Here is a 72,089-nt window from a genome sequence, read left to right on the forward strand (position 1 = left end):
ATGGTCACCAAACGGTTGTCAATGATGGGAAAAATCCATGCTATTGAGCAAACTGTAAAAAGACCCAAAATAAATGATGTGAAAATATTCATTAAAGTCGAAGATCGACCTAATTTATAAAAAAACGTAAAATGACATAAAAAAAACCGACAGGCTCATGGCTTGGGACAGGCACAAAAGGTATGTTAAACATGCTTGTAAGCTCAACCCTCCCCTAACCTGAGACAGTGGTGGGAAAATATAAAATAAAACGAACTATAAAAATCTGCCGAATTCGGGTTTAACTCTTGGGACAGATAAAGAATACAAATGCTTTAACAGATAGGAAAAGAGACAACAATCTTTAACTACCTCGAAAAAGAACTCGCTGTTTCTGTAAGCTAATTCAAAACCCAAATGCAACTGATAAGCACACCTAGTTTTCCCAGACAAAAGTATCAATAAAAACACGTCCATCAGGATTTAGTGAAAAAATATCATAAAATGTCCAAGAAAAACAAGGTCTTCTTGCAAATGCCAAGATAAAAAGTATTGGCGGGAAATAAGACGAAATGTAATAAGGTTAATCAGTATTTCAACAAGAGAGTCAATATTAGAACCAATAATAGCACAATTCAAATACAATATATGTACGTTGTCGAAAATTATTGAAGTTATGTGATGAGGAGATGGAACGGGTAGGAAATGGGAGGCTCCGCCGAGCTATTTCCTCCGTCCCAAGCCGAATACACATATCTTCAATAATTTTCGATACTGTACCGATATTGTTTTTACATGTATCCTGTTATATTAATAGTTTTGTGCGTGTCTACATATTAAAAAAATAAAATTTTAAATGCATTTTCCCTGAGGAGCCCCGGTCGTTAAACCGGAAAAAAATAAAATGCATGGCGCGTAATTCAGTAAACAATAAAATTTATTGCGCACCATTTAATGCGTCAAAGCTGTGTGAAAAAATAAGCAATGAATTACACTATATTCAATTCCAAGAGACAAATCAAAAATGAATAAATACATTGTGACGGACACTCTGGCTCCGAGTCCGACATGACAGAAATGGCAGGGAAAGTCGTCTGCAAACTGATAATGAATCAAATCTAAACGAGATTTGCGATTTGCCATATATCTGACGGTGAAAAATAATCACAAACAACACCATTCTTAGGTTTTCATAACATGTACCTGTATTCGTATAACAATAACCGCATTGCAGGATAAAAAAGATTTAGCAATGATACGCAAAATAGTGAATGGGGAATTAACATCAAAGAGTTTTATGCTAACAATACATAACAATTTTTGAAGTTTGAAGTTGATTCGGGTCCTTTCCTTTTAAAGCCAATTTTTGCAATTTTACTATTATTTGAGACGTACAAATTATAACACTCGATATAAATTGATTCAGTACATGAGTACTTTGATTATTAATCAGAATTGGTATAGCAGTCGGTTTTAGAAAAGATCACTCGACAGTTGACACCATTTTTGTCCTATATTTTTTTTTTAACTTTTGAGAAAAAGAAGAAGTTATACTGTGCGTTCATATATTGTACTAAGGCATTCGACACTGTCTGGCACTCTGGTCTTTGGTCAATGCTTCTTACGTATGCTGTTAATGGAAAAATGCACAACACGATAAAAAGAAAAAAAATATGTACAGCTATATAACGTCACGAAAATAGTATAGGGTTATTAAATGGTTATTTTCATATTAATCCTGTACTATGTCCAAGTACAGTCGTATTGGGTTGAGATCACTTGTATTGGCCCGATGCGAAGCCGAGGGCCAATACAAGTGGTCGAAACCCAAACCCAATACGACTGTACGAGGACATAATACAGGATTAATATGAAAATAACCATTTTATGATCCCTTTATTAACTGATGACTTAAAATAACAGGAGTTATATGTACAAACCTTTAAATACAGCTCAGTATGACATATTTCCTAGTGAAGACTGTAACACTCCAGATCTCTTGATGCATTTATTCACCCCAACTGTTCTTTTCTATATAGATCTATATTAATATACCAAGTTTGCTGATACCTTCTATAGTCTGTTTCAAACAAAATGGCGGACAAGTTTAACTTTTATACAGGGCCAGAATTAATACAGGACATGTGCCCTGTATAAATTATGGTTGCTAAAACCTCCTGTTGTATTAAAGGAGCAATTTACATTGTATTTTAAGTCATCAGTTAATAATAAATAGTTCAGAATATTATTCTGATTATTTTTCCTGTGATATAAGTATTCGTCAATTAGAAAATCTATCTCCCATCCTGTTTTCACTACATACAATGTATAAACGATCTCCATAGCTTTTTCGAAAGAAGACATCCTTAAGGTTTAGAGTCCGTATCAGATGTTAAAGATATCGAATTAAACAAATATTTAAAACTCTGTGCCGTACTATATGCAGATGACATAGTGCTGCTAGCAGAATCAGGAGAAGATTTACAAAATCAACTAAGTTAGAAATGAATGTGGAAATTAAGAGTGAATGTTGAAAACAGTAATATAGTTATATTCTCTAGAGGTAGAATTACAAATAATGTATATTTTCAGTATGATAATACTCCATTAGAGATTGTTAAAGAATATAACTATTTGTGTGTTTTGTTTTCAAAAACATGATGTTTTTCAGGGGCTAAAAAGGCGCAAGCGAGTAAAGCAACGCATGCTAAAGAAATTTCCAATACAGCTGAACATTGTGATTGGTCTGTAGTTTATAGGGTGAAATTTGACACCCTTGTTCTTATAAAAAGGTAGAATATTTCCAATGAGTCATGAATTGGGAACAATCCCAGAATCAATCAAAGTACTGTAGTACTGAGTCAATGAAGCCTTCATATTTTGCTTTGTTTCTTACTGCACAATCACATTTCTAATCATAAAAAAGGATTGTAATATTTTAAACTAGGGAAAGTAATATTTTAACCATTCTTTCTTTTAGAAGAATTTTTTTTAAAGACGGTTTATTAGCTGAGCAGCCATGGCTTCTCGAGTTGACAAGAAGAATGGGAGAAGAGGACTCAACGTCTTCTTACTTTTCACACACACAGATTTGACGATACACATTAAAAAATATACATGTTAATTCACTCTTCCATGACTTCTCCCTTAGTCATACATGGACAGAGACTCTTTAGTTAAACCACTGTTGAATCATGTGTCCCTGTGTCAAAGCATGTAAATTTGCAATTTTTGGTGTCTAATTACTATCAAGATGAATTATGACCATACAATCAGACCAAAGCATCAACATAGTAGTTCACCCAAAACCAAGATTCTTTCACCTCTACTAAATAGAATTGCTAACAGAATCATAAAATGGAACAGTCCTGAGAGACGCAAAAACGGTATTCAAGACTGTGTTAGAAACAATCTGTATTTTCGTGTCATTCAAACAACTTGTATCTTTCAGTACTAATGGACCCCATATATTTGTTTAATGGCTAAATCAGATAATTAGCAAGTCCCATCCCTATTAAATGCAATGCTGTCAAAATATTCTAAATAAACAGAAACTGAAAACTTTTGGTAAATAACATTTTTACTATCTATTCTAAACTTAGACAAAAACAAGTACGTTGCGCAGTTTTCAACATGTGTTGTTAATTGTAAATATGTGAATATGTATTAAGATGACAAACAATGATATGAATACATCAATTGAAACTAGGTTTATTGTACTGTTTCAAGGAACACATTGTAAACAAGTCTTATTTTTCAAAAAAAAGAGATAGCTAACGCAGTAAAATTTGTTCTTTTTACTTATAATTTTCTACATTTCATTCTTGAAATACATGTAACTGCGTCGGAAAAAGAATATATGTTACAAGTATTTGTTGGTACATACAATGTATGTATAGCATGCAATACCTATACTTTAGCTGTGGTTGCATAAAAATAAACTGATTCAAAACGTTCAGACCTTCTTAAGTTTGTAACATGAATATAATCATACATTTCACACCAAAAAGGGTAAATTATCAGGACTATGAGCTCATGATAGATTCATACCTATTTAACATACCAGAGAACAAAGAACGTTTTACAAATATTGTACATCAATGCTATAAAAAAATTAAACAGGATTAATACAGAAGATTTGACATGATGCTCGTCTGTTAAGGTGCATGCGAAAGTACTGTACTAACGTGTTGATAGGATTCATTTTCTTATCAATATTAAAACATGTAAAACTTTGTCTCTCAAATACTATTGTCAGCTATTTGAAGTCTACATCTAAATATTGTCAGGCAAATTAAAGAATATATTTAGATTTGTCATGATGCTCAACTGGAGAAATCCAAGATGGCGGGATGACGCGAGGGTACTAGCAGGAGCTACAGATACAGAAAAAAAACATATCCATTCTTTCCCTCAAGATAATCAAAATTTGTTCGCAAATAGTATCTGTAATGGAAGAATTGTGTCTACATTTGGGAGTGCTTTCGCGCAGTAACCCACCTTATTTAATCAAATTATTTCCCGTTTTGCGTCCCCTTCAGCTTCAGAAACTTTTCTTCTAAGGTCATGTGAGATATTTATACGCATGAGATGGCCGGTGACTGTAACAATTTTTCACCACGTGATCAACAGTCCGAATGTATTGCGTAAATATTACACGGATTTCTAAATAAAATGAAAGACAAATTTCCCTTGCATGCTGTTTGATTAACTATTAATTTCATGGTTATTTTTACTCCTTTCCATTTCGCGTTTTACTCTTTTCCATTCACAATGGTACTGATCGCGGATACATATGAGTGCTACGGCAAATTATAATATTTAGCAAGATTTTCATGTGATGCCTAGGTCAGTTTCAGCCACTGTCGTGGCTTCATTGACAAAAGTGATATTAAACATCTTACAAAACATAGGAAGAAATAAATGACATGTACTTCTAATATACTTATTTATGATACCGTCATCACAACAGGCTTTTCTATTTTCAAGCCTTGAATAGATTTCAAATATTTGATTTTCACATATTCCAGCATTCAAATGAGTATTTAGTTTATTTATCGTTGCTTAAAAGGGAACATTGTTTTTATCAAAAGGTTCAATTTTAAAAAGTTATACAGTGAATCTGTTGATATGTCATTACAGTGTCGATGTTTACAATTTTGTTATTAAATAGTACTCCAGCTACGAATCATGCAAAATGTGATCAATTGTTGGGAAGCCTACATATTTGGGGTTTTTTTTGATATTTTGTTTAAAATATTATTGTAAACAGAAATTAACATGTGGCTTTTCCATATGACCTTTGTTCTTAAGAGAGAAAAAAAATCTAAGGAATGAACTGTGGACTCTCACAAAGACTACTAGTTGATATATATCAGAATGCGATAGGATCGCGATCTTTCATATTACGCATCTTTGTTTTTTAATTTATGTAATTCATCGAAGCGTTCATCTGATTACACAGAAGTTTTTGAAGTATTTTATCTTCTCCTAAAGCATTCGCGTTTTTCAAAACATTTTTGTGTTTAAAGAGGTAGACCTATGGTAGGGGACATAACTCATGAAATCATTGATATGTTTGTATCACATTAAATTTCACTAATGTCTTTCAAGCTTTCATTTGAGACAGAATGAAATCAGTCCAAGTTACTTTGATGCTTACATGAGATTGATGTAAAATGGTAATTGCAAACGTTCCAATTATTTGTAATTGTGTCTCTCACCCTAGGTCTACCTCCTTAATTAGTATATTTTGTGATTCCCCATGGAATTTTCTGCTCATTCCTATAGAATTTTCATATCAGTTTCATTCAATTATGTCCAGTAGTTTCTGAGGAGACGATTTTAAAAGTTATAACATTAACATTAACAGTCAAAGAAGAGCAATAACGCCAACATTGCCTAACAGATTAACACGAAAATTTGACCACAGATAGAACTCATCTTGCCGAACACTTTCCCTGTCAGAATTTGGCTAAACCTACGGTTTTGGAGATATATGAGAAGAACTCCTGTCTGACCCCTGTGTTCTAATTTTAGTAACGGAGGTCATGTTTTTCGACGGATAAAAATCCCCACATCAGTACTATGCAAAAAAACCTAAGGAACAATCATATCAAATTTGGTTTTAATTGGTCTGGTAGTGTCAGAGAAGAAGATTTTTGAAAGTAATGACATTAAAAATAGGGAAAAACGTCGGAATGGGCAAAATCTTCAACATGCCCTAACAGCAAATTTGACCACAGATAAATTTCACCATATTGAACACTTTCATCCCGCATCAGAATTTGGCTAATGATTTTGGAGACATCAAAAAAAACTTCTGACTGACCCTAATCTTCTATTTTTAAAACGGCTTTCATGTTTTTCGACGGATCAAAAATCCTCACATCAGCTCTATGCAGAATACCCTAAGGAACACTCATATTAAGTTTGGTTCTAATTGGTCCAGTAGCATCCAAGAAAAATTTTGAAAAATTGTTAACGACAACGACGACGACAGACGCCAAGAAATGTCAATAGCTCGCATGGCCCTTTGGGCCAGGTGAACTAAAAACTCGACTTTTTTGGGCGTCGTCTTTAACTCAAAATGGTTAAAGATAAGCCAACTCTGTAAAAAATTTCAAAACATAATTTCAAAAGGAACTGCAAATTGACAGCTGAATCATAAAATTCGGGACGAAAATCAGCTTTTCTATCTCTTCTAAAAAATACCATATATTTCCCCCTTTTAGCCCCTTATTTCCAAAATGGGTAGACAAAAACCTCCGAACTATAGAACCCTCCGCCATGACTATAGGAATAATGTGTTAAAAGTTCAAAAGATTGGATAGAAATTTTAACTCAAGTTGTCGTAAATAAACTTAAGTTAATGGACACAAACGGCGACAACGATAAGGTGATACCATTATACGACTGAAAAATTTGTTTGCGGTCGTATAAAACCCAGAAATATGTAGCCGTACTTCTAGTGGGTATTAAAACTCGAAATTCCCAGAGACCAAAAAAGTGATTATCTTTTGTTTCACTTCTTTTCTCCCGGATTCTTTTCAATGGCTTGTTTTGATTTTTTTTCAGCATGTGGTATTCATGATTTTGTTTCTTTTTCTTACATTTTGTTTTCGCTTCTTTTCGCTTTGTGATTTAGAAAGCTTTAAAACAAACTGCAACGATAAATGATACGACTGTCACCCATTTTTCTCTGTTTAATGGAGAGCTTCGTCGAGCACAACATGATACGACTGCAACTTTGCATACGTGTAAACTCAAAATTTGTATTTGACCTACGTAAAAATAAGGGTTTGAAGTTCATTATGGACACGATCTGCTTTAAATCAGATTATCAAGTTAAAACACAATATTGTACAAAATTTGAAATTCAATTAAAGTTGAAAGAAGTTCTGCTTTAAGGATGCTCTTAAAAAACCTTTGTCTTCGATCCATATAATACGAAGAGATATATGAAATTTGATTGAATAACGCAGGCAGGTATTTCTATAAAGAATCCGATCGGGCTACAGATATATTGATGGTCTGTGTTCATACATAACCTGAATACCTTCGACAAACATTTACGTCGTTGCCAAACCTTATATAACGCAAAAACTCGTGAAAACATACAGACACTTAACAATACTAACCCAAAACAGTTTTGGAGATAAGTAAACGAACTCGGGCCGAAAATCGAAAAAAATCTAACAACATCAATTTAAAAGTTGACAGTGTGTTTCTTGATGATGGAAGTATCAGTTTCGACGAAGAAACAATCAAAAAGCGATGGAAAGCAGTATATTCGAAACTCTTCAAGTCAGATATGCGACCCAGGTTGACAAGGCTTTTATTTGTAGTCTTGAAAAATTTAATCGTCAGATGGAAAGGGAACATAACCGGATGAAAAAGATGAATTCCTCGTACTGATCGACATGAATAGTGATATTAATTTGAATGAAATTGTAGAAGCCATGATAAACGTTAAACTAAGAGAAGCAGTTGGTGTTGTCAATTTGTAGAAAGAAATCCTACAAAACGACAATTCAGCCATTCCGCTTCGAAAGCTTTTCAACCTGTGTTTCAATCGAGGAAAAATTCCCTATACCAGTGCAAAAGTATTATCCGTTAAATTCTAAAGGTTGGAAAGGACAATCGTGATCTGCTAGGATATCGCAGCGCAAGTTTAATGTCGACCGTTTCCAAAATCTTCAGTTCTATTCTTTATTAGTGTCTTTTAACCTGTCTTGATCGTAACAAAATTTTATCCGAGGAACAAAGTAGATTTAGGAAGCTTAGATCTTGTGTCAATCATATATATACCATATGCACTACTCCTAGAACCAAGAAAACGATGAAATTAGAAACATACTTGTGCTTCGTAGACTTCTGAAAAGCGTTTGATTCCGTCAGCCATCTCTACATATGGCATAAACTTAAATTGGCAAATACGAAATATGATACGGACGATACAAAGCATGTACTCTAATATACAAAGTTGTGTACGACTGAATAGTGATTTAACGGACTGGTTCTCCATCGAGCCTCGTGTTCGACACGGAGGTAATTGCGACCCTACATTATTTGCAATTCTTATAAACGACCTCACAACCAAAATCAACTCCCTTCACTGTGGCGTAAGACTTGGTGAATTTTGAGATCAGCATTCTTTCATACGCAGACAATATTGTTTTGATTGCAGACTCTGAGATAAACCTTCAACAACAATTATCAACACTGCATCGATCGTCATCGAAGTGGCAACTTAAAGTTAAAAAAGACAAGACTTAAGTAATGTACGCAAGACTAACAGAGCCAGATCAGCTCACGAGTTTAAACTGAGAAAACAAACAATTGAATATACCGCTAGATATTGATATCTAAGACTCCAAATTTTCCACAACGCACAAGAAAACATGATACAATGACTTGAAACTGATAATGGATAATTGTGGCTTATAAGTGCGAAGTTCTTAGCAAAATTTTGTGAACGTGTTCTAATGGACAATCATTAGACCCCCCTTCCGGTTGGATCAACCACTGCAAAATTAAACTTTGAGGACCAACTGTACGTCACAGCATACTAGTATTTGACTACACAACTACGATCATGGGAAATTGGAACATAGCAGTGGAGAGAAGAAACGATATTTTCGAACTTGATGTCAACTGAAAAGCCATGTTTGCTTCTTAAAGTTTATAGCTTGATAAAAGTTATAAATTCTCGCATTGGTACTCCATCCACTCCTTCTATCTGTTTCCTTGTCTTCATTTTATGTAAATATTTATAGTGTGTGTGTCTGTTTTTCTTGTGTTTCAAATTGTATTTATGTTCTCTATATCAATTTATTTATGAGAATAAAGACATATATTGTAGGACAGGCAGCAGTACAGTGACCATATAAACTTTTCGTTAAGAGTTGAGTGTAAAATCATAAACTCTAGCTTTTTATAATAAAGATAACGAAATCAAAGTACTTATCAATAAAGGGCGAGAAATTAAAAAAAAATAATAATACTGATTTCAGAATTACATGTATTTATGAACAATGTTTGACAGTACATGTAAAAAAACTGCAATTAACTGTATTTATAATTCTTCACTCAAGTTTATATATTAACATACATCTATATCTTTCAATTTTCAAAAATATAATCTGAAAATACAATTTTTTTCTTTTGATGGTTTTTTCCCACCAGAGCCTTGTCACTTTATATGTTTAACATATTGCTCTACAACCCCTTTACTGAACCTCTCCCTGATTGTCACCGACATTATATTCTACCCAGTCCAAAGCAATGGGTGCCGATAACATTGTGTCTGTGATAGCAAAGGCATCACACAGGGCTAGGGACTGAGGAGAGATCTGCCTACATAACTCTGCTGCTAATCCATTTACTTTGGCACCAGCTTCTAATGAAAGAGTCTTGGACACAGTAAACCATCCCAAGTTTTTCTCTAGAATGTCAATGAGATACAAATGATACAGTGATGTGAGGACTGGTTTCAGGGATGTGTCAGCTTGTTCGATTGTCAAAGCAAATCTTTCACTTATGAGTCGTTCTCCGTAACTCTTTGATGCAGTTTGAATCAAGTCATTTTCCTGGTACATCCATGTGTCAAAAAGACCTTCCTTGCCTGCAGCCATCATCTTCTTACCAAGGGTCATGAACAAAATATTCTCCCTGTTAGCAAGCAGATTGTGCAAAAACTTCAAATTAGTAAGATCCTCTGTTAGTGATTTATCAACTTTCAGAGGTTTAAATGTTTCAAGTCTTTCTTTTGCTACTTTTTGCATGAGGACACTGTTGTCTCCTTCAGCAGTCTGAGCAGCATGGGCACTGCCAAGAAAGCTGCCAAATCGATTACAAGACAAATAACCTTGACCTCCACATCTTTCTCTAGAGATGGACACAGTGTCTTCAAAATGCCATCCAACTAAGGCTTTTATGACACAACACATTGTGACGACCTCTGCATGTTCTGATCCATCTTCTTTCTGGAAGGCCCAACGATCTTTGATGTAATCCAGTCCAAAGTTCATTGCATAAGTTCGAGCAAGCAGTGGTATCAGAGCACGCTGTTGTAGTTGATACTGGAGTATTGGGGTATCAGATTTCCCAGTCTTCCCAACAGCCAATCTGGTAGCAGCATATCTCAAAGCTATGGACAGGCAAGCTTTTGACCCACCCTGAGCCATACTTGCAATACAAATTCTCCCAGATAGCAGCTGATCAGCAACAGTAAGAAACCTAGCCCTTCCTGAACCTTTAATGTTGGTTACAAAGCTCCCATCATCTTCAATATCCGAATATTTGTTGAGAAGATTCTCTTTAGGTACTCTGACATTGTCAAAGAACAGTTTAGCATTGTCTACCCCATTAAGTCCCATTTTGTATCCCATATCTTCTACTCTGACTCCAGGCATAATCTTGAGATCCTTGTCCCTAATCCTCACCAAAACTCCATGGATTCCTGGAAAAAAATAATTATATTCATATACCAATAAAATCAATTCTTCATAATAAATACAAAATATTTTGCCAACCTTTCTTGCATAGGAAAAACAAATACAGAAGTTGGAGTAGCTAAATGTAGCAACTACAAGTATAAGGGTTCGCAAGATAAACATGGTTATGAGGTATATAAGAACTTACCATACGAATGTTATTAGTGTCAGTCAGTCCCAGTAAGAATCAGGCAGTGGGTGAAACATGGGGAAAAAAACCATCATTCTGATTATGCACATTGTAATTTGACTATTTGCACCACCAGAATCGAGTAAAAAAGACAATATTTTCCATATCATGTTGGTGCATTGAGTTATAATTTCATTGAAATGCACTGAAAATAAACATTTCAAGGGCAGAAAACTCTGTCAAAAACCTCATTTTTCTAACATTCAACTGAAAAATTTCTGAGCAAATCCAGTGATGCAGAGATTAAATAGTGTTATTTTCAAATAGAGAAATCATTCTTTGGTGATATTATATTGTCAGATTGGTGGGTTTTTGACATGCATGTTTCTGATTTTTTCCACTTTGCCTGATTCTTTCAAACACTTAATTACACTTAATAAATATAATGAAGGCCAAATTAAATTAATTTCTTGGTTGTCAGACCACCCCTTGTCTCTTCTGTGACTGCCTCTTTTTCAATTTACATCGTCATACCAACAAAAATAAAAACAACTCCATCATCATGACTCTATAAAAGGCACCTGACAACTGTCTTGGAACAATCAATCACTTATGTACCTACCTTCCTCATTTACTTTCATAAAAAAAAAATTAACTTACATTGGTAAATAGCCTTAGACAATGGTTTTTTTCCTAAAGGAAGCAGATAAATCTCTTTGTATACAAATAATGAAGAATTCAAGTCTGCCTCTGGTAAATATTCCCAAACTAGTATCAGTTGTATATATATATGATTACACTTGTAGTATTGAGAATACATCGATTTACAGCAAATAATTCAAGCAGAAAATAATCTTTAAGATTCAAGAGGGAGATATCCCAAGATAAGCCAGTAGTCTCAACATGTTTATTGATTGTTTTTTTGTACTGCCCTCTTGAGAGAGAGTAGAAAATTGAATATCTTAGTAAACTAAAAATTGTTTTTAATGACCATTTTATATGTATGAATTAAAATCTATCTAAAACCCAACCCCTTTGGTTTAGACAACTAACATGTACTTATATAGGTATCATCGCTAGAAACTCACAGTTGACTACACTTTATAAATCATGTGTTTCCGACAATGATAGATTTAAATGTAAAATACTTGTATAGGTTTCATCGCTGGAAACTCACGGTTGACTACACTTCATAAATCATAAGTTTCCGACAATGATAGATTCAAATGTAAAATACGTTAACAATATCTCCCCTAAAAAAACTACAAACCCTGATTTTTTCCATCAACCATCAGCTGAGCAAACACTATGATATGTTTAGCATGGACAGCACCATTTGTGATCCAGTATTTCTGAGCTGTAGTAGTGGGTGTGTTGACAATCAGTTCCTGAGTAGATTTGTCATACGTAGCGGTTGTCTCCATTTCTACTGCATTGTTGCCATAGCCTAGTTCAGTCAAGCCAAAACAGCCTATGTCATCTAAGGTATCTATTCCTTTAAAATAATCATAAAATTGAGAATAGATGATAATGACAGCAAACTTTCTGTTCTAGTGAACTCTCTGATCAGCCAATTAGAATTAATCTTTCATGATTTTGAAAGCATTATTTTAAGGACAAAACCTGAGGATTCTAAAAATGTCAGCTGAACAGAAAGTAGAATGGAGTGAGTGTTGTCAGATCCTACATGCAGTGGCTGAATGAAACAATTGATAAGTATAATTTTAATTATATTGGTATGACAGTTTGTATTTCCATGAAATACGTTGATTGATTGATTTTGGCTTAATGTCCTATGGCAGATATTTCAAACATTTCAGGATGAACGCATTTGTTCAATCTAACAGACCCTGTTTTGTACCAGTACAATGCAATGAGCCAGAATTTCAATGTGCTAGGTAATGGAGGTAACCCCTCAAGTAAGTGCATGTATGTCAACCCATTTAGACACGAAATATGTATTCTGACTCAACCAGTCATCAATCTACCTCCGATATGAAGCATACTGGGTGGGAAAGCAGCAAGTTTTGATATAACTTGGCCAGGCAAATACACAAGATCACAGTTGCCATTCATCCAATACATATAGATTTTTACGGGCTACAGAATATTCCATCATAAAAAATACATGTAAGTAACTGACAACTATTCAAATTTGAAAGACCAATGGCGGATCCAGAGTGGGATGCACGGGGTTGCCATTTTTTTGTCATTTTGTCAATTTGTCTTTCAAATGTGTAAAATTGACAAAAAATGGCCAATAACATCCAAGTTAATGAGAAATAAATTACATAGAAAGCATTGAATTTCATTGAAAAAAAAGAGTTAACTCTTTCATTTTGTGCAAAATTTAGTTGTTTTCTTAAGGAAGTATTAAATCTTTTTCTGAGGCATCCATTGTTGATCTAATATATGTACTATTGGACATATGTATATATGATACATACATTACATTGGAACAAAAAAAATGTGGGATAAAAATTGCCATGTGTCGAACATGTCACTGAAACTGTCGTTTCTAAATGGAGCCAATTAAATGTACATGTAAATGTAAGTATAATCATATACTGTCGTAAAATATAATCAACACAGTTACAATTGTATTGCATTTGTTTATATTGAACTTTAGTTTGGCAACTAAAACATATAGGTACATGTATGAGTTTTGCGTAACAATGATAACCAAAAAAAGTTTTCTTTATCATAGTAAATTGCAATAACTTATGGTCAACTTTCCCTAAATCTATGATTTAAATATGGTGTAGACTGAAATTTTGGCATGGCAGTTTTTTTTCATGATTTTTGCGGTAAGACCTGTCATGGAGAAATTAAACCATAGTGACTATAATCATTGGCAATGCAATCAACAATTTGAAGCTGCAGAAAAGTAGATTGATCACAGAAACCACAAAAATAAATTACAGTACGAGTTCCACAAATTACAAATGTACTTCAAACTTGTAAGATGTTCAAAAATAATTGGTGCAACTTTACTGAAATCAGAATAGTCAAATCATAATAGTCAAATTAAAATAGGGAAAAACCAGTCAAAACTGAACGCTTTTTGGACTGAAACATTTGGTAAGTGTAAACAATGGCTCAATCTGCATTGAACAAAAACTGATTTAACCAGGTCAACAAATGACAGGAAATAGGCAAGAACTGGAGTAACAGTAGAACCTTGTGTCAAACTCAGATAAATCAATGTAATTGTCAATCCCTGCAAAAGTTCCCTTTACATAATGCATTTAAATCTTTGATACATCAAACTCTGATGAGTCCCAATCCTGTTTAACTTGAGGAATTCACCCAGTCCCTCTGCTTGCAATATAATAAACAGTGAATCATAGCAATTAAATCAATATTTGAAAAACCCAAATTTTTCTTTTAAGCGAAAGAAAATCAAGTTTGATTGATACAGATGGGACTTCAGAAAATGCCTCAGATTTTTAATGCAGTCACATTTAGACTAAGAAAGGTTCAACATAACAGTATATGTACAATATGGAAAGTAACTACAATAATTTACCCTTTAATAATTTGCTGTGATGTCTCTCTGTACCAAGTTTCAACACAGTTCCACCAAAAAGATTAAACTGCACTGTCATCTTGGTGGTCATGGCAGGGTCAATAATGGCAGCCAATTCATGTGTAGCAAAGACACGCAAGGGATTATTTCTAAAATCTAGTACTGAAATGAAGCCAGCATCACAAATCCGTTTCAACCTTTTTAAAGCTATGTCTCTTTCTTCGGCCAGTGGAATGTTGTACTTAGGTATCATCACAGGATCACTGACAAATTGGCGGAACTGTTTACGCATTTCATGATTGTCATGGTCCAGTAACTCTGTCATTTTTGGAATGTCAAATGATGCCTGTGGCATATTCTTTCTCAGCTCATTTGGTTTTGCAGTAGCAGCAGTAACCTGATATCGAATAATAGGTCCATATATCTGTTTCTGATAAATACCCTGTCTGCTTTGTGAAATCAAAGGCAGAGGACTGCTTTTATACTGGTGCTGTAAAATGGAAACTACAGCTCTGATCTGCCGGGATCGTAACATGTCTACTTCCTTTCAAATACCAACCTGAAAGAAAAACAAACTCTGTAATACACAGTTGACTATTTTATCCTAATGAAAATGTTTAATAAGAATGTCAACATACATTTTATTTCAATGTAAATGCAGTCCTAGGCAGTCATTGATGTACATTGTATTCTGGAAGATAAAAATACAGAGTTCAAGGTCAGAAAATTAAGGATCAGCATTTTGGGATCATTTTTATGTTACATGTACTTGATAGACACTTCAAACAAGAGGCTCCCAGGAGCCTGAATCACTCACCTGCTTAAATTTTTCCGTTCAGAAAGACACAACATTTTGCCTTTAAAGAGCAATAACTCTAACAAGGATTCACCCCAAAACTTTGACCCCCACAAACTTTTGTAGGCCCTATCATAAGTATCAATTCAGCAACTGAAAGTTTCATTCTATCATAGTTTTCAAAATATTGGCTGAAAACAGTAAAAAAAGATGTCATTTTTCGACTTTCAAGGGCTACAGCTCTTACTCGGAGTCGTCCGACAACTTTAATCCCTTGGAGACCTTTGTGGGCCTTATAATAATAATCATTTCAGCAACTAAAAGAATTTGGCTAAACCTGATGGTTTTGGATATATGCAAAAAAGTACTGTCTAACCCCTATGTTTCATTTTTAGTAACAGAGGCCATATTTATCCCACATCAGCTCTATGAAGGATACCCCAAGAAACATTCATACCAAGTTTGGTTCCAATTGGTCAAATAGTGTCAGAGGAGAAGATTTTTGAAAGAAATAAACATTAAAATTAGCAAAAGAAACGTTGAAAAAGGGCAATAACTCAAACATAGCTGAACAGATTATAATGAAAATTTGATCACAGATAGATCTCATCATGCTGAACACTTTTACCCCATCAATTTAGGTAAACCTAACGATTTTGGAGAAATATGCAAAGAACTACTGTCTAACCTCTATGTTCTATTTTTAGTAATGGCAGCCATGTTTTTCAACAGATCATAAATCCCCAAACCAGTTCTATGCAGGATACCTCTAGGAACATTCATACCAAGTTTGGTTTCAATTGGTCAAGTAGTTTCAGAGAAGAAGAGTTTTGAAACATTGTCAACGACGGACAACGATGATGGACAACAACGACAGACGCCAAATGATGGCAATAGCAATTAATAACAATTTTCTGTTCTTGCCACCCTTTCAGATGGAGTACAGAGCTTGGGTAATTGTTTAAGTTGTCCCATAAATTATCTATTGTTTCCTAAATATAAACAGGTATTTTCACCCTAAGTTTTAAAACAATTCCTTAGGTAATTATGACTATTCGAGACAGCTAAAATGATGCCCTTTGTCAATGGACAAATTTAATGTTAGAAAAAGCTTGGTTCTCTCAAATTAAAACAAATAAATGCATCTCATCTCATCTGGACTACAAATATACAAAAGATACATGTATTGTGCTACATTAGTACCATATAACAAGTTATGTCCCTTTATTGTATTATTGTGTAATGTCTTATGTTATCTGATGGATATCAATGTTAAATGTAAATGCCCTTGAGGGACAATTCAAATTTTAATTTGAATTTTAATTGAATTTCTTTAATGTTAAATGTAAATGCCCTTGAGAGACAATTCAAATTTTAATTTGAATTCAAATTGAATTTCTTTGTTTATTTTCATCAAAGCCAAGACATTTAAATCACATATATTGTCTAAGGGAATGTACATTAAAGGGAGAAGTCACTTGTATTAATCTATATAGAACACTGCCATTGCTACATGTAACAGCCTATTCATTAGCCAATTTTCTCAAATTCTGTGTTGGAAGTTGGTGTTTGCTAAGGGTGTTTGTGAAAACCACTGGATGGACTTTGATGAGTGATGTCCCAAATCGGAATTTCCCAAAAAATTGGAGAATTGCAACATGTATTCTTTATTTGTTTAAAATATGAAGAATATAAATATTTTTTCCATTTCAAAATTAGGTCTTTTAAGACAAATAAGCAAAAATGATTGTATAGACTTTGTTAGGAGTGACCAGTCCCTGTAATATAAAGTCCCTGGTTTTAGACAAAACAACAACAACAATTTCATCAGCATACATAAGACAATCAACTGATCGACTACTACAGACACAAGACTGCTCCATCGGATCAAATTAATACAGGGAAGATAATGTAAGCATAGAAGGATGTGAAAAATTCCCAACAATGTTAGAATTGTCAAATTTGCAAAGAAATTCCTTAAGTAATTATGCATATCCAAGACAGCTAAAACGCAAAGCAAATTTTTGGTCATTCCTTCTGCTGGACTTGAACTTGTAATGCTATGCTGGACATCTTCGGCAACACTGCACAAGGTCCAATGCCCTAGACCACTCAGCCAGCTTGGTTATACGCTTGGTTGTATTATCAACTGGCTTCTGTATACTTATGGCCAGAAAAAGCATCAATATCCGGTTTGTACCTTCAGTTTCAGGAGCTTAAAAACAGCATCATGGCAGCTTCATTTGCATATACTTTGTAAATGCGAATGAGGCCCAAACCAGTCTTGGAAAATATTTGCTAGTTTCGATGATTAAATACAAATCGAATCACAGCTTTTGCAAGATAGGGTTGGCCGTAACAGTCTGCAGTATGGCGCCCAGATGTTTACGAAAATGACGTAATAAGTAATACCCACAATTCATGAGTACTTAAAAAATTGCAAAACAATAACAAAACAAAAACGAATGAAAAGAATTGATTAAAAGAGAATCGAAACGAAACAATTCAGAACAAAATGAATCAAAACGAAATAAAAACAAAATAAAACGATACAAATCAAAACAGTATGAAACGAAACTAAATGAAATAAGAGAAATCTGTAGATGTTCACAGTTTATAGGGACCATAATGTTTACCTATACAGGACATCTCGACCAAAAGAGATTTCGGACCATGACAATCCATAATTCCTTACGAATGCCGAACATTGCTGCCCATAGACATATCAGACCATGACACTTAGGATAATGCATTAGGACAATTAAAATTGTATATCATTACAAAATTTACCATACTGAAAGGCTATTAGAATAATTTATTTGAGCTGACAAAAATTATCAAAGGTGTTTTTAAGTACTGTTTCTTCAAGTGTAAAAAGGTTTCACCTCACAGGCAAACAAGCGGCTGTGTTTCGCCTTCCTCATATTATCATAAAAATATTGCTTTCGATGGCCGGGTCATTCAAACATATAATGTATAGACTTTTCCTATCGACACTATCTTCCCATTTATACCCTCTTTTCCGCAATATTGAACGTCTGTGCGCATGCCCAACAAAATGGCAGGAATTTTGAACAGCTCCTGATATTTTTTGATATTTTTCACATTTCTAAATCCTAAATTGATTACAAAATTGTAGTGGTCAGTGGGTAAGATTGCATTACACAAACATCACACAGAGAAACACACCTTGAAGGCCATCATACAGAATTTTGCCCAGTAGTTGTAACCGTCAGTTTTTTTTTTTTCTGATGGGACCGTAAACAATAATGGCGACTATGACACCAAAACTGATCTTAGTCATCTTAATACAAGGCTTCATCATCCGATACACATCTATCCATCTGAGAGATGAATTTCACACACTTATTATCGTAAACAACCATACCTGTTCAACAGATTACGACTGTGTTGTTATTAGAGTGATTACTAATCAGAACAATGGGAGGGATATGCATGCATTTCTAAAACATCGACCTAGTTTAGGTTACAGACCACCAATTCAACCAATGAGCATTTGGAACGTACGCAAAAATAGTCCTACGCAGAAATTACCCCTGTTCCTCATAGTGCTGTGAAAAAAGTTCTCATCTTATTTAAAAAATTTAAACAGTTTCTGAAAGGAAAAACATTTCTGTACATTTTATAGGTGCATTTTGCTTCTTGTGATGTGAAGCCTAATCTCCATAATGATTTTTAAATATACCCCTATCTTGTGAAAACACTGGGATTTCCCATGCTATTTATAGACCCTTCACTTCCGATGACCAGTACTGCACTGCAAGTCTGCTAACCCCACATGCCATTCTGAGGATTGTGAGCTGACATATGTAGAATCATGCTGATATATAGTCCTCTGCAGGTTAAAGTTAAGGTAAAGTCCAGAGAAGCCATTGAATATTGTGAAATTAGCATAGAAGCCTATGGAAAGTGGAATTAGTGGTTTTTAGCCTAGTATCATCTTAGCATACCTGTCCATGTTCCTTATCACAATGGCTAATGATGTAAACATCAATCCTGGACCATCAATATCTAGTTCAATTTACCCATGCGGTACTTGTGACAAGCCAGTTACATGGGATGATAAAGGCATTGTATGCGATACATGCAACCAATGGTATCATGCAAATTGTCAGTCCATGAGATCTAGCCTATACTTAGAACATGTCAACGACTCTGCTGTCGCTTGGGATTGCCTTGCCTGTAACTGCCCAAACTATACATCATTTTGCTTCTCCATGGTTTTCAGTACATCAAACCAGTTTAGTGTGTTATCAGACACCTCCTTTGCCAGTCCAGTTCCATCTAACCAAATTAAACCAGTGCATACGTCAACACCAACGAGAACAACGTCAACATCAAAGCGAGTAAAACAACAACCACTAAGAATATTAAATGTAAATTTCCAGTCCATTAAAACAAAGCAACATCTGATCGACAACATGATTAGCAGTATAAACCCAGATATAATATTTGGCACAGAAACTTGGGTTGATAGCAGTATAAAAGACCCACAGATTTTTCCATCAGGCTATACCATTTTCAGAAACGATCGCAATCTATCAGGCGGTGGTGTCCTTATAGCAGTAAAAAACAACTACATTGCTACAGCTACACCGGAACTACAAACTGACTGTGAAATAGTATGGTGCAAGTTAGAGCTGGTCGGCCACAAAGCTATATACCTTTGCACTTACTACAACCCTAGAACATCCAATGAAGAGAGTATGAACCAATTTGGCAAGAGCTTGGATAGAGCTTCCAGAATAAAAAATGCTTTCGTAGTGGTAGCTGGAGACTTTAATCTTCCTGGCTGGGACTGGAAAGGAAACACACTAAAGGTGAACACTCAGTATGCAAAAATTCATCATAATTTTACAGACATATTAGACGATCATGGTCTTACACAAATAGTAGAAGAACCAACTAGAGGTACCAACACCTTAGATCTCGTCATCACAAACCAACCTTCTAGTTTCCGTAGGACAGAGATCATTCCAGGAATATCCGACCATGACATTGTTTACACTGAAATAGATATCATTCCAACTAGACAACAACAGAAACCACGACAGATTCCACTGTATAGCAAAGCAAAATGGGAAAATGTTGTCAATGATGTCAAATCCATCCATGAAGAAATCATCAATATGAAGAGCAATGGGGAATCAGTGAAATCTATGTGGAACCTTTTTCAGTCTAAATTAGATGACAGCATGAAAAGAAACATACCACACAAAACAGCAAAAAATAAAGATGGATGTCCATGGATAAACAGGGACTTAAAGAGATTGATCCGTAAGAGAGACTGATGCTATAAACGAAAGAAGAAATCTGGCAACAAAGCGGATAACGAGAAATATAAAAAGTTAAAACAGGAAACACAGAGACAACTTAGGCAAGCATATTGGCAGTATATAGAGGGCATAGTGACACCAGAAACAGATGACTGTGCTAGAAGTGGAAACCGTATGAAACGCTTCTGGACCTACATAAAGCATAAAAGATCAGATAACAATATACCACCATTGAAAGCAGATGGAACGTTACATTCAGATTCCTAAGATAAAGCTAACATCTTATATAAACAATTCCAGAAGGCATTTTCAACCAAGTCCAAAGTATCAGTTGAATCTTTAACTGACACCTGTAGTATGAAAGGTACATACGATACCATGCCAGACATCCAGATTACAGAAGTGGGTGTTACTATACTATTGAAAAACCTGAACCCTCACAAAGCACCTGGACCGAACAATATTACACCAAGAGTCCTGGAAGAACTGGCCATTCATCTATCACCGATAGTTACCATCATATACAGAGAGTCCTATAACACCGGAGAAATACCCAGTATCTGGAAAACAGCCTTCGTTTGTCCCATCTTCAAGAAAGGCAAGAAGTTTGAGGCTATAAACTATCGTCCAGTATCTCTGACTTGTATCGCCTGCAAAATAATGGAACATATCATCACCAGCAATATCATGGCACATGCTGACAGACATGATATATTACATCCACTACAGCATGGGTTCCGGAAAGGTCTGTCCTGTGACACTCAACTTGTTGAGTTTGTTGATGATATAACCAGAAACCTTGACAACGGTAAACAAACGGACTGTCTGATTATGGATTTTAGTAAAGCTTTTGACAAAGTGTGCCACAGCTTATTGACCCACAAATTACATCATTATAGGATAAGAGGTAACACCAACAGATGGATACAAAGCTTTCTAAATAATCGAAATCAGGCAGTAGTTGTAGAAGGAGAAACATCCAAATACATACAGGTGGAATCTGGTGTTCCTCAGGGATCGGTTTTGGTCCCCAGCTTGTTCTTACACTACATCAACGACATGCCAGAAAACATCATATCAAAAACCAGATTGTTTGCAGACGACACTATTGTATATCTTACAATAACATCTGATATTGATAAGATAAGTCTACAAGATGACCTAAATAAATTGGCAGAATGGGAACAAAGATGGAAAATGAGCTTCCATCCCGAGAAATGCAATGTTCTGTCAATCTCAAGAAAGAAACAGCCTATTCAGAACAGCTATTTCCTCCATGGTCATGAACTGGAGCACGTAACAACTGCGAAATATCTAGGAGTTTCTATAACATCAGATATGAAGTGGAACCAGCACATATCAAACATCTGCAAGAAAGCAAACAACACTTTGAGCTTCTTGAGACGAAATCTTAACATCAGAAATGCCAACATTAAGGAGAAAGCTTACCAGTTATTAGTTAGACCAACCATGGAATACGCATGCACAACCTGGGACCCATACTTGAAAGAGGACAAACACCGGATTGAAATGGTCCAGCGTAGAGCGGCCAGATATGTAGCGAACAGATACCACAACACTTCTTCAGTTACCAACATCCTAGAAGATCTAAAATGGCCAACACTAGAAGAACGTAGGAGGAGAGCTAGACTCGTACTAATGTACAAACTGGCAAATGGTCTGGTGAAAATCGACGCGACCAACAGATTGAGCAGTCCAGTAAGACTCAGTCGAAATATGGGCCTACACTCCTACCAATTACCATCATGCAACACAATACTGAGGAAAGAGTCATTCTACCCAAGAACCATCCGGGACTGGAATGCTCTGCCCACTGACATTGCCTCTGCCAAGAGTCTTGAATCTTTCAAGGCTCATTTACTTGATTAAATTAATCAAGTTGTTTTTACTTGCACAGTTAATTGTACAGCACTTTGTTAATTTTTCTTTTAATGGCAACAAAGTAAAATATGGCATTGCGCACTAAAAGTGACAGTATCATCAGTAATTGATGGCGGTCGCGAACTGGTAGAAGTAGAAGTCTTATGTCAGTGCTACAGACAAGAACATGAGCCATGAACTTTGGACCCGAACGTTATAGTCTACCAAGCCAGCAAGGAGACATGCGAAAAACAACTTCTATCAAAACATGGGCATTCTGTAAAAAAAAGTATAACTGCATGAAAGTACTTAGTGTAGACTTCAAATTTGTAATCTTCACTTGGAGCATACACCTAATTCTCGAGCTGAAACTTCCCGGGATTTGTTTACATCGATAAGGAAACGGGAGCTTACTCTAATCTAATGTATCAAGTCGTCCCATTTGGTTTGGTTGTCCTTTTTTTAAGTAGCAGACAGAACGCTATTCATGCATGTCAAAACCAACCGAATTCACTTTCGTTTTTTCTTATTCAGAATCAGCTATAGACCGGACCATAGATATACCCAAGAATACCTCAAAATATACACTTGAACCTTCAAATTGATCGAAATCTGTTTTATTTTATGAAAGATAATATTTCGATTCAGTATTCATATCATTTGCATAAACAATCACTTGCCTTGTTAATCTCATTTGAATATACTATGGTGAGAAATGTCTTCACGGTTGACTGATCACCAGGCTGGACACACTTTGTTCTTACATATTAAAAAAAGAATACATAATACAAGTATATACAGTGAGAATGCAGCCGTGGATCCGTTAATATGAACGAACAAGTGCTGGGTGCATTTAATTGTCTATCGCATTGACAATCCGTCTGTTGTAATTCACCCGTTTTAAATAGATGTATATATATATTTTTAATTTCCATTAAAAATATTATGTTTCAATAGAAAATATATGTTTTCAATAATTTTCATGATTACTCTATAATGTTTTGGGTATTCTGGGTAGTCTTGGGTATTTCCTTGGACCCGTTATAGACAGCTGAATCGCTATATAAATGACGTATTATCGTTAAACAATCCTTAGCTTCGGGGATTTTATACATCGCATCTACCCCAAAGAACTTGGGATAAAGGATATACTGCAGACACTGTGAAGTCAGCTTCATATCTTGGCCCACACTTAGAGATCAAGTATCTCCCGATCATTTTTATTAAGAAACCATCATAAACTTGTGTCGTTTTGGTTCTGGTTAACATTAACGCAATTCAAGTTTTACTATTGCCTTATCTGTTACATCTTTTATTACTCTACCAGTGCTAGAGGTTGTCTGGCAAGCTAGTTTTTATCAACACTCCCAAAAAGATAGGTCCAAATATGTGTGCATAATTAAGCATACCAGCATTTTAACCTCAGTAATATGTATGGTTATACCAGGATACATGGTTACAAAGTAACAGGGCAGTAATTTGTAATTGGTTACTTGAAAATAAAAAAAATACAGATAGTGTATGCCTCTTCGATAGTAACTATTAATACAATCAAAGATAAATTTGAACTTTTTAATGTTTTTCTTCTACTGTTTCTCAGCTTTCAGTGCATTTTTAGTCAAGTCACATGGGTACACTGGTTACATTAACTATATTTAAGGTTACAGTGAATTTGAGTTTCTTTCTAAACCTAGGTTACTCTGGTTACAATGGTTACATGGGTTACATCTTAATATTTAATATTTTCCTTGCAAAGTTTCTCAGTTTTTCAGTGCATTTTTAGTCAGGTTACGTGGGTACACTGTTTACATTAACTATTTCCAAGGTTACAGTAAATTTGAGTTTCTTTCTAAACCTGTGCAGGTCCGGGTGTTAAAAGAATAGGCCTGCAGCAGCGCTAAGCTTGTCGTAAAAGGCGACTAAATAGTGCTCAGAACCCTAGCCGGGGCCTAGGGCGCTCTGTCCACAGAGCAACTGGGATGTGTGCCCCAGGTGGTGGAATGGGGTACCCCGGCGTGTTACATGCTGGGGTTGTCAGGCTATAATACGGAAAACCTGACCGCAAACCATAGCGGTGTACCGTGTTGGGAAAGATGCCACGTTCCTCGCACGTTAAAGAACCCTACTGTGGTATTCTCCCGGAGTAAGAACCATAGGGCTCCGCCATAGGAGGCTAAATTGCCCGACCCTACCCACCTCTCCCTATATTTCCAGTGGCAATCAAAATTTTTCGACCCCATTGTCCTTGTGACCCATCCCTTTTTCATTTCATCATTTCATGTTCATTTTATCATCAAATTCATGTTCATCGTCTGAATATAGCTGAAATATTGCTGCTCGGACGTTAAACCCCAACAAACAAACAAACTTTTTAAACCTCAAATCCAAGAGCAGCAAGAGCCAGAGCATGAACCAAACCAACAGCAACCAGAACCAGAACCATGGCTAGACCAGCAGCTTCCAGAGCAGCATCCACCTATACTCTCTACAGTTGGACCAGCAACAAAAAAGAAAGGTGCGGTCGGTGCCAGAAGAAGGGTTCTGCACTTCTTCTCTGGATCCAGTGTGATGCCTGCCATCAATGGTACCACAAGAAGTGCACAGACCTAACAACAACCAAGTGCAGGATAATAGAGAAGACAAATGCAGAGTGGAACTAGTACTGTGGTTGCTGAATTAACACTTGAGACATACCAATGAACTTTTATTGTAATATTTTAAATTTTCTATATTATAAGATTTAGTACCTGATACAATTTTAAGAAATTAGATATGGTCTTGAACATCGCTGACACTTTCAATTTTTCTAGTTGATAAACTCGTAAAAATTTAAAAAATTGTTTCTGTATTTCAAATTTATGCTATAAGTTGACATAGCTTTACAGTAAATATTTCTTATTTCTTTCAAATTCCTTACAAATATTTGCAGTATTTATATGATTGGTATTTTCCAATTATTATTAACAAATATTAATTAAAAAGATATATATTTTCAATTGAAATTTAAATAACAAAATTATAATCATATTTCACATACTTTTACTGCATGTATATATTTTGTTATACATATTAATTTATTTTGTTGAATACTTTTACATGTATGTACATTATTTGTCAAAATAAATTATATCTTTAAAAAAAATATTGTTTTTGTACCAATATTATGACACAAATCAACCCATGCAACCATTGTAACAGTTTACCCATGTATCCTGACTAAAACTACATTAAAAACAAAAAAGAAACTAAAAGAAAAACATTAAATAATGAGATGTAACCATAGTAACCTGGGTTAAGAAAGAAAATTCAAATTTACTGTAACCTTAAATGAAGTTAAAGTAACCAGTGTACCCACGTAACCTGACTTAAAATGCACTGAAAATTAAAAAACTGTACAAGGAAAATATTAAATAATAAGATGTACTAGTAAACCATGTAACAATTGTAACCATAGTAACCTGGGTTTAGAAATAAACTCAAATTTAATGTAACCTTTAATCCAGTTAAAGCAACCAGTGTACCCACGTAACCCGACTTAAAATGCAGTGAAAACTATGAAACTGCACAAGGAAAACATTAAATGATTAGATGTTACCGGTGCAACCATTGTATACAGTTAATGCAACCATTGTACCCATGCATGTAACCTGAATAAAAATGTACCACTGTGGTTGTGCATAAAGGAAAAAGTTGAAACAGGGTTTTCAATGAAATGTGTACAAGTGTAACCATGTAAAAAGTTGTTACCATACCTATTATAAGCAGTGGCGGATTCAGGGGGCGGGGGACGGGCCCTCCTTAGAAAATTGCAATTTTTAAAAATTGTTGAAATTTGTTCAAGATACCCTCAGAATGCAGGATTTGAGGTTTAATATTTCAAAATTTTCTTGGGTGGCATGCCCCTAACCCCCCTAGCAAATTCTGATCACTTCGTGATCCTCACCGGTGATCCTGTCAAGGAATATTTTTTGGGCCACCCCTTAACTAAAACTCTGGATCCGCCACTGATAAGGGTTACAAATGTTGATATATTGGATTTTGCGCAGATTTCTTGCCTTGTTGGAGCTTATAAAATATTTATATTTGTATTCATAATTCGTATGTATGCGATCCTTTGGGTATTTTTAAAGTATTGACTATTGATAAATAGCCTTCAGTTAAAAATGGAAGTGACCATCAATATACGATATATTCGTAAATGACAACTGTTGCGTGAATATGTTAACGGTTAATTAAAATATTTGAATAGGCATGAAGTGATTTGTAAGGATAACGGTATTTGTTTATCCAATCTACAATATCAAAAGACATGTAATCTTTGAATGTATCGCTCTATATGCTTATCTTTGTAGTGGAGTGCTGCTATGATCCTTTATAATATATGGTGGTGGTTGGGAATCGTAGATTGTCATTCTGTACCAGTATTCGGACTTATAATCAAATCCTTTGGACTGAACAGAATTATACTGGATCCACACCTTTTATACGCACCATTATTTAACCTGCACATGCATAATTTTGCTCAAGTACAGTTGCTTTATCAGTTCTCATCAAATTATGATGTGTGCTTCAAGTAGTGGAGAAAATATAAAAGAAAGAAAGACCTTCGAGTTAAAATATTCTTACTAGCTCCCTCTCCCTAAAAGTCGAATGGTTGTCCCATAAGATTGCGTTTGGTGATCCATTCTGTCAATAGATAAACCTATACGCACTAAAAGGACTAAAGTTCATCTGAAACTTATTTCATATTTGATGTCGGGAATGAATTCTAGCAACTGAAACTCGTTCCTATCTGTTACTGTTCTCAAAATTTAAGCCAAAAACTGACAAAGCTGGCAAATCCTTATAACTTTCAAGGGGGTTACCCTAAATAGGAGTTTTCTTACCACGACATTCTCAGTGGCTGATCCAGAGTTTCAGGTAAGGACAGGAGCACCGGCGAGGATCACGAAGTGAGTGTTTTTCATGATTTAATACACACAATTTGTGGATCCGCCACTGATTCTATCTATTGTGTGGGTTTTCTGGTAGTGGCTAAAAACTACAAAAAAATATATATAATTGGTTTGCCTTTCTATAGTGTCATAGTGCTAATATGTTCTTGGGACCATTTACAAAAAACGGTATATATATGATCGATGACCTCCTTGTAACTTGGCAACACAGCAAAATTTAATTTGCCATACTGCAGAATCGAAAGTATATACCTAGGGTACATACCGATCAACAATAAGAAGTGCCCGGATCAAACATAATATGCTACACAGTCAGCTAAACTATAGCACATCCTCATACCTGGTACATATTGCCTGAATGCAGAAGGTACCAGCTAGCAGGGGTATACACTGGAAGATTTATACTGAGGGGTTTTAACGTCGTTAACTACCTTGTCGGGTCTCGCACGGACGGTGGAAGATCTAGTTAGGTCATACTTATATATATATATATATAATAGGCTTTAATTGCATATCAGTTTATACAGATTATACGATTTAAATTCCAACCAAAACAAAACGAACATCTCAAAAACAGAACTACCTCCCTGTAACAGTAAAATTAACGATTTCATTTTTTGAAATATATAGGGAAAGACACAATAAAAGTGCACATTTTCACAGCACATCGTCCATTTCAGTTTGTTTTATTAGAATTCTATTGTACATTGTTGTATATGATATCAAATTATGAATCATCTGATAAAGGTTGTCATACATCTTTAACCCTCAAGGACTTTCGTAGGCTTTCAAAAATTACCTGAACATCAATTGAAAATTTCCGTCTGTTATGGTTTTCAAGTAATAAGCTGAAAACTACAAAAATAGCTCTGGTCTTTCATGGCCAATAACTCTAATAATAACTTGGAATCTCATAGACTTTTGTAGATAGATTTGTCATAAGGATCATATCCGCAACTGCAATTATTACATTGTAAGCTAAAAAAAAAACAAAAAAAATCGTGACATTTTAGGATTCATCATATTACTTCTTATATATATATATATATATATATATATATAGAGAGAGAGAGAGAGAGAGAGAGAGAGAGAGAGAGAGAGAGAGAGAGGTAACATTTACTAGTATTGCCAAATATCTCTTACAGTTAGGATTTGGTGATTTGAGTGATTTGACCACTGACCACTGTGATTTAAAAATAGTAATGACGACCACGCTTAGTGCTTGGTCTACATGATGCTGCTGAAAATTGGTAACAATCCACCAATCGGTATATATATTTTTGTTTAAAGTTAACGACACACATGATAGCTCAAATGAAGCTGATAATATATTAAAATGTTTTATTGTCTAATTATATAAGCATATTATAGAAAATGGAAAACATAAAGCGTCACACACGTATACACATTACATCCTAACAGACCACATTCATATTGATTTATTAAAACTAATGTATTCAACGACAGGAGAGTAAGTTACTCGTACAATGTGACTGCTTAACAATGAGAGTCAGTCTACTATGCAAAGATAGATAACTCTATTTATCAGGTAAGGAAAAATAGCAACAACAAGAAAGAAGAGAACTTTAAAATCCACATTAACCAGGGACTGACGTTAACTTTATGAGCGCATAGTTATTTAAGGCAGGTTAAAAAAAAAATTCTCTGGCAAAAAATAAGTAAGGTTGCCCTCTACTAATAATTTATGTTGAAAATTCAGAGAAATTTAGTTGTCCTTCGGACAGATATCATAGAACTTTTACTTGTCCGAATGTTAATTTAACTTTTCCCAGGCAATAGGATAACCTTTAATGTCATACCCTGATCATGATAAAAAGTAATTATACCATTTCAAGTGGGAAATTGTTACCTGAAATAGAATCTATAACCGAGCATAACACTATCACAAAAAAGTTGAAAATAGTGGCACATTCGCTGTTTCTATTACAACTGGATCTTTCGTCTGGTTCACAGAAGGTTTGCTCCTAGATATCAAATATACAGCCCGAATGACTGACTGACTGACGATTTTTTACGTCCTTGAATACCCTATCGGGTCTCGCACGGACAGTCCGAGTACTGTAGTATATTTCATGTGTTAACAAACTAGTCGGGCGGCATAATTGATACGTGTAGTGGAAACAATACCTCATGCTTGGTTCTATTGTCTTACACGGGACATTCCGATATAATTCAATACAAATAAGTAAAAGGTTACATAATATCAATCAAGAAAGAGAGAGACTCTGAATGCTTGTGTATCGGTATTCTGGTTATCTTGTTTTACTCCAGCAGTGTTAGAGGTACGTTGTCTGGCAAGCTATTTTCTGACTTGGTTGGGGTATGGAGGAGCGGAATTTCAACCTCTTACGTTGTAGGAGTATCTCTTTTTAACAGTTTAATTTTACTTTCAAATCTTTTTGCATTTTTAAAATCAAAATGAGTGGTTCATTTATTCCTTAAACTTGAACTCCTTACTGACTCCCAGAACAAAACACTAGGTTCGTGTAAACTCTGCATTCGAAAATTTTCTGACATTTACATTCACGTGCATTAATTAACCTGTTTACTCTTTAATTATTTTGTATCTTTGACTTTTTTTTATTATTTTGCATCATTCTATAGTTACTCGAGGATCGTTACTGTGTATCCATCTGCACCATGGACACTGATTTGTTCAACATGTCTTAGTTTTCCTTTCCTCTTTCGTCTACCCTGGACTTGACATTTTATGAGCAACTCGGCGGGTGTTTCTAGAAAAGCAGAGGACGCTTACCCTATCGTGGCATCTGGTCCATGCTCCCACTTTTTAGTGGAGTTCAAGTTACTCATTTGCTTTTGTTACTTTGTATGTATTATGTTGATTATTTTATGTTCTCTATTGTGTTTGTCTGTTTTCCATGTCTGGTCATTGTACCTGGATTACATTCTTTTGATTTCCGCTAGAATCTTGGTTCCCTTGATTACTCTTTATAATTTATAAATCTTTTAATGTCTCTTATAATAAGAGTGAATAATAAGTGAATTGAATGAATAAATGAATGAATAAATGAATGGATTGAATTTGTTGTTGAAAAAAAGTATTGTTTTGTCAAGTCTGATTTTGGTGGCAAATAAATGAGTTGACTCATTTATGAAACCATACTGAACATGTTTTACCTAATATCTAATTTGCATAATACAGTTACCAAATATAATAAAGTTAACCTTGATATAAATTAGGGGTTCAATTTATATATACTCCCTGTTCTTACCAAGGAACTTTGACATCGTATTTACCTAGATCAAGGATAGTAGTCTCCTATAAAAATCCTTGCCAAGGTCGTGGACCTTCATCCAATTTTATTGACACTTTATTGGGGACTTTTGGTTTCCTTCAAGTGGACTTGTCTCAAACTTGGAAAAGTCCAGGGCCTTCCACTTTTGAAAGTAAATTTGAAACCCCTCGAAATGGGACAAAAGAAGATTGGTCCAACTAGACATCATTTACACTTTGATTACGAAACGTTTCTATCCCCGCTCCAAGACGCCCCTTTCATGTAAGCGCAACTAACTTCATATTGTTTATGGTGCATTTAATCAGTTATGCACTGTTGCTATCGTGCAATTATTTATCGCTAATTTTACCGTTTGGCAGTATCGTTAAGGAAAAGTATAGTCATGGTTAGATTTATTCTGTAAATAATTGCCTGCGGACAGCGTTTGCAACAAAGTACAAAGTCCAAATTTAGAAAATCCGTCGGCGTTGCAATTTATGTAAGGGCATTTATGTAAAAGACAACCTTTAGAAATAGTTGTGAATTTAGCTTCCTTTTAAGAATTTTCAAATCTTGTCAAAGATTATAATATTTGGGTTAAAGCATTTACAAACTAGTACAAACATAGAAGAAATGGAATGAAAAATTTTATATGCAAAAATAAAATTGTAATCTCTGTTTTAGCAGACATAAATATACAAGAGATTTGCAACTAACTGAAATCTCATATTTACACATGGCAGTGAACATACAGCAATAACAACTTTACTTTAAATGATCATAACTAACAAAATTATTGCAAATATTAAAATAAAACCTTTAGTTTGCCATTCAACAATATCTTAGCTTCATACTACATTTTTCTGTTTACCAAAACTTAGGGGAAAAGTAGTTTCATAAATGAGTTGAAAGGTCAGGGAATCTTGTTCTCCTCCACCTGATAATTTTAATGATTAAGAATACACATGTACATTGTGCTGGATAAATTCAATATCATGAGTGACTTAGTTTGCATTTTTTCCTATCTATGATTAATTTTAGTATTGTGCTAACCTTTTTTTATTCCATAATTGGATGTTCTATTTTTTAACTTCAGTGTTTATGAGGGCTAAACCTTCATTTGACCTTAGATGCAAAATACAATGTACATTTAAGAAATGCTTAAAATTTAATTTCAGGCAGGGTATGTGCATGTATATGAAATAGCCTGGTTGGTGGTTTGCAGTTTACACTATAGAAACATTCCTTTTGATTTGTAATGACTATGTATTGTAGTCCAAAAACAAATGTTCATATATTAAAAATTTATTTGTATTCAATATTTTACAGGAGTATATTGTTTTGGATTATTTGAACCACAGTGTGCAGACACATTCAAAATAACCTGATGTGCTGAAAAAAAAACATTAGAGAGTTTGTTGTATGTAATCAAGTTTTGATTTATTTTAATTATTTGTTTCTACTTAAGATTTCAAGAGTCCAACTTGTCTAAGATTCATTTCATTTTCAGTGTAAGGTATACAGCCATGTTACGATCCAGACAACTTCGAGCTGTTGCCATTGTGCTGAGGCATCAGTATGCTCACAACTCTAAACCTCTGATTGGTCAATTCAGAAACTCAATTTGCCAGATTCAACCATTTAGTCTTGGCCTTCGTTACCAGGTCACTGCAGCCACAGCAAAACCTAATGAATTGCGAAAAAATGTGCCAGAGGCCTCATTTGATGTTGCAAAAATGACAGAACTACTGGACCATGACAATCATGAAATGCGTAAACAGTTTCGCCAATTTGTCAGTGACCCTGTAATGATACCCAAGTACAACATTCCTTTGGCTGAAGAAAGAGACCTGTCTTTGAAAAGACTGCAACGAATTTGCGATGCTGGGTTTATATCAGTTCTTGACTTTAGAAGTAATCCTCATCGTATTTTTGCTGCACATGAGCTAGCATCCATTATAGATCCAGCTATGACAGTCAAGATGACAGTACAATTCAATCTTTTTGGAGGCACAGTTTTGAAGCTTGGAACTGAAAGACACCATAGCAAATTATTGAAGGGTAAGACTTACTTCATTTATATTCATATTGTAAGAATACCTTGCAGTATGTACATGTATTATGATGACATATTTACCAATTTGAAAGAAAAATAATGCAGATGAAGTGCACATGTATGTACAGTTTATGTAAGTATATTGGACATCACTTTGTTACAAAAGACAAATGGAAGAGATACATTTCTAGAAAAACAGAGGACGCTTACCCTACTGTGGCATCTGGTCCATGCTCCCACTTTTCTTGTTTCAGATTTCATTGCTTGTATGAAAGGGAAAACAATAATTACATGCACTGGGACATTGTTTGTAAATGTACATGTAAATGTAGTGCAGGTAACCCATTAACTTTAAAATATTCTATTTTAAGTGCAGGGCTCTTGTTCATATACACTTTATACTACATTTGTATATATATTATAATAAGTATTTGAAACAGGCACCCGTTTAAGATGCCTTAAAGCACATTATACCTAACCTCTATTTTTTTGGTTAAAGGCCCAATTACATTCTCTAAGGTGAGGTCAGCCTCATATTTTGACCTACACTTAGAAATCGATGGTAAAGGAACACTATTGACCAAACTTTTCATTCAAAATTGTCAACTTTCCTTTCATCTGTGGCAACATCCCTTCAGCACCTGCGTATGGAGTGTTCATATCACAACTCATACGCTATGCCAGAGCTTGCCGAAACTACGCAGACTTTTTGTATCACACTAGAACTCTAACAAATACATGTAGGCTTCTGGAACAGGGTTATGTTGCTACAAGATTGAAGTCATCACTTTAGAAGTTTAATGGTCGTCGTCATGAACTCGTGGATCTTTATGGTGTATCCATAGGCACCGCGAAAATTGATTTATTCAACGGGTCATAGTTTTCCTTTCCTTGTTAGTCTACCCTGGACTTGACTTTTTATGAGCAACTCGGCGGGTGTTTCTAGAAAAGCAGATGACGCTTACCCTACCGGTGCACCTGGTCCATGCTCCCAGTTTTTAGTGGAGTACGAGTTGCTCATTTGCTTTTGTTACTTTGTATGTATGATTTTAGTTACTATATGTTCTTTGTTGTGTATGTCTGTTTTCCATGCCTGGTCTTTGTCCCTGGATTGCATTCTTTTGATAACCGCTATAACCTTGGTTCCCTTGATTACTCTAAACAGAAACTAGAAAACACTGCAAAACGAAATGGAGCTTCAATCAATTAAGGCACACATTACAACAATAAATTAGGGAGGCATCATACATTGGGTGTACTACTTGTTGCACAGACAGACAGACAATGTACCATAGGACAGGTAATAAGGTATATATATACATCAGGGTAGGAAACTCACTCAGATTCTAACCAGTCCTGAATACGACTTTTCAATACATCTACTGTATGGCTATATAGATTTTTTGCTAAAATTAGCCAGCCTTGCCAAAAAATAGCTAGTCTCAGGCTGGCGGGCAGGCTAGTATTTCTAACTCTGATATATATGTATGAATGTGGTGTAAGTTGTTATAATATTTTTACTTGCTTGAATATACTACAGGTAGATGTATTTACTTTAAAAGGTATTGACACTCTTGATGATGTTGGTTGCTTTGGCTTGACTGAACTAGGCTATGGGAACAATGCAGTAGAAATGGAGACAACCGCTACGTATGACAAATCTACTCAGGAGCTGATTGTCAACACACCCACTACTACAGCTCAGAAATACTGGATCACAAATGGTGCTGTCCATGCTAAACATATCATAGTGTTTGCCCAGCTGATGGTTGATGGAAAAAATCAGGGTTTGTATGATTATAAGTATGTCAGTAACTTGTAAGGATAGTATTTGTAATGAAACTTGAACTTTTCTAAATTAAATGTGCTAGTATAAAAATCTTAACTATGGTAATTCTAATGAAGTTGAAATCTGTTTTATATGGCTAGGTCACAAGTTTTGAAATGCTAAAAGGTTGATATAATGGGATAATTTTGTTTTGAGAGTGTACCCTCCCTCACTCATACAAAAAAATTAGAAAAAAAAAAAATTTATTACCTTGTAGAATTATGCAATGTATACCAACATAAGCATGTTTTGGTCATGAATGAAAGGATTTTTTTTTACTTAATTTAAACGGAAATTTGTAAAACTTAAAATTATGGCATAAAATTTGTGCTATAGTTGATACAAAAAAAATGATGTAGTGGAATTCATTAATATATTTTAATTATTCATTATATAGGATAATGAAGTATGAATATTATATTTTACAGGAATCCATGGAGTTTTGGTGAGGATCAGGGACAATGATCTCAAGATAATGCCTGGAGTGAGAGTAGAGGACATGGGGTACAAAATGGGTCTAAATGGAGTAGACAATGCTAAACTGTTTTTTGACAATGTCAGAGTACCTAAGGACAATCTTCTGAACAAGTATTCTGACATTGAAGATGATGGGAGTTTTTCCACAAGTATCAAAAGTTCCAGGGCACGTTTTTTAACTGTGGCAGACCAGCTCCTATCAGGCAGAATCTGCATAGCCAGCATGGCAATGGGTGGCACAAAGGCTTCTATTGCAATAGCTCTGAGATATGCTGCTACCAGATTAGCAGTAGGAAGGACTGGAAAATCTGATACCCCAATACTCCAGTATCAATTGCAACAACGTGCATTGCTTCCATTGCTTGCTCGTACCTATGCAATTAATTTTGGCCTCGACTATGTGAAAGATTGTTGGGCATTCCAGAAAGAAGATGGCTCAGAACATGGAGAGGTGGTGACCATGTGTTGTGTTATCAAACCTTTAGCATCTTGGCATCTAGAAGAAACAGTTTCTGTATCAAGAGAGAGGTGTGGAGGTCAAGGGTACCTCTCTTGTAATAGATTTGGTAGCTTCCATGGACTTGCACATGCTGCAATGACAGCAGAGGGTGATAATAGTGTCTTAATGCAGAAGGTTGCCAAAGAGAGGCTTGCTGTTTTCAAACCTAATAAAGTTGATGAATCACTGGCAGAGGATATTACCAGCTTGGCATATTTGCACAATTTGTTATTGAAACGTGAAAACACCTTGTTTATAAGCCTAGGTAAGAAGATGATGGCTGCAGGAAAAGAAGGACTTTTTGAAACGTGGATGTACCAAGAAAATGACTTGATTCAGGGAGCAGCAAGGAGTTTTGGCGAGAGGTTGGTCAGTGAAAGGTTTGCCGAGGAAATCAACAAAGCTGATTCATCTCTGAAGCCAATACTTACATCATTGTATCATCTGTACCTTGTTGACATTCTAGAAAAAAACTTGGGATGGTTTACAGTGTCCAAGACACTCTCATTAGAAGCTGGTGTTAAAGTTAATGAACTAGCAGCAGACTTGTGTAGGCAAATCTCTCCTCAGTCCTTAGCCCTGTGTGATGCTTTTGCCATCACAGACACAATGCTATCAGCACCCATTGCTTTGGACTGGGTAGAATATAATGTTGGTGACAATCAGGGAGAAGTTCAGTAAAGGGATTGAAGACTAAAATGTTAAACTAAGAGGACCATAAAATATTTTGTATGCCAAAAATTTAATAGGAAGTAAAATTGATGTGAAAACTAATCAAATTCCATCTAAACAAAACTGTCAGTGTGGAAATTTTTCCAGGGTGTTATTTTACTCAATTTGCTGAATTCAACATTTTGTATGTGTGGAAATTTCACAGTCCAATAGTTTAAGATTTTTTGTGTTGAGGTTTTATTCATGGACATTTCATGACCTAAAATGTAGGTAAATTACCCCTTTAAAAATTTTTCATTTCTACATGATTAGAAGACAAAATTTACTACATTTCGGTTGTATGCATTTATTTATCATTGTAAAAATATATAAATGCCTTTATTCGCTCGATTGTGAAATTTGCCTTTCATTCTCTGAAATATTGGCAATCTTTAAATACATTGTAGGTTTCATGCTTTGAAATGTCAGTAGTCTTTCAGCAAAAATGGAGTAATTTTCTCTATTATAATTTGAGAAGTAAAATTGTATTTTATATATATTATATAATTCAATGGAGTTAATGGAAGTTATTTAAGAATTAAGGATGTGTTAAGGGCTATTCAAGTAAAATCTTTCTGAAGGGAATACCACAATTCATAAGGGGTACCACCTAGAGAATTAATTTCATTTTTTCAATGCATTAAATTGTGTAAAGTATCAGAAATACCACCCTTCCAGGAAAGTTATACTGGAGTAGCCTTAATATGTATCTTTAGTTGTATACTCAGAGTTAATACATGTATAACTCAGTGATTTTTGTCCCAAAGACAAATTTGATTTCATTAGACTTTAATACACATGTATTGGTTTTAGTTAGTGTTTTTTAACATAGTAACATGTAGGAAGTTTGCATAATCAATTAAAAATTGTTTTACTGTTTCTCCTTGTTTCTTAAGTACATTTGTATAAAAGTATTGTTGGACATTTTTTATTCCCTCTTTCAACCAGTGGTTGGTATACTAGTATTGGCATCACATTATTAACTTGCATGTTTCTATTAAGATGTAGAGTGTGGAGCTATCTGTAATCACCAGATCATTGTAGTCTTGTTATCACAGTGTGAAGTTCAAATATTATTGGTTCCATTATTTTTTAGTTACTGATTGCACCAAGTAGGTACCCCTTTAGCACAATAAACAGAGGGACAGTCGAATGTTCAGCTATAGGCTTTCACCATGGATGATCAAGGTTAAAAGTTGGCAAGAAACAATGAAAATTTGAGGAAAGCATTCTTCCACTAGATTTAATTTCAAATGCAACATCATTTCAGATTAGTGGAAACATTTCTTAAATTTGGCACTGATAAATGAACAGCATATTAACCAGTGGGACAGTTTTCTGCTTTAACTGCAACATCACGCTTTATGGAACCTCAATTTTAAGGCACTAAACACTAGATTTTTAAATCATAGGGAATTATTTGGAAAACAAATATGAAACATGTAAGCAAAGTTTTTGAACACTGAACAAAACCAGGAAAAGAATAAAAACAGAAGCCCTATACACTGCCTCTTCTTTATATACAATTTTTTTAACAAAATTACATATACATAGACATTATTTTTCCAAGATTAATCTCATAAGTGTAACTCCTATCAAACTGCTCAAGGGATTTTGATGAAAAGATGTGCATGAAGGAATATACATGTAGGTAGTGTAGAGGACTCTAAAGGGAAATAATCCAACTTAAAAGGTTGTACACATTAAAATCTAAACACAACTCCTTAAATTGTTCAAGGGATTTTGATGAAACTTTATAGGAAGGTTAGGCATCATATATACATGTAGATGTGCGCGTTGTAATTTCAACTAAAAAACATTTATGTGAAACTAGATTACATTCATTCTCATGCTTATTTATTTTTTCCATGTACATGTATGTTTCTCTGTCAAATGTGGTTTTTGGAGAATAAAGTTGGTTTTATGTTTGTTGGGGTTTAACGTCCGAGCAGCAATATTTCAGCTATATTCAGACGATGAACATGAAATTGATGATAAAATGAACATGAAATGATGATGAAATGAAAAAGGGATTGGACACAAGGACAATGGGGTGGACAAATTTTGATTGCAACTGGAAATAGGGAGAGGTGGGTAGGGTTGGGCAATTTAGCCTCCTGTGGCGGAGACCTATGGTTCCTACTCTGAGAGAATACCACAGTTGGGTTCTTTAACGTGCGAGGAATGTGGCATCTTTCCCAACACAGTGCATCACTATGGTTTGCGGTCAGGTTTTCCATATTAAAGCCTGACAACCCCAGCATGTAACGTGCCAGGGGTACCCCATTCCACCACCTGGGGCACACATCCCAGTTGCACTGTGGGCAGAGCGCCCTAGCCCCCAGCTAAGGTTCTGAGCACTATTTAGTCACCTTTTACAACAAGCTTAGCGCTGCTGCAGGCTTATTCTTTTAACACCCAGACCTGCACGGGGCTGGAGAATAAAGATATATATAGTTCAAGAAATACATTTACTGTTTGAGGACTGATAAGGGATAAAGTTGAATTTACAGGTTATACATTGAACTGCATTTGAATCGGGGATATTCTCTTGGTGAGCTCAGTATACTCAGAGTATTTCTATTTTATTCTAGATATTCATGATCCTCCTCCCTTCAAAATAAGTAATTGAAGTTACTGACAGATGATTTTAGTGATACAATGTGAGAGACAAATATTTTGCAACAAGATTTTATTACCTAATGCAAGTAAATTTAATACATGCATATGGAACAATTAACAGTCTTAAACCAAACTCCAGTTAACCCATAGCCCCAAATAGCTTTTGAGTATGCACTCATTTAAGAAACATGCAGTGAATAGTTCATATCGTCCTAATGAAATAAATGAAACCAATATGGTCAAGAACAATAAACAATGGGAAAATTTAAGGAAAAACACCTTTTTTGTATATTAATACATGTGCCAGTATTTGTAATGAAAAAAATGTGAGCTATATTTTTCAATAGAATTCAACTACACCGTTTTGACTTTTTTTTAATTTCCAATACTTTTTGGTGCTTGTGTAAAATGGGCACTTTGCAAGAGGCATCCTTGATTTGGTTTCATTTGTTGATTTTAGTGGAAGAAAATAAAATGGTTTCCTCAAAAATACACATCTGAATTCAGGAGTGATAATATAGTGCATGTATACCAAAAAAGCATACTATGATCAGTGTCTTTTTTCATGAATCACTTCTACAATTGGCAGTGGCCACATTATGCCCTTACAACTTATTAGAGTTTAAGCAATGCAATCAAGAATTTATCAAACATATACTGGTATTCATACATTTTAATACATTATTAAAGTGTTTACTGAATTTTCAAAAATGACATCATAAAGGTAGAAGTTCTGAGAAGTTAACATTAAAAAATTACAGTGATCCAAAATATTTAACCCTTTGCATTATAAAAAAAAATGGTGAAACAATAGATTAATCAGTTAAATATTTCTGGAGAAAAGGCAATTATTTTAATAAGAGTGCTGTCTAATAACTCCTTACATCTGCAATCAACCCATATTTGAACTCATTGGAAAATGTTTTATGTGTACAATCCCTGAATTGATAAGCACAACTATTTGACAGATCAGTACAGATGATGAAAAGATCGCTGACAAATTGTCAGTTTAAAACAGTCAACATTGTTATCCAGGATACAAAAGCATTTAGAATAAATTTCAAGCACAAAATACACAATTGCAAATATTACAGATCCATCAATTAACTAACAAGCAAAAAACAAAAACAAAAACAAAAACATAAACAACAACAATACCAACAAATAAACAAATTTTAAAAAGGAAGTAGATTTATATCATGGCAAAAAAAGTCAGAAATGTCAAATACACAACTTTTTTTTATCATATCTGCTCTCTGTCTACTAGTATAAAACAGTAAACTATTTTTGGTAATTAATTCTACTGCAAATTATTATAATACTGAAGAATTCTTAATTTTGTACATTTTGGATAGACATAAAACAGATGCAGTTAAAATCAAAATTCTGCATGTAAGTTAATAATTATTGTGTGTATCAAATTATGAGGTTTTTTTTTAATTTTGTAATTTTAAAAAGAATTCCACATTTATTAGCTTTAATGGAAATTCATTCTTGACAGTTTATTAATTAACTATTAAGATTTTATGCCATTCACATTCTCACAATAACATGTAACAAAAATTCTGAACTTACATTGTTTATTGGTGGTGTGGAATTAAACATTGTTTATTGGTTGGTGTGGGATTTAACGGTTTATTGGTTGGTGTGGGATTTAACATTGTTTATTGGTTGGTGTGGGATTTAACTGTTTATTGGTTGGTGTGGGATTTAACATTGTTTAATGGTTGGTGTGGGATTTAACTGTTTATTGGTTGGTGTGGGGTTCAACATTGTTTATTGGTTGGTGTGGGATTTGACAGTGTTTATTGGTTGGTGTGGGATTTAACTGTTTATTGGTTGGTGTGGGATTTAACAACAAAAAAGCTATAAAAAAAACTAAAAAAAACAAAAAATAAAAAAAAAAACAAAAAAACTGCAGAATTTCATGAGAGCTTTGCCGACTTCCTTGGCAACAGACAAAATAAACTATAAAAATCAATTGAATTGAACATTTTACGTACATTTGTACTACAAATGTTTAATAGTTTTCCATTCAAATGATTATTTTATAACACACCCATATTTCACAATATTGCACATCTGGGGTTTTGATTACAAGTAATATTTACATGGCTGATGTCAGCTGTTTACATTCACTGTGAAATTGTTTTCCATGGCAAAATTTTCAGAGTCAATATTAATTGGTCAAATATCTATTTGTATGTATTTGCCTAAATTTGTTAACTTTTAAGATGACATCCAAAAAGATATACATATAAGAAAATAGCTTTACATTTTTTACTCAACCACATTAAAAGTAAATTTATTCATTTTAAATTTCACGATGCAGAGTAACTCACCAATTGAGTGGGAAATTCATGAAATTTCTATAAAGAAATGTAATAAAACAGTTATAGCAACTCACTGAATGCAATATCATGTTTTATAGGATACTGAACAGATATTGACCACGACCATGGGCCCTTCTTGATATCTCTTTCAAGTGTTCCATAGAACATGATATTACATGTAGTGAGATGCTATAATAGTGTAAAATGTCCTTTCAAAACCAATATTTAATTCAAAGTCCAATTTAAAAAAATGCAATAGAACTATTTATTATAATGTTATCATTAATAACAACAAATGTATTGTCATAGCAATTAGACCACACACATAAATTACACTTAATGCACACAATTTTGTGCTGAGAAAGAAATCCCCATTCACCTTAAATCTTGCTTATTACATCTACAGAGGAATTATAAGTTGAGGTTGTAATAGAACCATCACAAGTCCTCTACAATTTCGATTTTCTTCATAAGGCACCGAAAAGCTTTCCCTTGATAACAGAAACTAATCTCCCTTACACAGCCAAATGTGCCACATATGATAATCATATGGTGCTCGATTTATATGATAATCATATGATGCAAACCATGTGATTCTAAAGTGTGGCACATTTGCCTGTGTAAGCTGATATGAGTGTTTCCTAACAACCCTACCTACCCTTCTTTTCAGCTGAAATAGTGTACTCTAAACTGTGGTCAATAAGCACTGTTAAGGTCAGAATGTCTCCTCCATGAATCATTGTAAAAAAAAAAGTTGAAAAAACATCCCTACCTACCTACCTATCTAACCTTTTTTCAAAGATGTACCGGGTAATAAGGAAACACACATACTATTTTTTTCATCTAAAACTTAATGAGCACTTGCTGTCAATAACAGGAAATCAAAATTCTATAACATTGAGCTAGCATGATCAAGTAATTGTTATGTACTTGAACCCTTAAAGTTTTCCTGTTGCAGTATCATGACAAAATTTGAAGAAAAAAAACAATTTGTTGCAGAACTATCAAGATAACTAACAAAGAATGAAACAATCACCCAATAGTCCCCCTTTTTAAGGCAGTTGAAATGGGTAACAAGGTCATAGTTAATTTGACTTCCTTTTGAAAAGAGTAAAATTAGAATTTTTACAAAAACCCTTGAACTCCTTCATAATTTCTTTATCATGTCACAGTTTTTGTCACTTAACAATCCTAGACGCAGCCTCCATCATATTTCTTTCACGTGTCATCAAATCTTCAAGTTCTTCCTTTTCCTTAGAGTTATTGCACAACACAACAAACTTGCTATTGTTTTTACGAGCCCTACCTCTCATCTGCACGAGGGCTGTGACAGTTGATGGAGGATTGAAAGTTATGACTAGTTCACATTCTGGAATATCAATGCCCTCTTCAGCTACTGATGTAGCAACAACAATGTGGTATGCCTTTTTCTTCATGTTTTCAAGAACGGTCTTCTGTTGTGCAACCGTCATTCCCACTTCAGTTCCACTTGTATTTCCGTGTCCCACAACAGCCTCTATTTTAAGCTGCAGTTCCTGGACATATTTGTTTGCCTGTAGCAACCTTTTCATTTTGTAGGCAGTATCTCTTTGTTTTACAAGAACAAGCACCATTGCTTCCTTACTTTTCCAGTCGATGAAGTCTTTTCGGCTGATTATATCAACAAGTTTGTGAAGCTGAGGAGAAGCATCTGTTTCATTGTTTAAAACAATAGACAAAGAAGAATTTTCAACTTGCATAATGGTGTGCAAAGCATCAATCACTCCTTTACATGGCAGTCCATACTTCTCTGCAAATTCAAAGTTGGTATTTGGATCTTGAGTAAACAGTTCCTGTAACTCTTCAATAGCCATGCTTACACCTGATTCCATCAACACATTCAGAGTGATACATATAAACTGAACATGTTTGATAGCATTGTGTGATGCAATTTTCTGTGATGATTTTCCTTTAGGGTGAGCTTGATTTAAGGTGATTTCTAAAGAGTTCAACAGGCTACCATCTACTTCCTTTGCATACTGCTGTAGTTCCTGCTCGGATAAATTTTTAGTTCTTGATGACAAACCAAGATCAAATTGTTGAAGAAGGTCAGTCTCTTTACAAAGATGAATGTAACATTTGACCAAGTAAAGCTGCAGCTCATCTTTCAAAGATCTTTCTTTTTGTGTCATGGCAATGTACATAGGTTCCATATGTGCATTGGACTGAAATTTTTTCAGTTCATAAGTATTTTCTTTAACCAAAGCTATTCCAGCTCCTCCCAAATTGTCCATAAGTTGTTTAAGCATATCAATAGTTTCTGGCACAGAAGGTCTACCTGCAGGAGAAGCAGTCAGCCCCAATAAACGGGGTCGTTTCTCTGGTGTACACTGCTTATGATATCCAAGCAGAATTTTATTGAATGGATGATTTTTTACACAATGATGAGCTTCATCAAACACAACCAGGCAAACATCAGTCCACTTGAGAACTTTTGTCAGCAACAAATTTTTATAGCAATCTGAAAGAAGAAAATATCAGTAGGCAGGAACTATTACCCTGTACTAATATCACCTTTAAGTAATGTGAAATTTCAAAATCTAATTTTTAGACATCCAAAATAACACTGTTTTATTTTTTTCTAATCCAATGTACACTTAATGAAAAAATTATCCATTGTGTGTTGTCAAAGTAAAAACAGTCCGTCGAGCACTTCTTGGGTCCAAAAAAATTTGGAAATCAGGAAATAATTTTCTTAAAAATCAGGGGGTTATCAGGAATTTTTTAACATAAAAAGTAATGTAATAATACAAAATTCCATGAAAAAGGCCGCCTTCAACCCGTCTTAGGAAGAGCTTTCTAGAAATGTAGTAATTTGAGAAGCAACACTTGGAAGAAGTTAGAACACTTTGATTTTAAAACTTAGTAAAGGATGTATTGAGTCACAATGCAACCCAATGAATACACAATATAATTTTTCACAATATATATTCACTTTTACTTGTATAACACTATGAAATATATTTCAACATTTTTTTGTGGTGTAAAGGTTCAAAATCAGGACTTATCAGGAAATTCTCTGGAAAATTCAGGAAAAAATCAGGAATTGCTCAAAATCAGGAACAATTAGGAAAATCAGAAGTCAGACTGTAAAAATGTTTTAAAATGAATTAGTTAATCCCTACTGTAATGCAAATTACTAGTTAATGCATTAACTTTCTCTTTAACTCATTTGACAACACTTGGCGAATGTATATGCAGTTGTTTTTAAAATGTAAATCAGTGATCATCATACATGTATGAACCAGCTGATTCAAAGAGAATATATCATTAGGTTGAGAACTGAGATAGCTAAGTACAATTCAGAAATAATCAGAGTAATATGATGGAGCATGGAGCTTGGTCAAATCTGTCTTTAGTAAAACATCAAAATAAACTCGCATACAAAAAAAATCATCTCAACATCTGCAAGTGATAAATTAACAGTCTCCCGGTAAGTTATTGACAAAATAGAAAAAAGCAATAAAAAATAAAAAAGATGGACTGAATAATCTCTAACAAACAGTACAGAACAGGAAGTATGGGACAAACCAAAATAAATCCTGTCTAGACAGACAGGCATAAAAAATTTAGCAATTTTAAAGTTCTATTTCTAGTCACTGCTAAAATAGTTAAAAATAACAACTTAATTACCTCATCTGAGTACACCAGGACATTGTTTCACAAAGCTTAACATAAGCCTGAAGTGAACTGGATTGTTAAGGATTAACATGTACATGTAGGTAAGTCTTATGAGTGCTTTGTGAAACAATACCCAGATGACAATTCAACAAAAATTAGTTGAGAGTTATGACATCATAAAAGAAAACAAGACTGTAACCTCAATACTTAGGATTGATTTAACATTAATGACTTTTTGTAAAATTGACAACAGCACTTTTATTCTACTGTGAAAGTACTATTGTTCGTGGGGTACCAATTTCGTGGTTTTCGTGGGTAGACCAAACCACAAAATTTGGTTCTCAATGAATAAAAGATTCTTATTGATGTGTTTACTAAAAACATTGAAACCACAATTCCTCCCTGATCCATGAAAATTGATATCCACGAATTATAGTACTTTCACGGTATGCCCCGTGATCATTTATCTCTTAATAGCAGCTACTTAAGAAATCTTACCAAACAGCATTGAATGACTTTCTTGCCATTCAACCTTCAGTACTTGAAACAGGCCGTGCAACTGTCATTGCAATCCTTCATCAATCATTAATTAATTTCAGATCATTCATCGATTTGTCAAACCAAACCAGTGATTGTTGTACATGATGTGACTGCTGTTTATGGTTTATAAATTTTACAGAATACATGTAGTTTGTTTTGTTTTTATCTTTTACAATAAGTTAGTGAATTACATGGAATAATTCATATTATTGTGAAAAAGATTTAATCATGTCTATATTTCCATTTTTTAATAAAACAAAAAACCTGACATATATTTATTCAAATACAAAAAATTCTATGATGATACATTTCAGATTCAGAAATCTATATACATCATCTGTATTTCACACAGTAACCATATTAAATTTTGTGGTTTCTGTCGAATGACCATATTTGCAGGTATCAGTTTTTGCAGTTTAAAAAAATAGTGTTACATATTGTTAAAAATTAATTTTGTGGGTACAATTTTTACACTTTTCAGTCCACCATGAAAATAGCGAATATTAGTTCACTGTGAAAATAGTGGTCATTGCATATCAACCTGTCTACAATTAGTCAATAAAAGTTCAATGATCCAACACGTTGTTTTACTGATAGGATCAGGGACTGAAGTTTTGTCATTATTCCTCATGGTAAATGATAGTTCTATGACATGCTTCTAAGGTCTTAAGACCAAAGCTGTGGTAAAACTTTGATAAACATATATGCAACATCAAAGACATATGATAGTCTTATTTCTGTAAGGGAAGGTAGGAAAGTTTTACCGAAGTTTAATGATGTCTAAATAGAATTTTGCTCCATCACAGTTGCCTTTCACTATCACTAGGGGTAAAATAATGTGACATAAATGGCCAGCCTGCTTTAAAAAAATGATAAAATGGATTTTCCATGACTTATTTCTAAATTATTTAATAAGACCAATTATGGTTCTATGGACCCACAAAGTGAAGGAGGGGCAACAAAGAAGGGCAATAATAATACCTGCAGTAGCCACAATAACATCATGCTTCCACAGTGGAATTCCTTGGGTGTTCTGTGAGCCTCCACACAAAGCAGCTATCAAAGGATGTCGGGTTTCAAATTTGTTTGGATCAGATTGACTGAACCTGCAAATTAGATAACTATGTAAGTTGGGTATGAAAAGTAATGTCCCTGAAGGTCAGTAGCAGATCCAGCGGAGGGGTCCATGGAAAATTTGTGCTAAAATATGCAAATAATGGCCTGCAAACCTCCTTTCTAAAATCTCTGGATCAACCCTTGGAAGCGTAGAGAAACTGTCAAGGCAAGAGATAGACAGCTGGTTCCAGAGAGTATTAATAATATTAAATTCAAGGAATACCAGTAGTCAGAAAGTTACATATATATTATCATTAGAGTAATAATGTAATACACGCATGAACATCCTTTTTATAATACATGAATTTTCTTTTTTAATCAGCTGTGCACATGAAAAAAGGAATCCTAAAGGGCTATGGAAGCTTTATGACATTTTTACACTTCTGAATTTAGTACTGAAAACAAATGTTAACAAATCCTGTTTTCCATCTTAGTGTGTGAATCATTTTAAAGGAATTTTTCAGGTGTAAACCTGAACTTACTCATACCTATTAAATTGCTCAAACTGTCAAAAACTGGCCCATTTATTGACATAATCTGACTTCATCATGTCCTTGTTTATTTCCGATTCAGATTTCAATTTTAGATTTCAATATTTAGATATGTCCAAGGGGCAAGCTAGTTATTCTTAGTGATCTAGTTGCCTGTCATTTTCAACTTTGAACTTAGGCAAGTGGTAAACTATGAAGGGTAATACATATGTAACAAAATTACCAAATCAATTCTAGGCAGTAGTGAAAATAAAAGGAACTAAATACAATAAAAAAAAATATGCAAATCATGCCTAAAGCTAGGTAAGAGAATTATCACCTATTGTATTGCCTATCCTCAATCTCTCTCCTGATGTATGCAGACTGTTGTAAGACAAGCAGTACTTTATCTACCAGGAATACCACCTGTCTGGTAGGATTCTGTTCTAACATAGCACTTATTGTCATACAGCTGATAAGCGTCTTCCCAGTACCTGAAATAACATTTAAATCGAAGTTTTGCTTAGTCTTCTGATTTAGGTAAAAAATAAAAGTCTTGTTTCCTTAAACCAGCAAGAAAAAATTAGGTAGGTAGATAGAGAAATTGTTTAACATAAAAAAAATTAACATTGAGTTCATGAGAAAATAATGAGAAAAAAAATTGAAAATTGGAAGAGAACTTACACCAATATAAATAAATAATTCATCAAAGATTCATTGACATAGTTGTAAAAAAATCACCCTTTTTGTATGAATAATGTCCAATAACTTAAAAATGAAAAAGTATAAATTTACAAAAATTAAAAGGGAGTTCACACCAATAGACACAATTTCCAAAAGTTTTGCAAGAATTAGTGGCAGCATTTTTAAGTGTGAAAGATTGATGGAGATGCAGAGTTTGCCCTCAGAAGCGACTGGAAGCAAATTTGCATGGTTCAAGCACACTTTTGGCATGTTCAAACTGAGTTTTTTCTTTACAACTATATGCAACATTATCAGAGTTTGCGAAAATCGCCGGTCCTGCCAGTCCTGACAGGTAAAATTTGGGTAGGACCAGCATTACAACCTCTTATGCTGGTCCCATGACTGACAGCATTTGAAAAGATTTTGTGGAGACTGATTACATGGGACCAGCAAGTTTTCAGTGGGACTGACCAAAAAATTTGCCTTTGTCAGTCCTATGTCCAACAGTAGAAAAAAAGTTTTCACAAACTCTGCATTATCAAGGTTTGACCTGTTCATAGCTGTTTTTGGTCGGTTCCAGCAAAAATTAGGGAAAACCCTGTGGATTGACGTATTGATGTATACCAAAATACATCCTGTCTAGAGAGACAGGCATAAAAAATTTAGCAATTTTAAAGTTCTATTTCTAGTCACTGCTAAAATAGTTAAAAATATTGAATTACAATATGTGTTTTCAACCACCAGCCCTATGCCCACATAGTCAGATTCAAAGGGCCCAAAACACCCCATCCTACCTTATGTTTGAAGAAGTTGTCTTGAATATACAGTAAAAATTGAAAATCACAAGAGAGGCCCCTAATTAGGCCAGTCAGTGCCCCCTCCTTTGTCAGAATTTCTGGATCCACCTCTAGTCTTGAATCTAATAAAAACTGATTTAGCTTAATGTTAATTTTCTATGTGGCATAGTACATGTAGCTTAAAAAGTTTCTGGCACAGGCTGGAATTTTTTAACAGTATTTTTGACATCTTTATTAGTCTTCTGGATTATGTGATACTGAAGCATCTCTAAAGGAGTGAATTCACTAACTCTAGTTTCATTCCTACCGTTTTGCCAAAGTTTCAACTTACTATTTGAAATTTTCTATTTGCCTATTTTAATCTTAAAATACTACCTGAATACTAATATACAGAAAATACAACCTGTTGTATCATAATTTAGCACAAAACTCTTCTTCTACACATAAAAGAATTTTCAGGAAAATGAGAGAATATGGGGTAGTTTTTAATCCAAAGAGTAATCAAAGGAACCAAGATATAGCGGTAATCAAAAGAATGTAATCCAGGGACAAAGACCAGAAATGGAAAACAGACATACACAACGAAGAACATATAGTAACTAAAATCATACATACAAAGTAACAAAAACAAATGAGCAACTCAGACTTCACTAAAAACTGGGAGCATGGACCAGGTGCACCGGTAGGGTAAGCGTCCTCTGCTTTTCTAGAAACACCCGCCGAGTTGCTCATAAAAAGTCAAGTCCAGGGTAGACTAACAAGGAAAGGAAAACTACGACCCGTTGAATAAATCAGTTTTCGTGGAGCAGATGGATACACCATAACGATCCACGAGTTCATGACGACGACCATAAAACTTCTGTAGTGATGACTTCAATCTTGTAGCAACATAGCCCTGTTCCAGAAGCCTATTTGTTAGAGTTCTAGCATGATACAAAAAGTCTGTGTAGTTTAGGCAAGCTCTTGCATAACGTATGAGTTGTGATATGAACACTTCATATGCAAGTGCTGAAGGGATGTTGCCACAGATGAAAGGAAAGTTGACAATTATAGAGTGCAACCTATGAATAACAAAATCTTTTGATTTAAGTCATGATGGTACAGAAAGCTATTTTAGTATAAATGTCAAAGAGTTCCAAAAATGTGCTCTATATTTTCTACATAAAAATGTCTCATGAAATAAGCTACTATAACACAATTCAGATTAATTTTCTAATTTAGCTTTATTTTGGCCTACAATTTTAGAACAACACATGCATTAACAGCAATGAAACTTTTTTTTAACAAAGGCATACATGTACATGTATATTCAACTAATGAATTACTGTGAAACAACTTTAGTTTGTGAACACTAATTTTCATGGATTAGGGAATACGAGTTTGTGGATTCTTGACTATGTGGCTTTGAGGTTTTCAGTATACATATCAATGGGATTCTCCTTTTTGTTGGGAACCAAATTTCGTGGTTTGGCCAACATACCAAAACTACTAGTACCCCATGTACATAATACATTAAAAGTATGCAATTAACCCATTTATATGAATGACTTTAGTTTTTGGGACAGATTTTGATATTTCCTGAACATACTCCTTTAACAGACCAGACTACAAGAGTAAAATTACTGGGGCTAAAAACCACATGTAACTGGTGAATAAAAACATTCATATATATTTGTTATTCATAATTTCAGTCTTCCTACTTATTATACAAAATGCTTTAGGTGCAAATAAAAATCAGATCCTGAACAAGTATGCCTGAATAGCCAAAGTGTAACAAAATTGTTCTTATTTGTACTTTAGAGTGAAATCAGGTCATAGAGTAAAAGTGAAATTACATTTTGAAATATCAAATTCCTTTTAGTGGTTAAAGATAACAATTGTCTGTATGATATTATCTAATACTAACCAGTGGGCAAAAAACAGACTCTATCACCATCAAGAGTCATAATAAACAGCTCTATTTGATAACTTCTAGGTTTTGTTTTTGTAAGGTTAAACCCAATTTCACCATACTTATTTTCACTCTTCAAAGTAGATGGGTGAAGTCTTTCTGGAGCCTGCTCTTCAGCAATCTTTGTTAAATGGCCATTTCCTTGCACGTGGTCATTATACTGCTTTCGAGTGTTCATATATTTCTTACAAGTCTTACAGAAAAATTTATATGGACTGTCTTTCTCTGGGTTCATACCATGACATATTGGCTTAGTAGGTGTGGTCACTGTAAGACTTGGTCTGATATTTTCAGTTGGGAATGAGTCATCAGTGTTCTCTCCTTTATCGTCAAATACTGAACTCTGATAAGATTCACTTTCTAAAGAAGATGGTTCACTATTTAAAGAACTAATAATATGTCTACCTTTGGGCCTATTTTTTATGGCTTTGGCTTCATCTGATCCTGATGTTTTCTTTTTTGACACAGAAGAGCTCATAGACTTGAGCACACTTTGATCCGATACTGGGAAATGAGTATCTCCAAAGTTAGGCAGCTTATCCACTGTTTTCTCTGGAAATATAACTTCTTCTGATTCAATCATTACAGAAGAACTACATTGAGAGTTGGATGAAATTGATTCTACATCATGACTTCTAGTCCTGTGTTCAAGGCTTAAGTCACCATCTGAACTCTTGCTCATGGACTTGAATAGTAGGTTCTTATTCGGTTCTTCCTTATGTTTAAAGCTATCAGTCAGATTTTTATTATTTTCAAATAATTGTGGAACCTCCATTGAACTATCTTGGGACCAGACATTCTTTGGACTTGTTTGTTCTAAATTAAGATTTTCAAATCTTTTAAAGCCAGAAATATAATTGTCACCCTGGATATTAGGAATGTCTGAAGTAAATACTTCTGGTCGCACCATTGTAAACATTGATCTGTGGTCATCAAACTGATTATCTTGGAAATCATTTTGGAAAGATGAAATTCTCAAACTTGACCCAATAGACAATGTAGGGAAAGATGGTAGAGGATCTAAGTCAGAAGGTTGACCATTTGTCTGTACAGTAGTCCCTGGTAATAATCTTTCGGCTGCAACAGGAATAGTACTGTTATTTGGTATCTGACCATCCACAGGCAACTTGGGCAATTGCTTAACAAAGTTTGGCATTACTTGAGGAACAATACTCACTACATTTGATAACATCTGTGTTCCGAACACTGGATGTTGCATATTGTCTCTTTGATTTTGTTGTTCCTCCTCTCTATGTTGAGCTGTAGCCATTGCACAAATGTTTGCCTGCTGATTCAAATTCACCTCAAGTCCTTTGCCACGCATCTTTTCTTTATTTGCTAAGTGTTTAGCACATTTGCTATGAACTTCAAGCTGTTCAGAAGAATTTAATCTGCAATTACATACATCACAAAAATACCAATTTGTTTTGTCAGAGGAGGCAGTTGCTTTAATGCAGTCTTGTGATCCACCAAACAGCTGTTCTTTTTCTATGTGCTTTTTGCTAGTCAAATGTTGTTCCATACTTTCTGGACCACTGCATGTGATTTGACAAATTTCACAAGACAAAGGTCCTGTTACAGTAATTCCCTTCAACCATCTTTGCTTTGCTTTGATATGTTTTGCCCCATTTAAATGACTTTCAGCATGACGCTTGGATGTCAATTCAAGTTTACATACATTACAGTAACCCCGTGTCCCAGTAAATGTGTATTCTTTCTCTGGCTCTTGCTGTTGAAAATTTAGCCTTTGCTGTGTTTGTTGTTGGGGCACTATATTAACATTGGCAGTGACAGGGCTCATATTGCCACCTCGAGCATTTAAAGCTTTCCTATGTCTGGCTCCGGATAAATGCTGCTCTGCATGTTGCCGCGATGTTAGTTCTAAGTTACAAATATGACAGAAACCTCTTGAACCTGTCAAAGTGTATTCTGAACCACTCTGATTCAATACTTTGGTAGATGAACCTATTTGAACATTTGCTGCAGCTTTTGCTTTCTGATGTTTAGCTCCACTCAAATGTTGATTGGCATGCTGTTTGGATGTAAGTTCAAGATCACAGATGTTACAATACCCTCTACTATCATTAAATGTATATTCAGGTTTATTTCCAGAATGGTCTTCTCTAGCTTGTGGAAAAATAGGTGATTCTGCTCTATACACATTCTTGGTAAATACAGTGGATTGATTCATTTGGTCGTTTCCACCAACTGACTGTCCGATCTGAGTCTGTTGATAATATGTGTTCTGTTGCATTAATGGTTTTTCAATATTGTTGAAATTTTTTTGTAATGTCAAACTCATATCTCCTCTCAGCCAATCTTCCTTCGCATTTCCATGTTCTGCACTAGTTAAATGAGTGCTAGCATGCTCAACTGATTGTAAAGGAATTCTGCATACGTTGCAATATCCTGTTAAAGTGTCACAGTCAAAGTCATATTCAACTTCCTCTTGTACAGATCTCATAGTCACACTGGACTGATTTTGCTGACTAGTACTTTTAGTAGATACATGCACTGGTGCTTGAACTTCAGTCTGTTTATCTTTCCTTGCAAGCCAAGCAAGCCTTGCTTTTTTATGTTTAGCTCCAGTGAGGTGCTGGTCCTTGTTTTTTACTGAGGTTAGTTCAACATTGCAAACATTACAATAGCCAGTAGAAATATTAAAAGTATATTCTTTATCAGGGTCTTTAGGGAATTGAATACTAGTAGTTCCTTCTTTATCTTCTAAAGGTGCTAGTTCAGTCTGAATGTCAATAATAAACTCCTTCTTCAACCTTTCAAGTTTATCACTACTTTCAGATTGTGGCTGTGCATTATACAAAGCAGCCACAATATCATTATTACTGTTCATAGAATATACTGAAGGTTGGTGTTGAGTTTTGAAATGTTCTTCTCTGCTGTTTTCATCCAAGAAACTCATTTCACAAACATTGCAATCATATCTAATGTTTAGGCTTGGGACATTTACAGAAACTTGAACTTTCTTTTTCTTGTGCTTTGCACCATTCAAATGTTGAGAAGCATTCTCTTTTGATGTTAAATCAACATTACATAAATGACAGTAACCTTTACTCCCATCAAAATCATATTCTCTTGACGAGGGTACTGGTGAAGATGGTACCATAAATCGCTGTGATTTGTCTAATTTTGCCTTGTGCCTTGGACTAGCCATGTGTTCCATGAATGATTTTGGGCTATTTGTTTTCTCATTACAAACTTGACAGAAATATGGATCAGTATATGAGGATAAGCTGGCATATCTTGCCTTGTTCTGTTGAGCATCTTGGTGCTGTGCACTTGAAAAATGATCATTTGCACTTTGGATGCTTGAAAATGGACCTTTACTACAGATTGTACAATTCCTTGGCACATCCATTGAAAATGTCTTAAGTAAAAGTAAAGTATTTTAACCAAGTCTAAAGTCACAAAACTCTACTTTCACTTTAAATTTAATGTTCAATGAACTTTTATCCCTTCGGTTTTGTATCAATATATTCAGCATACAATTTGAATAGATTACGCACAATATCGCAAATATAAAGAATAACTGATTGTCATATGCATAAAAATACACTTTCATCAAATGTCTTCAGTAACATGTCGATTCGAACTTTCTTTTTCCAAAGATATGCAACCCAGGATACCAAGATGGCGGATCCATGATCTTTTTATAAGTAGGTGTAGAATTGCGAGGTAAAGGTGTGATTTCTCTTAACTCCATGCATATATCAGGCTTATTTTTGGCAACGGAAATTTATATGTGCTTACAAATTTTGACTATTTATTTTTTATAGCTGTACAATGAAGTATATTACCGATATCAACAGTTAAAATTTTGGTTATAATGGGGAGTAACGGAGAGTTCCAACGACAAATTTTGTCGGAAAAAAAATTTAGGAATAACATTGAGTATCCTCGTATAATTTCACTTTCGTGGCAATATCTATGGATTCTTAACTGTATAGAAATGTGTTACTACTTAATTTGGTCGTTTTAAAACCATCAGTAAAGATCAATTTATTTTGTGTTTGTTTACAAATTGTCCCCTTTGTTTGTGTAGCTATTAATGCCTTCAGCTCAGACAGATTTGTCTGTCTTAGTGGTCGTGAATGAATTACTGAATGAATGAACAATTAATATAAATATCATAATGTTATAGTTATATTATTTACATTTATATGAACAATATATATTTTTGATTTTCATTAAAATGTTTTAAGTGTTAAATCATGTAGTACTACTGATAATTTTGCATATCAAAATATTGCACAATACCAGTTGATATATTCACATTGAATTTAAAGGTATTGTTAATAAAAACCAGTAAGACGATTAGGATTACTACACCATGATTAACGGTTTAAATGACTAATTCAGTTGGACTTATTACCATCATGTAGACTGATGCATTCTGACATATCAGGCCGTAAATATGCTTGATTGAGTAATTTCATACTCTTTCTTGATTAAACTAATTTTCTGTGTTTCAGGTCTTTTGTGGAGCAAGATAGACTTTGAATTAACTCGCCATACCGTGGACATATTTGTGATAAAGTTTTATATCTGAATAAATATTGAAGTTAAATATACAATGTATATTTATGAATGAATTTTAGCCCGGTCAATGACTACATGTATATTAGATATGACAAGTATTAATTGACAGGCCCTGTGATATGCATCTTGGTGTAATCATGAGACTTATTTTAAAGCAAACTTAAAAAAATCTTTTGAAAAACTACAAGAGTTTATTTTAAAAGGAAAATAATCAAGTCGGCTTTATGTTTTATTTTAAAAATCTCCAGTTGTTGAAGTACTTTTAGGTAAACCACTGACGCCAATCGAAGTCGATAACATACAATTTCATGAGACAATAACACGTTCATGTTATGCAATGTCTTGGAAAGTGTAATTTACTCCTGAGTTCCGGGGCAAACGCTAATGCAGAAAGCACCTAATAAAACTTATATATACTATGTATATGCATGCATATATGTGTATATATGCATCATTTAACCTGTATACTCTTCAATGTATTTTTTTTTCATGTTGACTTTCTGATTACATCTTTAGTTTGTATTTGATTGTTTAAAGTATTTGCATTATATCTTAATGAGGAAATAAAGACACAAATGAATAACAAAGGAAAAGAGCCTGTTTATACTACATAAACCGAAACAAAAACACAATGTGCTCCCAAAAAAATGAAAAATCTAGTAGTCTTCAAGATGTACACCTAAAACTGTTATCATATCCTTCACAATTTCTCAGCAAAGATGTAATTGATTTTTAACCATATTGGTCCCGTTAAAGTCAATGATAAAGCCGAAATACCTCTATTATGGAATCAGTGGAATTCAGAGGTTGGATATAGCTTCATTCAGAGACTATATAATACTTACTATTAGGAATATAAAATATAGGTTTTATTGGGGTAAACAAGTTGCAAAATAAGTGTAAAAGTTACATGATCAAATTATTTTATTTAAAAAAAAAAACCTGAATCGGAATTAATTGGATAATTATATTCGCAAAATAAATGAATGAAATGTTTGGTGCGTTTCAGAACCCCTGCATTCAAATACATTCCATTCATTTAGTTTATGCATATAAACACCCAATTCTTAATTCAATACCATACTGTAACAACTGAAAGAACAAAACCACTTTGCGAAGTAAATGAAAAAAAAAATCAAAAATTTGAACAACCCGGCATGAAAAATGGGAATATTGATAGTCATCATTAAGAAACATTTGTCATATTTATATATTGATTAAAATCCTAATTCATGTAAAGTAGCATTAAATCTTTATTTATAACTAATCTTTGTTACGGGCGGTTAGAGCGGCGAAATTTGTCTATACTACCCCTAGTCAAATAGTAATGATAAAGTACTTAAAGACCGGTCAAAATTTATCGCCACATAGGACCAGTGCAAATAATAATAATAATAATAATAATAATAATAATAATAATAATAATAGATAAAAGTTGCAACCCTATGGCTATCTGACTTGAAAAAACGTTGTCCTATGTCAACTTGGTAAGAAAAAAGTTGGTGTCCTATCATGGTTTTCTGATAAAGATTTTATTTGAAAATATTATATTAACACATATAGTGTATTAAAGATCTTACAAATGAGGTATTGATATAAAGCTGTTTCTATTTCAATACATATAGTTATTCCAATTACAATGAATTATGTTAAATAGTTGTATTTTCTACTGCATTTATATGTTGTATACTATTTTTGTTAGAATAGTTTTTAAATAAAAAATTTAGTGCCAAAAAACATGTATCCTATAGATATTATTAGTAAAAAAAAGTGGCGTTCCAACAAAAGCATTACACCAAAAAAGTATCTGTCCTACTGCTATTTGCACCGGTTCTATGTGGCGATAAAATTTGACCAGCCCTTAAGTCAAAGTGAAGTAAAAAGGTACGTTTCAGAAATGATATAACTAAATACCCCCCAAAAAATCTTCCACACCTTTTGTAATGGGTTTTTCTCCCCTATACTATAATACCCCTGCTTTTTCATTTCAGGGGTACATGTAAACTGCGGAACGAAAAATAAACGAAACGAAATGGACTGAAAATATTATAAAAAAGCAAAAATATACGAAATAAGAGGATAAATGTAGCGTATCTCAATAATTATTGTAAAAGCAATGGTGAAGGAACAAGAGTACACATCAAGGATTGTTTTTTTTAATAATGTACTCCATTTTAAATCAAGTGTCTAGACGATAATACATATTTTTGTATGATTGAGTTTATCGAATTTTTTAACCTTCGAAATACTTGAAACATAAAGTAAGAATCACATCGTGCCAATCACTCAAAGATTTCGCTTTCAATCTATAACTTATCAGGTGCGGATCTAAGGATTAACTTATCAGGTGCGGATCTAAGGATTAGCGTGACGGTCGTACGCCCAAACCCGTAAATTGGGAAAACATTTTTTGCATGAAATTTTTTTATCTTTTAAGACTTAAATTGATTTCGCAAAATCTTTTTTTTTAAATATCGAAAAAGCGTTCAATTAAATGAGTATAGAAATGGGACATGCACCAGTTCTTTCATATTTTCATAAATATTCATGCTTAGCTACAGCTTAAGGAACGCATAAGGAAAGTACACACAACATGTTAGATATTAGACATTTGTAGAGAACATATTTCTCAAATGGGCTATGTATCTGTCTGGTTTCTAAATAGGATGCACAACATTATAACTACCTTCTAAAGACGTTGCAAGGCAATGCTCATGCCTGCATTCTCGAGTGTCTAGGTGACGATTATCCAAAGTTAAAATAACCTTATATAGAAGACAGTATACATGTACTCGACATTAAACAGGAAAAGGTGCAAAAAAGGCTACACGACTTTAACATAAGCAAATCACTGGGATCCAGATAAGCCACATGCACCCGAGTATAACTGATATGTTCAAGAATGGCAGTGGTAAAAGTGCTTCGAACTACAGGCCAGTGTGCCTCACCTGTATATTATGTAAACAGCTCGAAACTTGTGTCAGCCATCATATTGTGAACTATTTGAAAGTAAACTCTCTGTTCTCTAATAGACAGTTTGTTTTTATTTCGGGAAGACCAATGTTACTCCTTAGTCTTAGCGCATTGGACCCATATACTAGTATTAGATAGAGAAGGAAATCTCGACATCGTGTATTTAGAGTTTATGAAGGCGTACAATGGACAGATTCATTCCTAAGTATAATCGGAAACAGCAAGTCATGAATAGTTATTCCAACTGGACACCAGTCACGCAAGGTAGCGTATTGAAACCAATATTATTCGTTATCTATATCAACGACTTACCAGACAAACTAGATTTATACTGCTACAAAAGTCTTCAGATACATTAAAACACCAAATGATAACGACATACTCCATGACGATATGCACAAATTAAAAAAAATAGCCTAATAATTGATTTCATTCGTATAAGTACAAGGTTATAACCGTCGGTAAACGTTCAACCCCCACCAGCCATTTATAGTCTCTGAGATACCAAATTACAATCAAGAACGAAAGAAAAAGATATCGGAGTTGTGGTGGACGACCAACTAACTTCCGAGGACCACATCAATTTAAAGATTAACAAAACCAGCAGTATTATGGACGCCTTTACTTTCTTTGACGAGTCCATATTTTAATGCTGTATACAATCATTAGTCAGGCTTCATTTAAAATAAGTAAACTCAGCGTGGAGCCTGTACAAGAAAAAAAAAACATCATTGCGATCGAAAATGTCCAAAGGATATGTAACTAAGTGTAACATAGTCGTTACGAAACTGTTGATGATATAATCATTCTGTGCACGTTTTGATGCGCATTTTCTAGAAACCAGATGACCGTTCTTAATTAGCCTTTGTTGTGGACCTACCATGGATTAATGGACAGTAAGTGCAAAGATGCATAGATTAACAATTCATTATATATCTTTCCTTTTTAGTAGTTAAACAAAGACATTTATAATCTATACGATCCGCCTTATAGTTAATAAGTTAATTAGTTATATATATATATAATTGAGTTTCCATTAATAGTGTGTAGTTTAGACTAAATTTTAAATAAGAGATTTTATGGCCAGACTGAGTTCTAGTCTTAGTTAAGTTCAGTGTAAATTTACCGAACATCTAGATGTAGTTGCTACTTCTTTCTTTTATTTGATATGTTTGTATATACATGTAAATGTATATATGATTGATTTAAATAACACTTGAACACTTAGTGTAAACATATTTTATTTAGAAATTCAAACAATAGTATAATAACATAAATACAATATAAGCAAAGGATTCGGAAACAAGCTTTAAACTTTTATAAATCCGTTTCCTAGGTAAATAAATGACAAATTTGTATAAATAGTGCATGCTCGTACTCTAATAATATTTACGAACAATTAAATAAAATATGATGAAATCTTAGATTTTTGGTATACAATATGACATTGAAAATGAAGATGAAAAAGAGAGAGAAAATGACTTGCTGTGCGAAAGTACAGTGAATGTTAGTTTTAAAATACACAAAACAGTCAAGGAAATCTCTTACTTTTGATAATATATAACTGAGTGGAGTTAAAAAATGGCAATGTTTTGATCATCATTCAGTTGGTTAGATCCAAAGATTAGAAGATTTGTATTGATTTCAACAGGGATTTCAGCTAGCGAGGCTAGAAGTTCAGTTCTTAAAGTTCGATATTTTGGACAGTGGAATAAAAAGTGATTAGTGGTTTCAATTTCGCCACTAGTACAAGTAGGTGAATTGACAAGATTTAAAAAAAAATTAATAAATGGGAATTGAGGGCGCTAGAATTCAATCGCAGTCGTGAATGTAGTATTCGTCCTAACCTTGTACCGGTATAATAGTAAGCTTGTACTTTATCATTTTGACTACGGATTAGGCGCTTAAAGATTGCAGTAGAATCTACTGACTTGACATTTACATCGAATTCGTTCCACAGTTTTACTGTTGAAGGTAAAAAAAAATAGTCTGCGTAAAGATTAGTGCGAGTGAAAATGTTAGCTATATTATTTGCTTGTCTAGTACTATGTGGCGATTTGCAATTGTATGAGGGACAAGATCTGATAGGTAATTGGGTATTTTGTTATTTAACATTTTATGGAAAAGGACAAGTTTATGAGTTTTACGTCTGGCGGCCAAAGTTTCCCATTTAGTTTCTTCATAAAGCTTTTGTAAAGAAGTAAGCCTTGTCCCACCAATAACAATTCTTGCTGCATCAATTTGAACATTCTCTAACTTTTCTATCAAAGTTTGATTTTGAGTATCCCAAATGACATCGGCATATTCTAAAATGGGTCGAATGAAAGACATATATAACTTTTCCAAAGCAAGTCTGTCAAGACTCATTCTACATTTCCTTAGAGCATTTAATCGGTTATACGCTTTTTTGATAATGTAATCGGTATGATCATGCCAACAACCGTTGTTAGAAATCATTAGACCAGGATGCTTATAATTGTCTACAGACTGAATAGGCTGATTATTGAAATATAACGTGGGGTGAACAGATTTATTGTTTCTCCGAGGAATAGTAATAGTCTCTGTTTTTCTGGCGTTGAAGTTAACTAACCATTGTTTAGACCATTTATGAATTTTAACTAAGTCGTCATTAAGTATGGAAGCTGTGTCGTCAGGGAAATCGACTACCAGGAAGTATGGAGGCTGTGTCGTTAGGGGAATCGACTACCAGGAAGTATGGAGGCTGTGTCGTTAGGGAAATCGACTACCAGGAAGTATGGAGTCTGTGTCGTTAGGGGAATCGACTACCAGGAAGTATGGAGGCTGTGTCGTTAGGGGAATCGACTACGAGGAAGAGACTCGGGTATCATCCGCAAATAATCTTATGTTTGCTTTTATATCAGTTACTATATAATTGATAAATAAGATAAATAACAGGGGACAAAGAATAAAACCCTGAGGAACTCCAGCGCCGATGGGTAACCATTCCGAAGAAGAACCATTTACGACTACCCTTCGAGACCTTCTCTCTAGATAATTTTTAAACCAATTTAGAATATGGCCCTCAATTCCAGGCTGTTTTAACACTTATTAACTGTTTAAACAAAACTGTGGGTTGTGCACCAGATAGCTACTAATTTTTTTTTAACAGGAATGAAGGATCTATCATATGAAGACAGAATAAGAAAATTAAAATCCCAACTTTGATTTACCGTATACGTAGAGTGCAAGGGGACATGATAGAGACCTATACAATTATATCCGGCATATCGATCAAGCCCCACCGCCTCTATTACAACTCGATAACAGTGGTACAACCCGGGGTCACAGTAAAAAAACTTTTCAAGCACCCCTCAAAAATTCGTAAACACCTTTTCACAAGCCGTATAGATAAGCCTGTCCGTGTGATTATGCAAAATGCAAAAACGTTCGAATACAGAGTCGATAAATTATATGAGGGAATCAAAACGCTTTATGTAATTATGAAATGACGAAAGTAATTTTGGACATTTGGACCTCAGCATAGTGGTTGAAGACCATCGTTCAAAAGAGGACCTGTAAGTACCTGTAAATATCTGCAAAAGATCTGTAAAAAAGATGAGATTTGTAGTCCATTGGCTTGGAGGGTCAACCTTGGATCCTTACAGTCGACAAAGTTATGATATTTAGGTATCTTTTCACCTACATATGCATCACCATAGCGAATCAATCTGCACGGAAGAATGTTAGGGGAGTCTTGTAAAGTATGTTAAGGTTCCACTATATAAATAGGTCACTGCTGGTAACTTTATGACAATTTGTGGAAATAAAGCTATACTGAGACACTAGTACATGTACGTACTTAAACAAGCAAATCCAACTTTTATTTTCTGTAAAGAGTATATATTTTTCAAAACCTTATAATTACATTATGGAGATCCATGAAAAAAAGATGGATATTATTTTCTTTATTGTTATGAAAATCTGTAGCTTTGGTAATATATTAAAATACACATCAGTTTTCATAACAAATTTTGGTTGCCTTCCCAAAATTAACTATAAAAAAAAAACAGGTTTTCTGAAAAAAATATCAGACACTTAAAAACTTCCAGAAAAAGTAAGTTGGCATGGTATTATTGTAAAAAAAAAACAAGTAAAAAGTGTACCTTTTTCTGCTCATTTGTTCATCATTTTAATTCTTAAAGTTCGTGCGAAATTTTGCATTTTTGAAAAACAGCCAGTTAGTGGATGGAAGAGAACCCGATCCGGTGATGACCTGAATCATTCCGGATAGCTTAAAGCATGCATTTTACACCTTTTTACCTTCACAAGTATTGAGTCTATTCGTGTCTGAATGCTCTACTACCGACAATCAATATTTCAACCAAGTTTTACCTTTTATTTTTAAGTTTTACAAAATTAGACCGGGTCAGTTTTGTGTATGAAACAGTGTACCTGAATCTCATTTGTCTAGTGCAACCTAAACCAAAGTTTGAAACTATTGGATATAAAACGCTCATTCCGGACGAATACATTGAAAATTTCTAAATCACATATCACTGCAAGGTCCAGAGTTCTGTGTAATGTATTTGTTTTTACGTGACTTCCGCAGTTGCCACCTGTCACTTGTTTTCTATAAATCTTCTGATAACTCATAGAAAAAAATAGCCGCCGAAACCATAAATTGGACCTCACTATAGCTGATTTATATAATAGTCATAAATAAGAGGTGAATTTCTTATTTTTGATAAGACGAATGTTGTAATTTTCCGGTTATTATTCAATACAGTTGTCATGCACTAGAAAGTCTTAGAGAGGAATCTCTCATGCAACATTAAAATGAGATAATAAGAGTGGATCTCAAGATAGTCAACGACTTGTATTTTATTTTCGTACTGTACTACACATTTTTAAATTCGTTTCGTTATTTATTTTCGTTTCGCAGTTTACAGGTACCTATGTTTCTACGAAACTAATAATTCACTCAAAATTATACAATGTTTAAAGTAAAACAATTTTTTTAATCATACGGAAATTATTTTGTTAGTTTTATTTAAAAAAACTGTTTGATGGAGAAATATTTCTCCTTGAATAAGTACGAAGATGATGTTTTTGGCTCTACATTTGTTATTTTGACAACAGGAAAGATGGCGGTCTCTGAACAGGTCCTGCTTATTTTTTCACGTCAGGCCTATCATTTCTCCCTCGAATATGTATTTACAAACTAAAACAAGTTTTAGCACATTCTTTTTATACCCAAGATACGTTGAAGTCAAACTTAAATTGATTTCTTTTTAGTATATTTAAAATGATTTCGAAAGAAGAATAAAAGTGCTTTTAATTTAATTGATATAAAGTTCTTTGGAAAATGTCAAAGAAAAAAAATAAAGCGAAAATCTCGACAGGACAGACTTTTTTCTGACAATAAAATGGCGATATAAAGGGGACATGTTGATAAATCGAGTTCATTATTAATGAAAATGTGTCACGTCTGTCAAATAATGTTTACTTATTCTTCAAGCTTATACTAATAGGTACATATTGATTTAAAAATTATTTCATTTTGAGTGGAAAAATCTTGACTGGATGGACTATTTCTGTTACATGAATTTTATGGGGGTCCAGTAACAAAAATACCAAATATCTGGATTTTAGTTCATGTCTGTCAAAAGTCCTTAACATATTCTTATAATTCAACTTTTTGCTATATTTTGATATATGTTTCAGTAATAAATTCAAAATCCGAACAGGACGAACCTTTTCCAACAGGAAATTTTCTATTTGTATCAGATGTGGGAACTAACAAAGTTATTTGTTTTTTAAATTATAAATATCTCTAATAAATATTTACATAGTCTTAAAGTATATATTAAACAGTACTCCTACAACGTAAGAGGTTGGAATTTCATTCCTCTATACCTCAACCTCTTACTTCTGGGTGCCATATTGCATAAAGCTGGTTGCACTATTCTTTGAAATCGTCAAAATTAATGTAAAATATTTACCATTTAAACATTTTATACAGTTACTTTACTGTAACACGACATAAGGTGAATAAATAGAAGAAAAACAAATGACCTACCTGAATAGAAAATCCAGCAGTTCTGGAAATCCTTTGTAAAAGCAGATTAAATGAACTTCAAATTGGGTTTTTGGCTTGTTGAATGTGGAAATCAGGTTGATGAAATTACAGATTTTAAAACTTCGGGAATGAACATATTAAATTAACCAATGAATTGCCTTTACCAGCTTTATGTTTGTTTTGTCAAAAATATAATGTATTCCAAAAATCTTGACAGGATGGTCTCTTTCTGTTAGGAAATGTTTGCATTTTTTTAAGGGGTATGGTAACAAAACATAAAATATCTGATATTTAATTTATTGTCTGTCAAAAATATTTATCGTATTCTTGAAGCTTATTACTTGAGAAATCCTGCAAAAAGTAACAATTTTAGATCAAGGGAATATAATCTGTTAGCTATGTTATAAGTATCCAGGTGTATGAAAATTGTATTTGTACATGTACCACCTAAAAGTACATTTTTTACTTCTGTTTATGTATAGTTTCCAAATACTAAAGATAAAGGCTGTCCAGGTTCTTTCAGGTGGAAAATTATACACCAAGGCAGCGACTTTATATTACTAACTAGAAGGACTTTAAGAACATGATTGTTTCACATTTCGTCATTGCCCAGTCTTTCCAAAGATTCAGTTTTTTTTTCAGGACATTTGGTCCTGTGAACCAAGTTGTAACAGCCATTTTGACCTGAATCAAGAATGACTAATATCGGAAATTTTTTGGTCTGGCGTTCCATATTTTTTTACCAGTCCTGTCACATTTTTACCAGAGATATCCAACTGTCTGATGAACCTTCAAAAGGACTGATTGCCTCGCCCCAAATACAGCTTTTCCTGACTAAATAGAAATATAATACAAAAAACTTGTATATTTACATGTATATAGACTTCCCATTCCATATTTTTTTCTTTAATTATGATTTTCTACAAGATTTCATGTAACCAACTACAATAGTATGAGTGTTTCATTAAGTAACAAGAATATTTCTTACACTAAAAAGGTGACTTACAATTATGTAATTATGTACTGTTGCTCATACAGTGTTTCTTTCTTGAATGCCTATGAAATCCAGATACTGAGGAAAAAGCATGATTTCATTCAGGGCACTGTTAGACTTACTTTTGAGTGTCAGTTTTCGCCCTTTTTTTGGGGGGAGGATTTTCACTGTCAGATTCTGAGTCTGAAGCTGTATAATCACCCAGTATTAAATCAAGATTGATGCCATTATGGTCCCAAGATAAAAAGTCACTTTTAGTAGACATAGTGCCAATTTCATGAATTGAAACTTAATACATAAATAAGTTTTGTTAAATCACAGCTTGTGCTTATAAAGGGGATTACTGATTAGTTTAATTGAACTAAATTATAAAAAAGTGAGTTTAATGTCAATTAAAAATTGATATTAATTAATCATGATAAATATATAATTGAAACCATTATGGTCCTTGAATAACCAGCATTACAATCATAAAAGGCAGTTATTAAAGTTAAAAGGAGCTAATTACTTTTTGAAGGTTAAGGTCCAATTACTCAGAGGAAAACATGATTCTTTTAAATTCAAGATTTTAATTGTTTAATTTATTAAAATGAAATGAACCATTGAGGATGACTATACAACTTTAGCTCAGAATGGCATACATTAGTATGATAGAGTCCCTAAAAAAGTAAAATTACCAATAATAAATAAAGGGAGGCGTAAATTATATTGTTTACAAACACTGAAATTAACAACTACATGAAAAGCTACCAGTGCCATCCAGAGGTATAATTTTTAGAATATGTTGACGGGCCAATCAAAATAAATATTTTCTATTATATTTCAGGCAATCAAGACACTACTGAAGAAATGTGGTATAAAGAAAGATAAAGATGTTGAGGAGCTTTATTTATCAAATAAGTAAGTACATGTAGTGGATTGCTTCCATAAAAACATGCATAAGAAGGCTACGCATGTACAATAGATTGAACTTACAGGTACATGTACTGATGCATAGCCCATTGAATTATTCCTTATTCCAGTAGCCCCTCCAATTTGTATTTGTTTTAGGCAAGGTGACTTAGGTCTATTTTTAGTTAGACTGTTCCTTATTCCATCAAATCATGATCTGTTGCCTGATATCTTGATAATATTTTCCTATTATCTTTTTTTCCTACAAAATCTTACTTTTTCAAAAAAAATTGTCAAAAAATGACAGAATACTTTTGTCATGGCCCTGTATGTTTAAGATATCTATCCAAAACAACTTCAGTTGACTAAGTCTAACAATAACACTACTTAGATGCCTTTTCTTGAATTAGATATTTACGCTAGAAAATGGCAGCCTCCATATGAACATTTATGGAAAAAAGGGCTTATTTTGATATTTCTATTGTTAATTTTCCATTCCTAGTTTGGTTTTACAACATTTTGTATTTTTGTCAACTTCAAAAAAGGATAGGAGACAAATTTATGAATTATTTTCCCAACAGTTATATAACACAAAAATTAAAACATTAAGGGCATGCATTATATCATTATTCAGTTTTAACAAATACAGATTTGAATTAGGTTCAACAGGGCAATGAAAAAAAAAACTTCAGTACATGTACTATTACTATGAAAACAAAAGTTGGAAAGTTTTGTAAAATATACAAATGTATGTACTGCACAAATATGGACAGAAACATAAATGGGAGGAATCTTTTAATAAATGTGAAAACATTTGCAAAAAATATTATATTTTGTTGGTATGTCAGATCAGTACTACCTACATTCATTCCTAGATGGTGATATTCCTGAAGCACTCTCCTAGTTATGTAATTGATTTTTCACAAATGGTCTTTTTTGCTCATATTTGTAATAAAGTGTCAGATTTTAATGATAGAAAGAGATAACTCACAGAATTGCATTAGGTTTATCAAAGAGTAATCAAGGGAACCAAGGTTATAGCAGTAATCAAAAGAATGTAATCCAGGGACAAAGACCAGACATGGGAATGTACAGTGGATAAGTAGGTAGCTGCCAAAAATTGTCCATACAAAAAGGGATTTTGAACCCTTGTCCTTTAAATAACTTGAAAGTATTTAGTTGATTGTATTAAAATTTTAATGTGATGTTTGGGATGACAAAATGAAGGTCAAGTTCAATTTTCACAATTATCTTTTTTTTATTGTTTCCAAGTGACCTTTTTTGTTGTGGAAATGGAAGCTTGGAACCTTGTGCCTTCAATAACTTGAAAATAATTAAGGTGATGACTTTCAAATTTTGATATGATGTTCAAGATGACAAAAGAAATGTCAAGTTTTATTTTCACAAATATTGATTTTTTTTTGTTTCCAAAGAGCAGCCATTTTTGTTGTGGATATGAGACTTTGAACTTTGTCCCTTCAATACCTTGACAAGTACAAAGTCAATTGCTTTCAAATTTTAACATGATGTTTAGAATGACAAGATGATTATCATTAAGTTGACATTGTTCAACCAATTTACAGGGGCACATAGGAAAATCCAGTTTGCTGACTCTTTGACAGCCCTTTGTTCAGTATATGGCACTATATTAAATCTGGCATATTTAGTACTTGACTTTATTACTCCAAATCCAGTCTACTGGAATGGTAGTGAATAATTATTTTTAGTGCTGGTAGTTTTGATGGTAAAGGTCTTAAAAAACTAGTTTAACCCCAACACAGACAACTGCTTGTCCACAGACAAGAGGTGTTAGTCATTTATGTGTCTTTTTGAGGTAATTTGAATGAAATATAGGTATAGTTTGGTATAAAGGAATTATAGTGTATTTTATTTTGTTTTTCTGTTTTACTTGTTTTGGCAGTAAAATCAAATTTAATAGAAGGTTGCAAGAGACATTGTCATACATTTTATGATAATTCCATTGTACTTTTTTTTAGAGATTTAAGTGAAGTTACAGATTTAGCCAGATTCAAGTTTTTGAAAACACTCTGGTTGAACGGAAATAAGGTAAAAAGAAGTTATGAACTCTGTTATGAGGGGAGTGTTTCAATTTTGGTTATATTTTCATATTATGAGCTACATTTTATTGTGAGATCAAATACTTTAAATATAAAATATTGAACATGGAGATTATTGAATTTTATATTTAATGTAAGCATTACCGGGTAAAGCCACATTTTGGTCCCAGGAGGCAAACATGTTGAAATTGTATACATGGCAGTAGCTTTCATTAAAATTAGAATTATGGTAATCACAGGTATTTAGCAAAAATAAATTTTAAAAGGATTGCTGTTAAATGCATCAGGAAGTAATATTGAAATTTAGTTTCAACATGGAACCTATATAATGTATATCATTGGTTGATCCAAGAGGACCCCTGTTGGGCTAATGGAACTGATTTTTTTTCAAAATGTCTTTTTTTTTAACATTGAAAAATACTCCGAAAGCATTATAGTTTAATAAATGATTAAGGAATTCAGTATTTAGCGATGTATTATTAACACAAATGTATAAAAGTATTTTCCACATTTTTCCCTTTTTTTCAATTTTTTACGGACTTTAATTTTTGTAATTCTTGCCACCTACAGCATACAATTAAGAATTTACAAAGGAGACAACAGAGGCAGATCTAGAGATTCTCCAAAGAGGGGGCCCCTGACTGACCTTATAGGGGGCCAGCTCTGTCATGGCTCAGTGATTTCCTGTAAAATCAACTAAATTTTCCAACTAAAAGAGGGAATGGGATCTTTAGGGAGATCTTTAGGAAAGATTTGGGATCCCAGGTTAGGATCCTCTTTTGTCCATCTTTTAATCCCCCAATTTGTACTGTGCATATACATGTATAACTAATTTGTGCTTTTTATCTTATCCTTATCTAGCTTAGAAGAACTGACTGTTTATCAAACAACTGCCATCTGAAAGAATTGCATTTAGAAAACAATCAGCTGACAACCATCACAGGCGTACTACGACATCTAACATGTTTACAAGTTCTCATGTTACACAACAATCAACTAACAGAACTGGGCAAAGTAGCCAGGGAATTTACAAAGATGCAAGATTTACACACCCTTAGTAAGTAACACTGCAGGGCTGGAATTTCAGGGGTTTTTGGTGGTAAAAGGGATTATGTCAGTAAATGAGATTAAAGGGTGTCATGTGCCATTGCAGATTCAATTTTTAGAAGTCAATAGATAAGTGGAAAAAACAATAATCAGAAATAATATACGCTACAGAAAAGAAAAAGAACAAGAAAAGGGGAGATAAATTTTTATTTATTAATAAAAAATCATGTCTGCATTTTTATCACATTTTAGATTAAAACATCTCATAAAAGAAAATAGAAATGTTTATGAAAGAAATGCCCATTCCTAATAGTTAAGAAGGTGTCCATGCTAAAACAAGGTAGTGGGTTGCACATGGCAAATTGTTATTTTGAAAAATTTCACCCATCTTATACCACAAATGCATCCTTTCTCAAAGTTTAATGTTATTTTTTGATTAACTGCAATGGTTAAAGAGATATGAATTATGCACAAAGCATTGACATTCATTGAAAAAGGGAGACAACTCTCTAATTTTAGCAAAATTTGGTTGCTTTGTTAGGGATTTTTAAAACCATTTTCTGAGCCATACATTGTCAATTTAAAACAAATTTCCAATTATTTGACATACATATGATACAATATATATACATGCCATTATGGAAAAAATCAGTGAGATAAAATTAAACCTGTGCCACCCATATCATAGGATCTGCCTGAGTTTTACATGGACACAATCTTAAATCCTAATACACTATCAAAGTCAATCTAGAGAACTATTTTCATATTCCATAGAAGTATTAACATTCCAAAAAGGGGTCTTACTGAATGACCTTAATGAAGGGAAATAACTAAATTACTGAACTGAAATCTAGGCAGTAACTAGTGAAAAGGAAAGTCTGTATAACAAATGGCAGTATCAGGATAGAAATGGGAAAGGGGAGGGCACTTTAAATAGGTTTAATCCCGACATTTCCCAGGATTTTCTTTATTATCAACCAACATCCATTAGCATAAGGGGTAGAGAGCTCCTGTGGCCCTTTTCACAAAAAATCGTAAGTGTAAAATTAGTTGTAAGTTGTGACGTCATAACATACGACTAATTTTACTCTTACGATTTTTTGTGAAAAGGGCCACTGGGTCACGCTAGGAAGATTTTTTGTTATAGGTTACTCTTCAGAATTGAAACAACATCAAATTTTCACTAGGGACCTATTTCCAACATAGTTATTAATATACCTGTTTGTCTTCCAGATCTGTTTGACAATCCTGTTGCACAAGAACCAGGGTATCGGTTACTATTGATCCACACAGTGCCTTCATTGAAGTTATTGGACAGAAGAGGTATTTTATACTGTAGAGCTGTTGTTTTGAATGGTGTTAAAATTTGGAATTTCTTACATAAAATGCACCTATTTACTGTAAATGTAATTTTCAGAGGTTGGAAAATCAGAAACAGACCAGGCAAGAAAAGTTTACGATCAGGATCAAGAGAAAATAAGGGAGACAATTGCATTTGGTCGTAGATCTGAAGGGCCTCCAGATTTGTACTATCCTGGAGGATTAGAAAGATCCAATACAGCTGGTTTTGGTAAAATATATGATTATTTTTTATTTCATTAAATAACCAGAAAAAAGTACAAGAGAAAAAATATTTTTGTTTTTCTGTAGTACAGTAAAACTGAAACCTGAATAAACTGGGAACCTGTTTAAAATGAAACCTGTGGTAACAGAAAACATGTGTAAACTGTACATTTTATATCAATAATACAATACCTGTCAAATTAGATAAATTCTGAAATCTAAAAGGCTTTGTTGTAGCTAATTTTTGTGAATTCTGTTAGATGAACAGATTCCTAATTACCAATTTTGTGGTTTAAAAAATAACTAGAATTTCATAGTGTTGAAAGTCAATTCAATTTCATGAGTACTTTTTTCACATTTGTCCACTGCTAAAAAAAATAGGTATACAGTAGTCTCCATATTGAACTATAATTGTGTTATTATTTTTCAGAAAATATTACATCCTAAAGCTATGAGAATATATGTATCATTTCTATTGCAGAATCCAGAGCTAATATAGGAAACAGCTATTTAAGAGACTTGTAAGTACAAAGAAAACCAATCTGATTCAGTCTGTCTGTCTGTTTGTTAGTCTCTCTGTCTGTCTATCACATGGCTCCACCAACACCTACAGAATGTCTGAAATTTTTTTGTCTTACATTTTCTGGCAGCATTTGATTTTCTTCTTGCATATTTCATGTTACCCATGGGTGAGATAAGAATATATCGCATGGCTAAAAATAGGAATATTCCTGTAAAAGAAGTGAGAAATTACCCTATGGTACATCAGAATAGACATATCTGGTTAAATCTTTATAGATTCTTTCAATCAATCACTCTCTTTTAAATCAGCAAATAAAAACTTGCATTTGTTTAGGGACAAATGAGTTTCATAATTTTTTATCATTACAGAACTTGTAGTACACTGTAAGTACGAGGTTTCAACTTAAATTGAAAGTTTCAGAATTGCATTTTTTATTGTATTTTTGTATCGTTTCTTTTTGATTTTTTTAAAATTATGTTGTTTGTTTTTATTACAAAGGTTTAAGGTACACTAACAGTTTAGATAAGTTAATTAAATAAAACCTCTAATTTTTGGAAAAATTGAAAATTTCAACTTATACAATTATTGAATGCTTATAAATAATTTCTATCTATAGTCTAAATTACTTTGATAAAGCATTCCGACTAAAAAAAGTCAGAACCAAATAGAAGTTTTCTTATACTGTATTAAAATATTTCTCACGTGAAAGTACTTTAATATGTGGATACCATTTTTCGTGGATAAGGGAAGAAACACAAATTCGTGGATTCTTGGTTTTGAGATTTTCAGTATACACATCAATGTAAATTTTTTTTTTTGTTGGGAACCAAATTTCGTGGTTTAGCCTATCCACAAAAA

At 33.8% G+C, this 72,089-nt stretch overlaps 5 protein-coding genes across 11 annotated transcripts in view; 3 read left to right on the forward strand and 2 right to left on the reverse strand.

Moving 5' to 3' along the window:
• Positions 1 to 9,484: 9,484 nt before the first annotated feature.
• On the reverse strand, positions 9,485 to 23,052 carry LOC148609974 (uncharacterized). Of its 4 annotated transcripts, none has more exons than XM_088541648.1 (4): positions 22,919 to 23,052; positions 14,636 to 15,194; positions 12,377 to 12,601; positions 9,485 to 10,942 (listed from the first exon to the last, which is right to left on the reverse strand). In XM_088541648.1, exons 2-4 carry the CDS (start codon positions 15,168 to 15,170, stop codon positions 9,711 to 9,713), a joined length of 1,992 nt encoding a protein of 663 aa, XP_088397774.1. In that variant the 5' UTR covers positions 15,171 to 15,194; positions 22,919 to 23,052; the 3' UTR covers positions 9,485 to 9,710. The 4 variants fall into 4 exon arrangements, with proteins under 4 accessions (XP_088397774.1, XP_088397776.1, XP_088397778.1 ...); XM_088541650.1 differs by having other exon boundaries at positions 22,961 to 23,048; XM_088541652.1 differs by lacking the exon at positions 22,919 to 23,052 and adding an exon at positions 21,244 to 21,365.
• LOC148609975 (uncharacterized) lies at positions 19,424 to 20,743 on the forward strand. Its single transcript, XM_088543165.1, has one exon. It carries the CDS (start codon positions 19,424 to 19,426, stop codon positions 20,741 to 20,743), a length of 1,320 nt encoding a protein of 439 aa, XP_088399291.1.
• An 8,020-nt stretch (positions 23,053 to 31,072) lies between the features above and the next one.
• On the forward strand, positions 31,073 to 37,271 carry LOC148609976 (uncharacterized). 4 transcript variants are annotated; one of them, XM_088541654.1, is made up of 4 exons: positions 31,073 to 31,103; positions 32,332 to 32,882; positions 34,440 to 34,664; positions 35,134 to 37,271. In XM_088541654.1, exons 2-4 carry the CDS (start codon positions 32,348 to 32,350, stop codon positions 36,360 to 36,362), a joined length of 1,989 nt encoding a protein of 662 aa, XP_088397780.1. In that variant the 5' UTR covers positions 31,073 to 31,103; positions 32,332 to 32,347; the 3' UTR covers positions 36,363 to 37,271. The 4 variants fall into 4 exon arrangements, with proteins under 4 accessions (XP_088397780.1, XP_088397781.1, XP_088397783.1 ...); XM_088541655.1 differs by having other exon boundaries at positions 31,093 to 31,320; XM_088541657.1 differs by lacking the exon at positions 31,073 to 31,103 and adding an exon at positions 31,110 to 31,227.
• Positions 37,272 to 37,619: 348 nt separating this feature from the next.
• On the reverse strand, positions 37,620 to 54,242 carry LOC148609977 (uncharacterized). The gene is made up of 4 exons (XM_088541653.1): positions 50,521 to 54,242; positions 47,474 to 47,627; positions 46,529 to 46,653; positions 37,620 to 43,847 (listed from the first exon to the last, which is right to left on the reverse strand). The coding sequence occupies exons 1-4, from the start codon at positions 53,939 to 53,941 to the stop codon at positions 42,526 to 42,528; spliced, it is 5,022 nt and encodes a 1,673-aa protein (XP_088397779.1). The 5' UTR covers positions 53,942 to 54,242; the 3' UTR covers positions 37,620 to 42,525.
• Positions 54,243 to 63,182: 8,940 nt separating this feature from the next.
• LOC148609978 (leucine-rich repeat-containing protein 72-like) overlaps positions 63,183 to 72,089 on the forward strand; it is a 13,191-nt gene continuing 4,284 nt past the window's right edge. The window contains exons 1-7 of the mRNA XM_088541658.1: positions 63,183 to 63,218; positions 65,956 to 66,029; positions 68,018 to 68,087; positions 68,960 to 69,155; positions 70,379 to 70,468; positions 70,563 to 70,715; positions 71,190 to 71,229. Coding sequence (XP_088397784.1) covers positions 63,201 to 63,218; positions 65,956 to 66,029; positions 68,018 to 68,087; positions 68,960 to 69,155; positions 70,379 to 70,468; positions 70,563 to 70,715; positions 71,190 to 71,229 — 641 coding nt within the window. The 5' untranslated portion in view covers positions 63,183 to 63,200. The remainder of the gene's footprint in view (positions 63,219 to 65,955; positions 66,030 to 68,017; positions 68,088 to 68,959; positions 69,156 to 70,378; positions 70,469 to 70,562; positions 70,716 to 71,189; positions 71,230 to 72,089) is intronic.

Source organism: Perna viridis, chromosome 8 (assembly GCF_037379345.1).
Source record: "Perna viridis isolate PV_CMFRI_1.1 ecotype Kerala chromosome 8, ASM3737934v1, whole genome shotgun sequence".
Taxonomy (NCBI): domain Eukaryota; kingdom Metazoa; phylum Mollusca; class Bivalvia; order Mytilida; family Mytilidae; genus Perna; species Perna viridis.

Bases quoted from the DNA above. Each gene is read 5' to 3' on its own strand.
- LOC148609974 (XM_088541648.1), bottom strand. From the start codon at position 15,170: ATGTTACGATCCCGGCAGATCAGAGCTGTAGTTTCCATTTTACAGCAC. The intron at 12,602-14,635 runs GTAAATTATTGT...ATTATTTTAAAG, and splicing joins TCACAGCAAATTATTAAAGG to GAATAGATACCTTAGATGAC. The intron at 10,943-12,376 runs GTTTGTAGTTTT...ATTTTTTTCCAG, and splicing joins GGTTGATGGAAAAAATCAGG to GAATCCATGGAGTTTTGGTG.
- LOC148609975 (XM_088543165.1), top strand. From the start codon at position 19,424: ATGGCTAATGATGTAAACATCAATCCTGGACCATCAATATCTAGTTCA.
- LOC148609977 (XM_088541653.1), bottom strand. From the start codon at position 53,941: ATGGATGTGCCAAGGAATTGTACAATCTGTAGTAAAGGTCCATTTTCA. The intron at 47,628-50,520 runs GTTAGTATTAGA...ATGTTATTTCAG, and splicing joins AGTCTGTTTTTTGCCCACTG to GTACTGGGAAGACGCTTATC. The intron at 43,848-46,528 runs GTATTATTATTG...TTCTTCTTTCAG, and splicing joins TGTTATTGTGGCTACTGCAG to ATTGCTATAAAAATTTGTTG.
- LOC148609976 (XM_088541654.1), top strand. From the start codon at position 32,348: ATGTTACGATCCAGACAACTTCGAGCTGTTGCCATTGTGCTGAGGCAT. The intron at 32,883-34,439 runs GTAAGACTTACT...TTACTTTAAAAG, and splicing joins CCATAGCAAATTATTGAAGG to GTATTGACACTCTTGATGAT. The intron at 34,665-35,133 runs GTTTGTATGATT...TATATTTTACAG, and splicing joins GGTTGATGGAAAAAATCAGG to GAATCCATGGAGTTTTGGTG.